Below are 72,089 nucleotides of genomic sequence, written 5' to 3' on the forward strand. Positions count from 1 at the left end.
TTTTGTATTTAATTCCGATGCAATTTCTGTGTTTCATCGTCAATACGAAGGTCCAAGGGATACAGTAAACCTGGAGTGAAGCATCGGAGTCTATAACTAGTGTCACAGGAATGGTTCAAAGCATAGACAGAAAGAAGAGTCAGTCTTCTTGTACTTAATTCGGCATTGTGCCTTTTGTATTTAATTCCGATGCAATACTGTGTTTCATCGTCAATAAGAAGGTCAGAGGGATACAGTAAACCTGAAGTGAAGCATCGGAATCTATAACTAGAGTCACAGGAATGGTTCAAAACATAAGCAGTAAGAAGAATCAGTCTTCATGAACTTAAGTCAGCATTGTGCATTTTGTATTTAATTCCGATGCAATTTCTGTGTTGCATTGTCAATAAGAAGGTTTAAGGGATACATTAAACCTGGAGTGAAGCATCGGAATCTATAATTAGTGTCACAGGATTGGTTCAAAGCATAGTCAGTAAGAAGAGACAGTCTTCTTGTACTTAAGTCATCACTGTGCATTTTCTATTTAATTCTGATCCTATTTCTCTGTTTCATCGTCAATAAGAAGGTCCAAGGGATACAGTGAACCGGGAGTGAAGCATCGGCATCTATAACTAGTGTCACAGGAATGGTTCAAAGCATTGACAGTAAGAGGAGTCAGACTTCTTTTACTTAAGTCGGCATTGTGCCTTTTGTAATTAATTCCGATGCAATTTCTGTGTTTCAACGTCAATAAGAAGGTCAGAGTGATACAGTAAACCTGAAGTGAAGCATCGGAATCTATAACTTGTGTCACAGGAATGGTTCAAAACATTCACAGTAGGAAGTGTCAGTCCACATATACTTAAGTCGGGATTGTGCCTTTTGTATTTAATTCCGATGCTATTTCTGTGTTTCATCGTCAATAAGAAGGTCAGTGGGATACAGTAAACCGGATGTGAAGCATCGGAATCTATAACTAGTGCTACAGGAATGGTCCGAAACATAGTCAGTAAGAAGAGTCAGTCCTCTTGTACTTAAGTCGGCATTGTGCTTTTTGTATTTCATTCCGATGCAATTTCTGTGTTTCATCGTCAATAAGAAGGTCCAAGGGATACAGTAGACCTGAATTGAAGCATCGGAATCTATAACTAGTGTCACAGGAATGGTTCAAAACATAGACAGTAAGAAGAGTCAGTCTTCTTGTACTTAAGTCGCCATTGTGCCTTTTGTATTTAATTCCGATGCAACTTCTGTGTTTCGTCGTCAATAATAAGGTCAGAGGGATACAGTAAACCTGAAGTGAAGCATCGGAGTCTATAACTAGTGTCACAGGAATGGTTCAAAACATAGTCACTAAGAAGAGTAAGTCTTTTGGTACTTAAGTCGGCATTATGCCTTTTGTATTTAATTCCGATGCAATTTCTGTGTTTCATCGTCAATAAGAAGGTCCAAGGGATACATTAAACCTGGAGTGATGCATCGGAATCTATAACTAGTGTCACAGGGACGATTCAAAACATAGACAGTAAGAGGAGTCAGTATTCTTGTACTTAAGTCGGCATTGTGCTTTTTGTATTTAATTCTGATGCAATTTCTGTGTTTCACCGTCACTAAGAAGGTCAGAGGGATACAGTAATCCTGAAGTTAAGCATCGGAATCTATAACTAGTGTCACAGGAATGGTTCAAAGCATAGTCAGTAAGAAGAGTAAGTCTTTTTGTACTTAAGTCGGCATTGTGCCTTTTGTATTTAATTCCGATGCAACTTCTGTGTTTCATCGTCAATAAGGTCAGAGGGATACAGTAAACCTGAAGTGAAGCATCGGAATCCGTAACTAGTGTCACAGGAATGGTTCAAAACATAGTCAGTAAGAAGAGTAAGTCTTTTTGTACTTAAGTCGGCTTTGTGCCTTTTGTATTTTATTCCGATGCAATTTCTGTGTTTCATTGTCAATAAGAAGGTCCAAGGGATACAATAAACCTGGAGTGAAGCATCGGAATCTATAATTAGTGTCACAGGATTGGTGCAAAGCATAGTCAGTAAGAAGAGACAGTCTTCTTGTACTTAAGTCATCACTGTGCATTTTCTATTTAATTCTGATCCTATTTCTGTGTTTAATCGTCAATAAGAAGGTCCAAGGGATACAGTAAACTTGGAGTGAAGCATCGGAATCTATAACTAGTGTCACAGTAATGGTTCAATACATTGACAGTAAGAAGAGTCAGAATTCTTTTACTTAAGTCGGCATTGTGCCTTTTGTAATTAATTCCGATGGAATTTCTGTGTTTCAACGTCAATAAGAAGGTCAGAGGGATACAGTAAACCTGAAGTGAAGCATCGGAATCTATAACTTGTGTCACAGGAATGGTTCAAAACATTCACAGTAGGAAGTGTCAGTCTACATGTACTTAAGTCGTCATTGTGCCTTTTGTATTTAATTCCGATGCTATTTCTGTGTTTCATCGTCAATAAGAATGTCAGAGGGATACAGTAAACCGGATGTGAAGCATCGGAATCTATAACTAGTGCCACAGGAATGGTTCAAAACATAGTCAGTAAGAATAGTCAGTCTTCTTGTAGTTAAGTCGGCATTGTGCTTTTTGTATTTAATTCCGATGCAATTTCTGTGTTTCATCGTCAATAAGAAGGTCCAAGGGATACAGTTGACCTGAATTGAAACATCGGAATCTATAACTAGTGTCACAGGAATGGTTCAAAACATAGATAGTAAGAAGAATCAGTCTTCTTGTACTTAAGTCGGCATTGTGCCTTTTGTATTTAATTCCGATTTAACTTCTGTGTATCGTCGTCAATAAGAAGGTCAGAGGGATACAGTAAACCTGAAGTGAAGCATCGGAGTCTATAACTAGTGTCACAGGATTGGTTCAAAACATAGTCAGTAAGAAGAGTAAGTCTTTGGGTACTTAAGTCGGCATTATGCCTTTTGTATTTAATTCCGATGCAATTTCTATGTTTCATCGTCAATAAGAAGGTCCAAGGAATACATTTAACCTGGAGTGAAGCATCGGAATCTATAACTAGTGTCACAGGGACGATTCAAAGCATAGACAGTTAGATGAGTCAGTATTCTTGTACTTAAGTCGGCATTGTACTTTTTGTATTTAATTCCGATGCAATTTCTGTGTTTCATCGTCACTAAGAAGGTCAGAGGGATACAGTAATCCTGAAGTTAAGCATCGGAATCTATAACTAGTGTCACAGGAATGGTTCAAAGCATAGTCAGGAAGAAGAGTCAGTCTTCTTGTAGTTAGGTCGGCATTGTGCCTTTTGTATATAATTCCGATGCAATTACTGTGTATCATCGTCAATAAGAAGGTCCAAGGGATACAGTAAACCTGAAGTGAAGCATCGGAATCTATAACTAGTGTCACAGGAGTGGTTCAAAACATTCACAGTAGGAAGTGTCAGTCTAAATGTACTTAAGTCGGCATTGTGCCTTTTGTATTTAATTCCGATGCTATTTATGTGTTTCATCGTCAATAAGGAGTTCAGAGGGATACAGTAAACCGGATGTGAAGCATCGGAATCTCTAACTAGTGCCATAGGAATGGTTCAAAACATAGTCAGTAATAAGAGTCAGTCTTCTTGTACTTAAGTCGGCATTGTGCTTTTTGTATTTAATTCCGATGCAATTTCTGTGTTTCATCGTCAATAAGAAGGTCAGAGGTATACAGTAGAAATGAATTGAAGCATCGGAATCTATAACTAGTGTCACAGGAATGGTTGAAAACATAGACAGTAAGAAGAGTCAGTCTTCTTGTACTTAAGTCGGCATTGTGCCTTTTGTATTTACTTCCGATGCAACTTCTGTGTTTCGTCGTCTATAACAAGGTCAGAGTGATACAGTAAACCTGAAGTGAAGCATCGGAGTCTATAACTAGTGTCACAGGAATGGTTCAAAACATAGTCAGTAAGAAGAGTAAGTCTTTTGGTACTTAAGTCGGCATTATGCCTTTTGTATTTAATTCCGATGCAATTTCTGTGTTTCATCGTCAATAAGAAGGTCCAAGGGATACATTAAACCTGAAGTGAAGCATCGGAATCTATAACTAGTGTCACAGGGACGATTCAAAGCATAGACAGTAAGATGAGTCAGTATTCTTGTACTTAAGTCGGCATTGTGCTTTTTGTATTTAATTCCGATGCAATTTCTGTGTTTCATAGTCAATAAGAAGGTCCAAGGGATGCAGTAAACCTGACATGAAGCATCGGAGTATATAACTAGTGTCACAGGAATGGTTCAAACTATAGACAGAAAGAAGAGTCAGTCTTCTTGTACTTAATTCGGCATTGTGTCTTTTGTATTTAATTCCGATGCAATTCTGTGTTTCATCGTCTATAAGGCCAGAGGGATACAGTAAACCCGAAGTGAAGCATCGGAATCTATAACTAGTGTCACAGGAATGGTTCAAATCTTAGTCAGTAAGAAGAGTCAGTCATCTTGTACTTATGTCGGCATTGTGCCTTTTGTATTTAATTCCAATGCAATTTCTGTGTTTCGTCGTCAATAAGACGGTCCAAGGGATACAGTAATCCTGAAGTTAAGCATCGGAATCTATGACTAGTGTCACAGGAATGGTTCAAAACATAGTCAGTAAGAAGAGTCAGTCTTCTTGTACTTAAGTCGGTATTATGCCTTTAGTAGTTAATTCCGATGCAATTTCTGTGTTTCATCGTCAATAAGAAGGTCAGAGGAATACAGTAAACCTGAAGTGAAGCATCGGAATCTATAACTAGTGTCACAGGAATGGTTCAAAACATAGTCAGTAAGAACAGTCAGTCTTCTTGTACTTAAGTCGGCATTGGGCCTTTGATATTTAATGCCGATGCAATTTCTGTGTTTTACCGTCTATAAGATGGTCCAAGGGATATATTAAACCTGGAGTGAAACATCGGAATCTATAACTAGTGTCACAGGGACGGTTCAAAGCATTGACAGTAAGATGATTCAGTATTCTTGTACTTAAGTCGGCATTGTGTTTTTTGTATTTAATTCCGATGCAATTTCTGTGTTTCATCGTCAATAAGAAGGTCCAAGGGATATAGTAAACCTGAAGTGAAGCATCGGAATCTATAACTAGTGTCACTGGAGTGGTTCAAAACATAGACAGTAGTAAGAGTCAGTCTTCTAGTACTTAAGTCGGCATTGTGCCTTTTCTATTTAATTCCGATGCAATTTCTGTGTTTCATCGTCAATAAGAATGTCAGAGGGATACAGTAAATCTGAAGTGAACCATCGGAATCTATAACTAGATTCGCAGGAATGGTTCAAAACATAGGCAGTAAGAAGAGTCAGTCTTCATGTACTTAAGTCGGCATTGTGCCTTTTGTATTTAATTCCGATGCAATTTCTGTGTAGCATTGTCAATAAGAAGGTTTAAGGGATACATTAAACCTGGAGTGAAGCATCGGAATCTATAATTAGTGTCACAGGATTGGTTCAAATCACAGTCAGTAAGAAGAGACAGTCTTCTTGTACATCACTGTGCATTTTCTATTTAATTCTGATCGTATTTCTGTGTTTCATCGTCAATAAGAAGGTCCAAGGGATACAGTAAACCTGGAGTGAAGCATCGGAATCTATAACTAGTGTCACAGGAATGGTTCAAAACATTGACATTAAGAGGAGTCAGACTTCTTTTACTTAAGTCGGCATTGATCCTTTTGTAATTAATTCCGATGCAATTTCTGTGTTTCAACGTCAATAAGAAGGTCAGAGGGATACAGTAAACCTGAAGTGAAGCATCGGAATCTATAACTTGTGTCACAGGAATGGTTCAAAACATTCACAGTAGGAAGTGTCAGTCTACATGTACTTAAGTCGGCATTGTGCCTTTTGTATTTAATTCCGATGCAATTTCTGTGTTTCATCGTCAATAAGAAGGTCAGAGGGATACAGTAGAAATGAATTGAAGCATCGGAATCTATAACTAGTGTCACAGGAATGGTTCAAAACATAGACAGTAAGAAGAGTCAGTCTTCTTGTACTTAAGTCGGCATTGTGCCTTTTGTATTTAATTCCGATGCAACTTCTGTGTTTCGTCGTCTATAACAAGGTCAGAGGGATACAGTAAACCTGAAGTGAAGCATTGGAGTCTATAACTAGTGTCACAGGAATGGTTCAAAACATAGTCAGTAAGAAGAGTAAGTCTTTTGGTATTTAAGTCGGCATTATGCCTTTTGTATTTAATTCCGATGCAATTTCTGTGTTTCATCGTCAATAAGAAGGTCAGAGGAAAACAGTAAACCTGAAGTGAAGCATCGGAATCTATAACTAGTGTCACAGGAATGGTTCAAAACATAGTCAGTAAGAACAGTCAGTCTTCTTGTACTTAAGTCGGCATTGGGCCTTTGATATTTAATACCGATGCAATTTCTGTGTTTTATCGTCTATAAGATGGTCCAAGGGATATATTAAACCTGGAGTGAAACATCGGAATCTATAACTAGTGTCACAGGGACGGTTCAAAGCATTGACAGTAAGATGATTCAGTATTCTTGTACTTAAGTCGGCATTGTGCTTTTTGTATTTAATTCGGATGCAATTTCTGTGTTTCATCGTCAATAAGAAGGTCCAAGGGAAATAGTAAACCTGAAGTGAAGCTTCGGAATCTATAACTAGTGTCACTGGAGTGGTTCAAAACATAGACATTAGTAAGAGTCAGTCTTCTAGTACTTAAGTCGGCATTGTGCATTTTCTATTCAATTCCGATGCAATTTCTGTGTTTCATCGTCAATAAGAAGGTCAGAGGGATACAGTAAAACTGAAGTGAACCATCGGAATCTATAACTAGAGTCGCAGGAATGGTTCAAAACATAGGCAGTAAGAAGAGTCAGTCTCCATGTACTTAAGTCGGCATTGTGCCTTTTGTATTTAATTCCGATGCAATTTCTGTGTTTCATCGTCAATACGAAGGTCCAAGGGATACAGTAAACCTGGAGTAAAGCATCGGAGTCTATAACTGGTGTCACAGGAATGGTTCAAAGCATAGACAGAAAGAAGAGTCAGTCTTCTTGTACTTAATTCGGCATTGTGCCTTTTGTATTTAATTCCGATGCAATTCAGTGTTTCATCGTCAATAAGAAGGTCAGAGGGATACAGTAAACCTGAAGTGAAGCATCGGAATCTATAACTAGAGTCACAGGAATGGTTCAAACATAGGCAGTAAGAAGAGTCAGTCTTCATGTACTTAAGTCGGCATTGTGCATTTTGTATTTAATTCCGATGCAGTTTCTGTGTTGCATTGTCAATAAGAAGGTTTAAGGGATACATTAAACCTGGAGTGAAGCATCGGAATCTATAATTAGTGTCACAGGATTGGTTCAAATCACAGTCAGTAGGAAGAGACAGTCTTCTTGTACTTAAGACATCACTGTGCATTTTCTATTTAATTCTGATCGTATTTCTGTGTTTCATCGTCAATAAGAAGGTCCAAGCGATACAGTAAACCTGGAGTGAAGCATCGGAATCTATAACTAGTGTCACAGGAATGGTTCAAAACATTGACAGTAAGAGGAGTCAGACTTCTTTTACTTAAGTCGGCATTGTGCCTTTTGTAATTAATTCCGATGCAATTTCTGTGTTTCAACGTCAATAAGAAGGTCAGAGGGATACAGGAAACCTGAAGTGAAGCATCGGAATCTATAACTTGTGTCACAGGAATGGTTCAAAACATTCACAGTAGGAAGTGTCAGTCTACATGTACTTAAGTCGGCATTGTGCCTTTTGTATTTAATTCCGATGCTATTTCTGTGTTTCATCGTCAATAAGAAGGTCAGTGGGATACAGTAAACCGGATGTGAAGCATCGGAATCTATAACTAGTGCCACAGGAATGGTTCAAAACATAGTCAGTAAGAAGAGTCAGCCCTCTTGTACTTAAGTCGGCACTGTACTTTTTGTATTTAATTCCGATGCAATTTCTGTGTTTCATCGTCACTAAGAAGGTCAGAGGGATACAGTAATCCTGAAGTTAAGCATCGGAATCTATAACTAGTGTCACAGGAATGGCTCAAAGCATAGTCAGTAATAAGAGTAAGTCTTCTTGTAGTTAAGTCGGCATTGTGCCTTTTGTTTTTAATTGCGATGCAATTTCTGTGTATCATCGTCAATAAGAAGGTCCAAGGCATACAGTAAACCTGAAGTGAAGCATCGGAATCTATAACTAGTGTCACAGGAGTGGTTCAAAACATAGACAGTAGGAAGAGTCAGTCTTCTAGTGCTTAAGTCTGCATTGTGACTTTTCTATTTAATTCCGATGCAATTTCTGTGTTTCATCGTCAATAAGACGGTCCAAGGGATACAGTAAACCTGAAGTGAAGCATCGGAATCTATAACTAGTGTCACAGGAATGGCTCAAAGCATAGTCAGTAATAAGAGTAAGTCTTCTTGTAGTTAAGTCGGTATTTTGCCTTTTGTATTTAATTCCGATGCAATTTCTGTGTTTCATCGTCAATAAGAAGGTCAGAGGCATACAGTAAACCTGAAGTGAAGCATCGGAGTCTATAACTAGTGTCACAGGAGTGGTTCAAAGCATAGTCAGTAACAAGAGTCAGTCTTTTTGTAGTTAAGTCGGTATTGTGCCTTTTGTATTTAATTCCGATGCAATTTCTGTGTTTCATCGTCAATACGAAGGCCCAAGAGATACAGTAAACCTGAAGTGAAGCATCAGAATTTATAACTAGTGTCACAGGAGTGGTTCAAACCGTAGAGAGTAGGATGAGTCAGTCTGCTAGTACTTAAGTCGGCAATTTGCCATTTCTATTTAATTCCGAAGCAATTTCTGTGTTTCATCGTCAATGAGACGGTCAGAGGGATACAGTAAACCTGACGTGAAGCATCGGAATCTATAACTATTGTCACAGGAATGGTTCAAAACATAGTCAGTTAGAAGAGTCAGTCTTCATGTACTTAAGTCGGCATTGTGCCTTTTGTATTTAATTCCGATGCAATTTCTGTGTTTCATCGTCAATAAGAAGGTCCAAGGGATACAGTAAACCTGAAATGAACCATCGGAATCTATAACAAGTGTCATAGGAATTTTTCAAACATAGACAGTAGGAAAAGTCAGTCTTCATGTACTTAACTCGGCAATGTGCCTTTTGTATCTAATTCCGATGCAATTTCTGTGTTTCATCGCCAATACGAAGGTCCAAGGGATACAGTAAACCTGGAGTGAAGCATCAGAGTCTATAACTAGTGTCACAGGAATCGTTCAAAGCATAGACAGAAAGAAGAGTCAGTCTTTTTGTACTTAAATCGGCATTGTGCCTTTTGTATTTCACTCCGATGCAATTCTGTGTTTCATCGTCAATACGAAGGTCAGAGGGATACAGTAAACCTGAAGTGAAGCATCGGAGTCTATAACTAGTGTCACCGGAATGGTTCAAATCTTAGGCAGTAAGAAGAGTCAGTATTCTTATACTTAATTCGGCATTGTGCCTTTTGTATTTAATTCCGAAGCAATTTCTGTGTTTCATCGTCAATAAGAAGGTCAGAGGGATACAGTAAACCTGAAGTGAAGCATCGTAATCTATAACTTGTGTCACAGGAATGGTTCAAAACATAGTCAGTAAGAAGAGTCAGTCTTCTTGTACTTAAGTCGGCACTGTGTATTTTGTATTTAATTCGGATGCATACTCTGTGTTTCATCGTCAATAAGAAGGTCGAAAGGATACATTAAACCTTGAGTGAAGCATCTGAATCTATAACTAGTGTCACAGGGACAGTTCAAAGCGGAGACTGTAAGATGAGTCAGTATTCTTGTACTTAAGTCGGCATTGTGCTTCTTGTATTTAATTCCGATGCAATTTCTGTGTTTCATCATCACTAAGAAGGCCAGAGGGTAACAGTAATCCTGAAGTTAAGCATCGGACTCTATGACTAGTGTCACATGAATGGTTCAAAGCATAGTCAGTAAGAAGAGTCAGTCTTCTTGTCGTTAAGTGGCATTGGGCCTTTTGTATTTAATTTCGATGCAATTTCTGTGTTTCATCGTCTATAAGAAGGTCCAAGGGATACAGTAAATCTGAAGTGAAGCATCGAAATCTATAACTAGTGTCACAGGAATGGTTCAAAGCATAGACAGTAGGAAGAGTCAGTCTTCTACTACTTAAGTCGGCATTGTGCCTTTTCTATTTAACTCCGATGCAATTTCTGCGTTATATCGTCAATAAGACGGTCAGAGGGATACAGTATACCTTAAGTGAAATATCGGAATCTATAACTAGTGTCACAGGAATGGTTCAAAACATAGACAGTAGGAAAAGTCAATCTACATGTACTAAAGTCGGCATTGTGCCTTTTGTATTTAATTCCGATGCAATTTCTGTGTTTCATCGTCAACAAGATGGTCAGAGGGATACAGTAAACCTGATGTGAAGCATCGGATTCTATAACTAGTGTCACAGGAATGGTTCAAAACATAGTCAGTAAGAAGAGTCAGTCTTCTTGTACTTAGGTCGGCATTGTGCCTTTTGTATTTAATTCCGATGCAAAATCTGTGTTTCATCGTCAATAAGAAGGTCCAAGGGATATAGTAGACCTGAATTGAAGCATCGGAATCTATAACTAGTGTCACAGGAATGGTTCAAAATCATAGACAGTAAGAAGAGTCAGTCATCTTGTACTTAAGTCGGCATTGTGCCCTTTGTATTGAATTCCGATGCAATTTCTGTGTTTCAACGTCAATAAGAAGGTCAGAGGGATACAGTAAACCTGAAGTGAAGCATCGGAATCTATAACTAGAGTCACAGGAATGGTTCAAAACATAGGCTGTAAGAAGAATCAGTCTTCTTGTACTTAAGTCGGCATTGTGCCTTTTGTATTTAATTCCGATGCAATTTCTGTGTTTCATCGTCAATAAGAAGGTCCAAGGGATACAGTAAACCTGTAGTGAAGCATCGGAGTCTAGAACTAGTGTCAACGGAAAGGTTCAAACATAGATAGTAAGAAGAGTCAGTCTTCTTGTACTTAATTCGGCATTGTGCCTTTTGTATTTAATTCCGATGCAATTTCTGTGTTTCATCGTCAATAAGAAGGTCAGAGGGATACAGTAAACGTAAAGTGAAGCATCGGAATCAATAACTAGTGTCACAGGAATGGTTCAAAACATAGACAGTAAGAAGAGTCAGTCTTGTTGTACTTAAGTCGGCATTGTGCCCTTTGTATTGAATTCCGATGCAATTTCTGTGTTTCAACGTCTATAAGAAGGTCAGAGGGATACAGTAACCCTGAAGTGAAGCATCGGAATCTGTAACTAGAGTCACAGGAATGGTTCAAAACATAGGCAGTAAGAAGAGTCAGTCTTCTTGTACTTAAGTCGGCATTGTGCCTTTTGTATTTAATTCCGAAGCAATTTCAGTGTTTCATCGTCAATAAGAAGGTCCAAAGGATACAGTAAACCTGGAGTGAAGCATCGGAGTCTAGAACTAGTGTCACAGGAAAGGTTCAAACATAGATAGCAAGAAGAGTCAGTCTTCTTGTACTTAATTCGGCATTGTGCCTTTTGTATTTAATCCCGATGCAATTTCTGTGTTTCATCGTCAATAAGAAGGTCAGAGGGATACAGTAAACGTAAAGTGAAGCATCGGAATCAATAATTAGTGTCACAGGAATGATTCAAATCATAGTCAGTAAGAAGAGTCAGTCTTCTTGTACTTAAGTCGTCATTGTGCCTTTTGTATTTAATTCCGATGCAATTTCTGTGTTTCATCGTCAATAAGAAGGTCCAAGGGATTCAGTAATCCTGAAGTTAAGCATCGAAATCTATGACTAGTGTCTCAGGTATGGTTCAAAATATAGTCAGTAAGAAGAGTCAGTCTTCTTGTACTTAAGTCGGTATTGTGCCTTTTGTATTTAATTCCGATGCAATTTATGTATTTCATCGTCAATAAGAAGGTCCAAGGGATACAGTAAACCTAAAGTGAAGCATCGGAATCTAATACTAGTGTCACAGGAATGGTTCCAATCCTAGACAGTAAGAAGAGTCATACTTCTTTTACTTAAGTCGGCATTGTGCCTTTTGTATTTAATTCCGATGCAATTTCTGTGTTTCATCGTCAATAAGAAAGTCCAAGGGATACAGTAAACCTCGAGTGAAGCATCGGAGTCTATAACTAGTGTCACAGGAATGGTTCAAAACTTAGGCAGTAAGAAGCGTCAGTATTCTTATACTTAATTCGGCATTGTGCCTTTTGTATGTAATTCCGATGCAATAACTGTGTTTCATCGTCAATAAGAAGGTCAGAGGGATCCAGTAAACCTGAAGTGAAGCATCGGAATCTATAACTAGTGTCACAGGAATGGTTCAAAACATAGTCAGTAAGAAGTGTCAGTCTTCTTGTACTTAAGTCGGCATTGTGCAATTTGTATTTCATTCGGATTCATACTCTCTGTTTCATCGTCAATAAGAAGGTCCAAAGGATACATTAAACCCAGAGTGAAGCATCGGAATCTATAACTAGTGTCACAGGGACGGTTCAAAGCGTAGACTGTAAGATGAGTCAGTATTCTTGTACTTAAGTGGGCATTGTGCTTTTTTGTATTTAATTCCGATGCAATTTCTGTGTTTCATCGTCACTGAGAAGGTCAGAGGTATACAGTAAACCTGAAGTAAAGCATCGGAATCTATAACTAGAGTCACAGGAATGGTTCAAAACATAGGCAGTAAGAAGAGTCAGTCTTCTTGTACTTAAGTCGGCATTGTGCCTTTTGTATTTAACTCCGATGCAATTTCTGTGTTTCATCGTCAATAAGAAGGTCAGAGGGATAGAGTAAACGTAAAGTGAAGCATCGGAATCAATAACTAGCGTCACAGGAATGATTCAAATCATAGTCAGTAAGAGGAGTCAGTCTTCTTGTACTTAAGTCGTCATTGTGCCTTTTGTATTTAATTCCGATGCAATTTCTGTGTTTCATCGTCAATAAGAAGGTCCAAGGGATTCAGTAATCCTGAAGTTAAGCATCGGAATCTATGACTAGTGTCTCAGGTATGGTTCAAAAGATAGTCAGTAAGAAGAGTCAGTCTTCTTGTACTTAAGTCGGTATTGTGCCTTTTGTATTTAATTCCGATGCAATTTATGTATTTCATCGTCAATTAGAAGGTCCAAGGGATACAGTAAACCTAAAGTGAAGCATCGGAATCTAATACTAGTGTCACAGGAATGGTTCAAAACATAGACAGTGGGAAGAGTAAGTCTTCTTGTACTTAAGTCGGCATTGTGCCTTTTGTATTTACATCCGATGCAATTTCTGTGTTTCATCGTCAATAAGAAGGTCCAAGGGATACAGTAAACCTGAAGTGAAGCATCGGAATCTATAACTAGTGTCACAGGATTAGTTCAAAACATAGTCAGTAAGAAGAGTCAGTCTTCCTGTACTTCAGTCAACATTGTGCATTTTCTATTTAATTCTGATGCAATTTCTTTGTTTCATCGTCAATAAGAAGGTCCAAGGGATACAGTAAACCTGGGGTGAAGCATCGGAATCTATAACTAGTGTCACAGGAATGGTTCCAAACCTAGACAGTAAGAAGAGTCATACTTCTTTTACTTAAGTCGGCATTGTGCCTTTTGTATTTAATTCCGATGCAATTTCTGTGTGTCATCGTCAATAAGAAAGTCCAAGGGATACAGTAAACCTCGAGTGAAGCATCGGAGTCTATAACTAGTGTCACAGGAATATTTCAAAACTTAGGCAGTAAGAAGAGTCAGTATTCTTATACTTAATTCGGCATTGTGCCTTTTGTATTTAATTCCGATGCAATTTCTGTGTTTCATCGTCAATAAGAAGGTCAGAGGGATCCAGTAAACCTGAAGTGAAGCATCGGAATCTATAACTAGTGTCACAGGAATGGTTCAAAACATAGTCAGTAAGAAGTGTCAGTCTTCTTGTACTTATGTCGGCATTGTGCAATTTGTATTTCATTCGGATGCATACTCTCTGTTTCATCGTCAATAAGAAGGTCCAAAGGATACATTAAACCCGGAGTGAAGCATCGGAATCTATAACTAGTGTCACAGGGACGGTTCAAAGCGTAGACTGTAAGATGAGTCAGAATTCTTGTACTTAAGTCGGCATTGTGCTTTTTTGTATTTAATTCCGATGCAATTTCTGTGTTTCATCGTCACTAAGAAGGTCAGAGGGTTACAGTAATCCTGAAGTTAAGCATCACACTCTATAACTAGTGCCACATGAATGGTTCAAAGCATAGTCAGTAAGAAGAGTCAGTCTTCTTGTAGTTAAGTCGGTATTGTACCTTTTGTATTTAATTCCGATGCAAAATCTGTGTTTCATCGTCAATACGAGGGTCCAAGGGATACAGTAGACCTGAATTGAAGCATCGGAATCTATAACTAGTGTCACAGGAATGGTTCAAAACATAGACAGTAAGAAGAGTCAGTCTTCTTGTACTTAAGTCGGCATTGTGCCCTTTGTATTGAATTCCGATGCAATATCTGTGTTTCAACGTCAATAAGAAGGTCAGAGGGATACAGTAAACCTGAAGTGAAGCATCGGAATCTATAACTAGAGTCACAGGAATGGTTCAAAACATAGGCAGTAAGAAGAGTCAGTCTTCTTGTACTTAAGTCGGCATTGTGCCTTTTGTATTTAATTCCGAAGCAATTTCAGTGTTTCATCGTCAATAAGAAGGTCCAAAGGATACAGTAAACCTGGAGTGAAGCATCGGAGTCTAGAACTAGTGTCACAGGAAAGGTTCAAACATAGATAGCAAGAAGAGTCAGTCTTCTTGTACTTAATTCGGCATTGTGCCTTTTGTATTTAATCCCGATGCAATTTCTGTGTTTCATCGTCAATAAGAAGGTCAGAGGGATACAGTAAACGTAAAGTGAAGCATCGGAATCAATAATTAGTGTCACAGGAATGATTCAAATCATAGTCAGTAAGAAGAGTCAGTCTTCTTGTACTTAAGTCGTCATTGTGCCTTTTGTATTTAATTCCGATGCAATTTCTGTGTTTCATCGTCAATAAGAAGGTCCAAGGGATTCAGTAATCCTGAAGTTAAGCATCGAAATCTATGACTAGTGTCTCAGGTATGGTTCAAAATATAGTCAGTAAGAAGAGTCAGTCTTCTTGTACTTAAGTCGGTATTGTGCCTTTTGTATTTAATTCCGATGCAATTTATGTATTTCATCGTCAATAAGAAGGTCCAAGGGATACAGTAAACCTAAAGTGAAGCATCGGAATCTAATACTAGTGTCACAGGAATGGTTCAAAACATAGACAGTGGGAAGAGTCAGTCTTCTTGTACTTAAGTCGGCATTGTGCCTTTTGTATTTACATCCGATGCAATTTCTGTGTTTCATCGTCAATAAGAAAGTCCAAGGGATACAGTAAACCTGAAGTGAAGCATCGGAATCTATTACTAGTGTCACAGGATTAGTTCGAAGCATAGTCAGTAAGAAGAGTCATTCTTCCTGTACTTCAGTCATCATTGTGCATTTTCTATTTAATTCTGATGCAATTTCTGTGTTTCATCGTCAATAAGAAGGTCCAAGGGATACAGTAAACCTGGAGTGAAGCATCGGAATCAATAACTAGTGTCACAGGAATGGTTCCAAACCTAGACAGTAAGAAGAGTCATACTTCTTTTACTTAAGTCGGCATTGTGCCTTTTGTATTTAATTCCGATGCAATTTCTGTGTTTCATCGTCAATAAGAATGTCCAAGGGATACAGTAAACCTCGAGTGAAGCATCGGAGTCTATAACTAGTGTCACAGGAATGGTTCAAAACTTAGGCAGTAAGAAGCGTCAGTATTCTTATACTTAATTCGGCATTGTGCCTTTTGTATGTAATTCCGATGCAATAACTGTGTTTCATCGTCAATAAGAAGGTCAGAGGGATCCAGTAAACCTGAAGTGAAGCATCGGAATCTATAACTAGTGTCACAGGAATGGTTCAAAACATAGTCAGTAAGAAGTGTCAGTCTTCTTGTACTTAAGTCGGCATTGTGCATTTTGTATTTCATTCGGATGCATACTCTCTGTTTCATCGTCAATAAGAAGGTCCAAAGGATACATTAAACCCAGAGTGAAGCATCGGAATCTATAACTAGTGTCACAGGGACGGTTCAAAGCGTAGACTGTAAGATGAGTCAGTATTCTTGTACTTAAGTGGGCATTGTGCTTTTTTGTATTTAATTCCGATGCAATTTCTGTGTTTCATCGTCACTGAGAAGGTCAGAGGGATACAGTAAACCTGAAGTGAAGCATCGGAATCTATAACTAGAGTCACAGGAATGGTTCAAAACATAGGCAGTAAGAAGAGTCAGTTTTCTTGTACTTAAGTCGGCATTGTGCCTTTTGTATTAAATTCCGATGCAATTTCTGTGTTTCATCGTCAATAAGAAGGTCCAAAGGACACAGTAAACCTGGAGTGAAGCATCGGAGTCTAGAACTAGTGTCACAGGAAAGGTTCAAACGTAGATAGTAAGAAGAGTCAGTCTTCTTGTACTTAATTCGGCATTGTGCCTTTTGTATTTAATTCCGATGCAATTTCTGTGTTTCATCGTCAATAAGAAGGTCAGAGGGATACAGTAAACGTAAAGTGAAGCATCGGAATCAATAACTAGCGTCACAGGAATGGTTCAAAACATAGTCAGTAAGAAGTGTCAGTCTTCTTGTACTTATGTCGTCATTGTGCCTTTTGTATTTAATTCCGATGCAATTTCTGTGTTTCATCGTCAATAAGAAGGTCCAAGGGATTCAGTAACCCTGAAGTTAAGCATCGGAATCTATGACTAGTGTCTCAGGTATGGTTCAAAATATAGTCAGTAAGAAGAGTCAGTCTTCTTGTACTTAAGTCGGTATTGTGCCTTTTGTATTTAATTCCGATGCAATTTATGTATTTCTTCGTCAATAAGAAGGTCCAAGGGATACAGTAAACCTAAAGTGAAGCATCGGAAACTAATACTAGTGTCACAGGAATGGTTCAAAACATAGACCGTGGGAAGAGTAAGTCTTCTTGTACTTAAGTCGGCATTGTGCCTTTTGTATTTAATTCCGATGCAATTTCTGTGTTTCATCGTCAATAAGAAGGTCAGAGGGATCCAGTAAACCTGAAGTGAAGCATCGGAATCTATAACTAGTGTCACAGGAATGGTTCAAAACATAGTCAGTAAGAAGTGTCAGTCTTCTTGTACTTATGTCGGCATTGTGCAATTTGTATTTCATTCGGATGCATACTTTCTGTTTCATCGTCAATACGAAGGTCCAAAGGATACATTAAACCCGGAGTGAAGCATCGGAATCTATAACTAGTGTCACAGGGACGGTTCAAAGCGTAGACTGTAAGATGAGTCAGAATTCTTGTACTTAAGTCGGCATTGTGCATTTTGTATTTAATTCCGATGCAATTTCTGTGTTTCATCGTCACTAAGAAGGTCAGAGGGTTACAGTATTCCTGAAGTTAAGCATCAGACTCTATAACTAGTGCCACATGAATGGTTCAAAGCATAGTCAGTAAGAAGAGTCAGTCTTCTTGTAGTTAAGTCGGCATTGTGCCTTTTGTATTTAATTCCGATGCAAAATCTGTGTTTCATCGTCAATACGAGGGTCCAAGGGATACAGTAAACCTGAAGTGAAGCATCGGAATCTATAACTAGAGTCACAAGAATGGTTCAAAACATAGACAGTGAAAAGAGTCAGTGTTCTTGTACTTAAGTCGATATTGTGCCTTTTGTATTTAATTCCGATGCAATTTCTGTGTTTCATCGTCAATAAGAAGGTCCAAGGGATACCGTAAACCTGGAGTGAAGCATCGGAGTCTATAACTAGTGTCACAGGAAAGGTTCAAACATAGACAGTAAGAAGAGTCAGTCATCTTGTACTTAATTCGGCATAGTGCCTTTTGTATTTAATTCCGATGCAATTTCTGTGTTTCATCGTCAAAAAGAAGGTCAGAGAGATACAGTTAACCTGAAGTGAAGCATCGGAATCAATAACTAGTGTCACAGGAATGGTTCAAAACATAGTCAGCAAGAAGAGTCAGTCTTCTTGTACGTAAGTCGTCATTGTGTCTTTTGTTTTTAATTCCGATGCAATTTCTGTGTTTCATCGTCAATAAGAAGGTCCAAGGGATACAGTTATCCTGAAGTTAAGCATCGGAATCTATGACTAGTGTCACAGGTATGGTTCAAAGCACTGTCAATAAGAAGAGTCAGTCTTCTTGTACTTAATTCGGCATTGTGCCTTTTGTATTTAATTCCGATGCAATTTCTGTGTTTCATCGTCAATAAGAAAGTCCAAGGGATACAGTAAACCTCGAGTGAAGCATCGGAGTCTATAACTAGTGTCACAGGAGTGGTTCAAACATAGTCAGTAAGAAGAGTCAGTCTTCCTGTACTTCAGTCATCATTGTGCATTTTCTATTTAATTCTGATGCAATTTCTGTGTTTCATCGTCAATAAGAAGGTCCAAGGGATACAGTAAACCTGGAGTGAAGCATCGGAATCAATAACTAGTGTCACAGGAATGGTTCCAAACCTAGACAGTAAGAAGGGTCATACTTCTTTTACTTAAGTCGGCATTGTGCCTTTTGTATTTAATTCCGATGCAATTTCTGTGTTTCATCGTCAATAAGAAAGTCCAAGGGATACAGTAAACCTCGAGTGAAGCATCGGAGTCTATAACTAGTGTCACAGGAATGGTTCAAAACTTAGGCAGTAAGAAGCGTCAGTATTCTTATACTTAATTCGGCATTGTGCCTTTTGTATGTAATTCCGATGCAATAACTGTGTTTCATCGTCAATAAGAAGGTCAGAGGGATCCAGTAAACCTGAAGTGAAGCATCGGAATCTATAACTAGTGTCACAGGAATGGTTCAAAACATAGTCAGTAAGAAGTGTCAGTCTTCTTGTACTTAAGTCGGCATTGTGCATTTTGTATTTCATTCGGATGCATACTCTCTGTTTCATCGTCAATAAGAAGGTCCAAAGGATACATTAAACCCAGAGTGAAGCATCGGAATCTATAACTAGTGTCACAGGGACGGTTCAAAGCGTAGACTGTAAGGTGAGTCAGTATTCTTGTACTTAAGTGGGCATTGTGCTTTTTTGTATTTAATTCCGATGCAATTTCTGTGTTTCATCGTCACTGAGAAGGTCAGAGGGATACAGTAAACCTGAAGTGAAGCATCGGAATCTATAACTAGAGTCACAGGAATGGTTCAAAACATAGGCAGTAAGAAGAGTCAGTCTTCTTGTACTTAAGTCGGCATTGTGCCTTTTGTATTTAATTCCGATGCAATTTCTGTGTTTCATCGTCAATACGAAGGTCAGAGGGATACAGTAAACCTGATGTGAAGCATCGGATTCTATAACTAATGTCACAGGAATGGTTCAAAACATAGTCAGTAAGAAGAGTCAGTCTTCTTGTAGTTAAGTCGGTATTGTGCCTTTTGTATTTAATTCCGATGCAAAATCTGTGTTTCATCGTCAATACGAGGGTCCAAGGGATACAGTAGACCTGAATTGAAGCATCGGAATCTATAACTAGTGTCACAGGAATGGTTCAAAACATAGACAGTAAGAAGAGTCAGTCTTCTTGTACTTAAGTCGGCATTGTGCCCTTTGTATTGAATTCCGATGCAATTTCTGTGTTTCAACGTCAATAAGAAGGTCAGAGGGATACAGTAACCCTGAAGTGAAGCATCGGAATCTATAACTAGAGTCACAGGAATGGTTCAAAACATAGGCAGTAAGAAGAGTCAGTCTTCTTGTACTTAAGTCGGCATTGTGCCTTTTGTATTTAATTCCGAAGCAATTTCAGTGTTTCATCGTCAATAAGAAGGTCCAAAGGATACAGTAAACCTGGAGTGAAGCATCGGAGTCTAGAACTAGTGTCACAGGAAAGGTTCAAACATAGATAGCAAGAAGAGTCAGTCTTCTTGTACTTAATTCGGCATTGTGCCTTTTGTATTTAATCCCGATGCAATTTCTGTGTTTCATCGTCAATAAGAAGGTCAGAGGGATACAGTAAACGTAAAGTGAAGCATCGGAATCAATAATTAGTGTCACAGGAATGATTCAAATCATAGTCAGTAAGAAGAGTCAGTCTTCTTGTACTTAAGTCGTCGTTGTGCCTTTTGTATTTAATTCCGATGCAATTTCTGTGTTTCATCGTCAATAAGAAGGTCCAAGGGATTCAGTAATCCTGAAGTTAAGCATCGAAATCTATGACTAGTGTCTCAGGTATGGTTCAAAATATAGTCAGTAAGAAGAGTCAGTCTTCTTGTACTTAAGTCGGTATTGTGCCTTTTGTATTTAATTCCGATGCAATTTATGTATTTCATCGTCAATAAGAAGGTCCAAGGGATACAGTAAACCTAAAGTGAAGCATCGGAATCTAATACTAGTGTCACAGGAATGGTTCAAAGCATAGACAGTGGGAAGAGTCAGTCTTCTTGTACTTAAGTCGGCATTGTGCCTTTTGTATTTACATCCGATGCAATTTCTGTGTTTCATCGTCAATAAGAAAGTCCAAGGGATACAGTAAACCTGAAGTGAAGCATCGGAATCTATTACTAGTGTCACAGGATTAGTTCGAAGCATAGTCAGTAAGAAGAGTCAGTCTTCCTGTACTTCAGTCATCATTGTGCATTTTCTATTTAATTCTGATGCAATTTCTGTGTTTCATCGTCAATAAGAAGGTCCAAGGGATACAGTAAACCTGGAGTGAAGCATCGGAATCAATAACTAGTGTCACAGGAATGGTTCCAATCCTAGACAGTAAGAAGAGTCATACTTCTTTTACTTAAGTCGGCATTGTGCCTTTTGTATTTAATTCCGATGCAATTTCTGTGTTTCATCGTCAATAAGAAAGTCCAAGGGATACAGTAAACCTCGAGTGAAGCATCGGAGTCTATAACTAGTGTCACAGGAATGGTTCAAAACTTAGGCAGTAAGAAGCGTCAGTATTCTTATACTTAATTCGGCATTGTGCCTTTTGTATGTAATTCCGATGCAATAACTGTGTTTCATCGTCAATAAGAAGGTCAGAGGGATCCAGTAAACCTGAAGTGAAGCATCGGAATCTATAACTAGTGTCACAGGAATGGTTCAAAACATAGTCAGTAAGAAGTGTCAGTCTTCTTGTACTTAAGTCGGCATTGTGCAATTTGTATTTCATTCGGATGCATACTCTCTGTTTCATCGTCAATAAGAAGGTCCAAAGGATACATTAAACCCAGAGTGAAGCATCGGAATCTATAACTAGTGTCACAGGGACGGTTCAAAGCGTAGACTGTAAGATGAGTCAGTATTCTTGTACTTAAGTGGACATTGTGCTTTTTTGTATTTAATTCCGATGCAATTTCTGTGTTTCATCGTCACTGAGAAGGTCAGAGGGATACAGTAAACCTGAAGTGAAGCATCGGAATCTATAACTAGAGTCACAGGAATGGTTCAAAACATAGGCAGTAAGAAGAGTCAGTCTTCTTGTACTTAAGTCGGCATTGTGCCTTTTGTATTTAATTCCGATGCAAATTCTGTGTTTCATCGTCAATTAGAAGGTCAGAGGGATACAGTAAACGTAAAGTGAAGCATCGGAATCAATAACTAGCGTCACAGGAATGATTCAAATCATAGTCAGTAAGAGGAATCAGTCTTCTTGTACTTAAGTCGTCATTGTGCCTTTTGTATTTAATTCCGATGCAATTTCTGTGTTTCATCGTCAATAAGAAGGTCCAAGGGATTCAGTAATCCTGAAGTTAAGCATCGGAATCTATGACTAGTGTCTCAGGTATGGTTCAAAAGATAGTCAGTAAGAAGAGTCAGTCTTCTTGTACTTAAGTCGGTATTGTGCCTTTTGTATTTAAATCCGATGCAATTTATGTATTTCATCGTCAATAAGAAGGTCCAAGGGATACAGTAAACCTAAAGTGAAGCATCGGAATCTAATACTAGTGTCACAGGAATGGTTCAAAACATAGACAGTGGGAAGAGTAAGTCTTCTTGTACTTAAGTCGGCATTGTGCCTTTTGTATTTACATCCGATGCAATTTCTGTGTTTCATCGTCAATAAGAAGGTCCAAGGGATACAGTAAACCTGAAGTGAAGCATCGGAATCTATAACTAGTGTCACAGGATTAGTTCAAAACATAGTCAGTAAGAAGAGTCAGTCTTCCTGTACTTCAGTCAACATTGTGCATTTTCTATTTAATTCTGATGCAATTTCTTTGTTTCATCGTCAATAAGAAGGTCCAAGGGATACAGTAAACCTGGAGTGAAGCATCGGAATCTATAACTAGTGTCACAGGAATGGTTCCAAACCTAGACAGTAAGAAGAGTCATACTTCTTTTACTTAAGTCGGCATTGTGCCTTTTGTATTTAATTCCGATGCAATTTCTGTGTGTCATCGTCAATAAGAAAGTCCAAGGGATACAGTAAACCTCGAGTGAAGCATCGGAGTCTATAACTAGTGTCACAGGAATGGTTCAAAACTTAGGCAGTAAGAAGAGTCAGTATTCTTATACTTAATTCGGCATTGTGCCTTTTGTATTTAATTCCGATGCAATTTCTGTGTTTCATCGTCAATAAGAAGGTCAGAGGGATCCAGTAAACCTGACGTGAAGCATCGGAATCTATAACTAGTGTCACAGGAATGGTTCAAAACATAGTCAGTAAGAAGTGTCAGTCTTCTTGTACTTATGTCGGCATTGTGCAATTTGTATTTCATTCGGATGCATACTCTCTGTTTCATCGTCAATAAGAAGGTCCAAAGGATACATTAAACCCGGAGTGAAGCATCGGAATCTATAACTAGTGTCACAGGGACGGTTCAAAGCGTAGACTGTAAGATGAGTCAGAATTCTTGTACTTAAGTCGGCATTGTGCTTCTTTGTATTTAATTCCGATGCAATTTCTGTGTTTCATCGTCACTAAGAAGGTCAGAGGGTTACAGTAATCCTGAAGTTAAGCATCACACTCTATAACTAGTGCCACATGAATGGTTCAAAGCATAGTCAGTAAGAAGAGTCAGACTTCTTGTACTTAAGTCGGCATTGTGCCTTTTGTATTTAATTCCGAAGCAATTTCAGTGTTTCATCGTCAATAAGAAGGTCCAAAGGATACAGTAAACCTGGAGTGAAGCATCGGAGTCTAGAACTAGTGTCACAGGAAAGGTTCAAACATAGATAGCAAGAAGAGTCAGTCTTCTTGTACTTAATTCGGCATTGTGCCTTTTGTATTTAATCCCGATGCAATTTCTGTGTTTCATCGTCAATAAGAAGGTCAGAGGGATACAGTAAACGTAAAGTGAAGCATCGGAATCAATAATTAGTGTCACAGGAATGGTTCAAAACATAGCCAGTAAGAAGAGTCAGTCTTCTTGTACTTAAGTCGGCATTGTGCCCTTTGTATTGAATTCCGATGCAATTTCTGTGTTTCAACGTCAATAAGAAGGTCAGAGGGATACAGTAAACCTGAAGTGAAGCATCGGAATCTATAACTAGAGTCACAGGAATGGTTCAAAACATAGGCAGTAAGAAGAGTCAGTCTTCTTGTACTTAAGTCGGCATTGTGCCTTTTGTATTTAATTCCGAAGCAATTTCAGTGTTTCATCGTCAATAAGAAGGTCCAAAGGATACAGTAAACCTGGAGTGAAGCATCGGAGTCTAGAACTAGTTTCACAGGAAAGGTTCAAACATAGATAGCAAGAAGAGTCAGTCTTCTTGTACTTAATTCGGCATTGTGCCTTTTGTATTTAATCCCGATGCAATTTCTGTGTTTCATCGTCAATAAGAAGGTCAGAGGGATACAGTAAACGTAAAGTGAAGCATCGGAATCAATAATTAGTGTCACAGGAATGATTAAAATCATAGTCAGTAAGAAGAGTCAGTCTTCTTGTACTTAAGTCGTCATTGTGCCTTTTGTATTTAATTCCGATGCAATTTCTGTGTTTCATCGTCAATAAGGAGGTCCAAGGGATTCAGTAATCCTGAAGTTAAGCATCGAAATCTATTACTAGTGTCACAGGATTAGTTCGAAGCATAGTCAGTAAGAAGAGTCATTCTTCCTGTACTTCAGTCATCATTGTGCATTTTCTATTTAATTCTGATGCAATTTCTGTGTTTCATCGTCAATAAGAAGGTCCAAGGGATACAGTAAACCTGGAGTGAAGCATCGGAATCAATAACTAGTGTCACAGGAATGGTTCCAAACTTAGACAGTAAGAAGAGTCATACTTCTTTTACTTAAGTCGGCATTGTGCCTTTTGTATTTAATTCCGATGCAATTTCTGTGTTTCATCGTCAATAAGAATGTCCAAGGGATACAGTAAACCTCGAGTGAAGCATCGGAGTCTATAACTAGTGTCACAGGAATGGTTCAAAACTTAGGCAGTAAGAAGCGTCAGTATTCTTATACTTAATTCGGCATTGTGCCTTTTGTATGTAATTCCGATGCAATAACTGTGTTTCATCGTCAATAAGAAGGTCAGAGGGATCCAGTAAACCTGAAGTGAAGCATCGGAATCTATAACTAGTGTCACAGGAATGGTTCAAAACATAGTCAGTAAAAAGTGTCAGTCTTCTTGTACTTAAGTCGGCATTATGCATTTTGTATTTCATTCAGATGCATACTCTCTGTTTCATCGTCAATAAGAAGGTCCAAAGGATACATTAAACCCAGAGTGAAGCATCGGAATCTATAACTAGTGTCACAGGGACGGTTCAAAGCGTAGACTGTAAGATGAGTCAGTATTCTTGTACTTAAGTGGGCATTGTGCTTTTTTGTATTTAATTCCGATGCAATTTCTGTGTTTCATCGTCACTGAGAAGGTCAGAGGGATACAGTAAACCTGAAGTGAAGCATCGGAATCTATAACTAGAGTCACAGGAATGGTTCAAAACATAGGCAGTAAGAAGAGTCAGTTTTCTTGTACTTAAGTCGGCATTGTGCCTTTTGTATTTAATTCCGATGCAATTTCTGTGTTTCATCGTCAATAAGAAGGTCCAAAGGACACAGTAAACCTGGAGTGAAGCATCGGAGTCTAGAACTAGTGTCACAGGAAAGGTTCAAACGTAGATAGTGAGAAGAGTCAGTCTTCTTGTACTTAATTCGGCATTGTGCCTTTTGTATTTAATTCCGATGCAATTTCTGTGTTTCATCGTCAATAATAAGGTCAGAGGGATACAGTAAACGTAAAGTGAAGCATCGGAATCAATAACTAGCGTCACAGGAATGATTCAAATCATAGTCAGTAAGAGGAGTCAGTCTTCTTGTACTTAAGTCGTCATTGTGCCTTTTGTATTTAATTCCGATGCAATTTATGTATTTCTTCGTCAATAAGAAGGTCCTAGGGATACAGTAAACCTAAAGTGAAGCATCGGAATCTAATACTAGTGTCACAGGAATGTTTCAAAACATAGACAGTGGGAAGAGTAAGTCTTCTTGTACTTAAGTCGGCATTGTGCCTTTTGTATTTAATTCCGATGCAATTTCTGTGTTTCATCGTCAATAAGAAGGTCAGAGGGATCCAGTGAACCTGAAGTGAAGCATCGGAATCTATAACTAGTGTCACAGGAATGGTTCAAAACATAGTCAGTAAGAAGTGTCAGTCTTCTTGTACTTATGTCGGCATTGTGCAATTTGTATTTCATTCGGATGCATACTTTCTGTTTCATCGTCAATACGAAGGTCCAAAGGATACATTAAACCCGGAGTGAAGCATCGGAATCTATAACTAGTGTCACAGGGACGGTTCAAAGCGTAGACTGTAAGATGAGTCAGAATTCTTGTACTTAAGTCGGCATTGTGCATTTTGTATTTAATTCCGATGCAATTTCTGTGTTTCATCGTCACTAAGAAGGTCAGAGGGTTACAGTATTCCTGAAGTTAAGCATCAGACTCTATAACTAGTGCCACATGAATGGTTCAAAGCATAGTCAGTAAGAAGAGTCAGTCTTCTTGTAGTTAAGTCGGCATTGTGCCTTTTGTATTTAATTCCGATGCAAAATCTGTGTTTCATCGTCAATACGAGGGTCCAAGGGATACAGTAAACCTGAAGTGAAGCATCGGAATCTATAACTAGAGTCACAAGAATGGTTCAAAACATAGACAGTGAAAAGAGTCAGTGTTCTTGTACTTAAGTCGATATTGTGCCTTTTGTATTTAATTCCGATGCAATTTCTGTGTTTCATCGTCAATAAGAAGGTCCAAGGGATACCGTAAACCTGGAGTGAAGCATCGGAGTCTATAACTAGTGTCACAGGAAAGGTTCAAACATAGACAGTAAGAAGAGTCAGTCATCTTGTACTTAATTCGGCATAGTGCCTTTTGTATTTAATTCCGATGCAATTTCTGTGTTTCATCGTCAAAAAGAAGGTCAGAGAGATACAGTAAACCTGAAGTGAAGCATCGGAATCAATAACTAGTGTCACAGGAATGGTTCAAAACATAGTCAGTAAGAAGAGTCAGTCTTCTTGTACGTAAGTCGTCATTGTGTCTTTTGTTTTTAATTCCGATGCAATTTCTGTGTTTCATCGTCAATAAGAAGGTCCAAGGGATACAGTAATCCTGAAGTTAAGCATCGGAATCTATGACTAGTGTCACAGGTATGGTTCAAAGCACTGTCAGTAAGAAGAGTCAGTCTTCTTGTACTTAATTCGGCATTGTGCCTTTTGTATTTAATTCAGATGCAATTTCTGTGTTTCATCGTCAATAAGAAGGTCAGTGGGATACAGTAAACCTGGAGTGAAGCATCGGAACCTATAACTAGTGTCACAGAGACGGTTCAAAACATAGACAGTAAGATGAGTCAGTATTCCTGTACTTTAGTCGGCATTGTGCGTTTTCTATTTAATTCCGAGACAATTTCTGTGTTTCATCGTCAATAAGAAGGTCCAAGGGATACAGTGAACCTGAAGCATCGGAAGCTATAACTAGTGTCACAGGAATGGTTCATATCATAGTCAGTAAAAAGAGTCAGTCTTCTTGTACTTAAGTCGGTATTGTGCCTTTTGTATTTAATTCCGATGCAATTTCTGTGTTTCATCGTCAATAGGAAGGTCCATAGGATACAGTAAACCTGAAGTGAATCATCGGAATCTATGACTAGTGTCACAGGAATGGTTCTAAACATAGACAGTAGGAACAGTCAGTCTTCTTGTACTTAAGTTCGAATTGTGCCCATTGTATTCAATTCCGATGCAATTTCTGTGCTTCATCGTCAATAAGAAGGTCATAGGGATACAGTAAACCTGGAGTGAAGCTTCTGAGTCTATAACTAGTGTCACAGGGATGGTTCCAAACCTAGACAGTAAGAAGAGTCATACTTCTTTTACTTAAGTCGGCATTGTGCCTTTTGTATTTAATTCCGATGCAATTTCTGTGTTACATCGTCAATAAGAAAGTCCAAGGGATACAGTAAACCTCGAGTGAAGCATCGGAGTCTATAACTAGTGTCACAGGAGTGGTTCAAACATAGTCAGTAAGAAGAGTCAGTCTTCCTGTACTTCAGTCATCATTGTGCATTTTCTATTTAATTCTGATGCAATTTCTGTGTTTCATCGTCAATAAGAAGGTCCAAGGGATACAGTAAACCTGGAGTGAAGCATCGGAATCAATAACTAGTGTCACAGGAATGGTTCCAAACCTAGACAGTAAGAAGGGTCATACTTCTTTTACTTAAGTCGGCATTGTGCCTTTTGTATTTAATTCCGATGCAATTTCTGTGTTTCATCGTCAATAAGAAAGTCCAAGGGATACAGTAAACCTCGAGTGAAGCATCGGAGTCTATAACTAGTGTCACAGGAATGGTTCAAAACTTAGGCAGTAAGAAGCGTCAGTATTCTTATACTTAATTCGGCATTGTGCCTTTTGTATGTAATTCCGATGCAATAACTGTGTTTCATCGTCAATAAGAAGGTCAGAGGGATCCAGTAAACCTGAAGTGAAGCATCGGAATCTATAACTAGTGTCACAGGAATGGTTCAAAACATAGTCAGTAAGAAGTGTCAGTCTTCTTGTACTTAAGTCGGCATTGTGCATTTTGTATTTCATTCGGATGCATACTCTCTGTTTCATCGTCAATAAGAAGGTCCAAAGGATACATTAAACCCAGAGTGAAGCATCGGAATCTATAACTAGTGTCACAGGGACGGTTCAAAGCGTAGACTGTAAGATGAGTCAGTATTCTTGTACTTAAGTGGGCATTGTGCTTTTTTGTATTTAATTCCGATGCAATTTCTGTGTTTCATCGTCACCTTGAAGGTCAGAGGGATACAGTAAACCTGAAGTGAAGCATCGGAATCTATAACTAGAGTCACAGGAATGGTTCAAAACATAGGCAGTAAGAAGAGTCAGTCTTCTTGTACTTAAGTCGGCATTGTGCCTTTTGTATTTAATTCCGATGCAATTTCTGTGTTTCATCGTCAATAAGAAGGTCCAAAGGACACAGTAAACCTGGAGTGAAGCATCGGAGTCTAGAACTAGTGTCACAGGAAAGGTTCAAACGTAGATAGTAAGAAGAGTCAGTCTTCTTGTACTTAATTCGGCATTGTGCCTTTTGTATTTAATTCCGATGCAATTTCTGTGTTTCATCGTCAATAAGAAGGTCAGAGGGATACAGTAAACGTAAAGTGAAGCATCGGAATCAATAACTAGCGTCACAGGAATGATTCAAATCATAGTCAGTAAGAGGAGTCAGTCTTCTTGTACTTAAGTCGTCATTGTGCCTTTTGTATTTAATTCCGATGCAATTTCTGTGTTTCATCGTCAATAAGAAGGTCCAAGGGATTCAGTAATCCTGAAGTTAAGCATCGGAATCTATGACTAGTGTCTCAGGTATGGTTCAAAATATAGTCAGTAAGAAGAGTCAGTCTTCTTGTACTTAAGTCGGTATTGTGCCTTTTGTATTTAATTCCGATGCAATTTATGTATTTCTTCGTCAATAAGAAGGTCCAAGGGATACAGTAAACCTAAAGTGAAGCATCGGAATCTAATACTAGTGTCACAGGAATGGTTCAAAACATAGACAGTGGGAAGAGTAAGTCTTCTTGTACTTAAGTCGGCATTGTGCCTTTTGTATTTAATTCCGATGCAATTTCTGTGTTTCATCGTCAATAAGAAGGTCAGAGGGATCCAGTAAACCTGAAGTGAAGCATCGGAATCTATAACTAGTGTCACAGGAATGGTTCAAAACATAGTCAGTAAGAAGTGTCAGTCTTCTTGTACTTATGTCGGCATTGTGCAATTTGTATTTCATTCGGATGCATACTCTCTGTTTCATCGTCAATACGAAGGTCCAAAGGATACATTAAACCCAGAGTGAAGCATCGGAATCTATAACTAGTGTCACAGGGACGGTTCAAAGCGTAGACTGTAAGATGAGTCAGAATTCTTGTACTTAAGTCGGCATTGTGCATTTTGAATTTAATTCCGATGCAATTTCTGTGTTTCATCGTCACTAAGAAGGTCAGAGGGTTACAGTAATCCTGAAGTTAAGCATCAGACTCTATAACTAGTGCCACATGAATGGTTCAAAGCATAGTCAGTAAGAAGAGTCAGTCTTCTTGTAGTTAAGTCGGCATTGTGCCTTTTGTATTTAATTCCGATGCAAAATCTGTGTTTCATCGTCAATACGATGGTCCAAGGGATACAGTAAACCTGAAGTGAAGCATCGGAATCTATAACTAGAGTCACAAGAATGGTTCAAAACATAGACAGTGAAAAGAGTCAGTGTTCTTGTACTTAAGTCGATATTGTGCCTTTTGTATTTAATTCCGATGCAATTTCTGTGTTTCATCGTCAATAAGAAGGTCCAAGGGATACCGTAAACCTGGAGTGAAGCATCGGAGTCTATAACTAGTGTCACAGGAAAGGTTCAAACATAGACAGTAAGAAGAGTCAGCCATCTTGTACTTAATTCGGCATAGTACCTTTTGTATTTAATTCCGATGCAATTTCTGTGTTTCATCGTAAAAAAGAAGGTCAGAGAGATACAGTAAACCTGAAGTGAAGCATCGGAATCAATAACTAGTGTCACAGGAATGGTTCAAAACATAGTCAGTAAGAAGAGTCAGTCTTCTTGTACGTAAGTCGTCATTGTGTCTTTTGTTTTTAATTCCGATGCAATTTCTGTGTTTCATCGTCAATAAGAAGGTCCAAGGGATACAGTAATCCTGAAGTTAAGCATCGGAATCTATGACTAGTGTCACAGGTATGGTTCAAAGCACTGTCAGTAAGAAGAGTCAGTCTTCTTGTACTTAATTCGGCATTGTGCCTTTTGTATTTAATTCAGATGCAATTTCTGTGTTTCATCGTCAATAAGAAGGTCAGTGGGATACAGTAAACCTGGAGTGAAGCATCGGAATGTATAACTAGTGTCACAGAGACGGTTCAAAACATAGACAGTAAGATGAGTCAGTATTCCTGTACTTAAGTCGGCATTGTGCGTTTTCTATTTAATTCCGAGACAATTTCTGTATTTCATCGTCAATAAGAAGGTCCAAGGGATACAGTGAACCTGAAGCATCGGAAGCTATAACTAGTGTCACAGGAATGGTTCATATCATAGTCAGTAAAAAGAGTCAGTCTTCTTGTACTTAAGTCGGTATTGTGCCTTTTGTATTTAATTCCGATGCAATTTCTGTGTTTCATCGTCAATAGGAAGGTCCATAGGATACAGTAAACCTGAAGTGAATCATCGGAATCTATGACTAGTGTCACAGGAATGGTTCTAAACATAGACAGTAGGAACAGTCAGTCTTCTTGTACTTAAGTTGGAATTGTGCCCATTGTATTCAATTCCGATGCAATTTCTGTGCTTCATCGTCAATAAGAAGGTCATAGGGATACAGTAAACCTGGAGTGAAGCTTCTGAATCTATAACTAGTGTCACAGGGATGGTTCCAAACCTAGACAGTAAGACGAGTCATACTTCTTTTACTTAAGTCGGCATTGTGCCTTTTGTATTTAATTCCGATGCAATTTCTGTGTTTCATCGTCAATAAGAAAGTCCAAGGGATACAGTAAACCTCGAGTGAAGCATCGGAGTCTATAACTAGTGTCACAGGAGTGGTTCAAACATAGTCAGTAAGAAGAGTCAGTCTTCCTGTACTTCAGTCATCATTGTGCATTTTCTATTTAATTCTGATGCAATTTCTGTGTTTCATCGTCAATAAGAAGGTCCAAGGGATACAGTAAACCTGGAGTGAAGCATCGGAATCTATAACTAGTGTCACAGGAATGGTTCCAAACCTAGACAGTAAGAAGAGTCATACTTCTTTTACTTAAGTCGGCATTGTGCCTTTTGTATTTAATTCCGATGCAATTTCTGTGTTTCATCGTCAATAAGAAAGTCCAAGGGACACAGTAAACCTCGAGTGAAACATCGGAGTCTATAACTAGTGTCACAGGAGTGGTTCAAAACTTAGGCAGTAAGAAGAGTCAGTATTCTTATACTTAATTCGGCATTGTGCCTTTTGTATTTTATTCCGATGCAATTTCTGTGTTTCATCGACAATAAGAAGGTCAGAGGGATCCAGTAAACCTGAAGTGAAGCATCGGAATCTATAACTAGTGTCACAAGAATGGTTCAAAACATAGTCAGTAAGAAGTGTCAGTCTTCTTGTACTTAAGTCGGCATTGTGCAATTTGTATTTCATTCGGATGCATACTCTCTGTTTCATCGTCAATAAGAAGGTCCAAAGGATACATTAAACCCGGAGTGAAGCATCGGAATCTATAACTAGTGTCACAGGGACGGTTCAAAGCGTAGACTGTAAGATGGGTCAGAATTCTTGTACTTAAGTCGGCATTGTGCTTCTTTGTATTTAATTCCGATGCAATTTCTGTGTTTCATCGTCACTAAGAAGGTCAGAGGGTTACAGTAATCCTGAAGTTAAGCATCGGACTCTATAACTAGTGTCACATGAATGGTTCAAGGCATAGTCAGTAAGAAGAGTCAGTCTTCTTGTAGTTAAGTCGGCATTGTGCCTTTTGTATTTAATTCCGATGCAATTTCTGTGTTTCATTGTCAATAAGAAGATCCAAGGGATACAGTAAACCTGAAATGAACCATCGGAATCTATTACTAGGGTCATTGGAATGGTTCAAAACATAGTCAGTAAGAAGAGTCAGTCTTCTTGTAGTTAAGTCGGCATTGTGCCTTTTGTATTTAATTCCGATGCAAAATCTGTGTTTCATCGTCAATACGAGGGTCCAAGGGATACAGTAGACCTGAATTGAAGCATCGGAATCTATAACTAGTGTCACAGGAATGGTTGAAAACATAGACAGTAAGAAGAGTCAGTCTTCTTGTACTTAAGTCGGCATTGTGCCCTTTGTAACTAATTCCGATGCAATGTCTGTGTTTCATCGTCAATAAGAAGGTCATAGGGATACAGTAAACCTGAAGTGAAGCATCGGAATCCATAACTAAAGTCACAAGAATGGTTCAAAACATAGACAGTGAGAAGAGTCAGTGTTCTTGTACTTAAGTCGATATTGTGCCTTTTGTATTTAATTCCGATGCAATTTCTGTGTATCATCGTCAATAGAAATGTCCAAGGGATACAGTAAACCTGGAGTGAAGCATCGGAGTCTATAACTAGTGTCACAGGAAAGGTTCAAACATAGACAGTAAGAAGAGTCAGTCATCTTGTACTTAATTCGGCATAGTGCCTTTTGTATTTAATTTCGATGCAATTTCTGTGTTTCATCGTCAAAAAGAAGGTCAGAGAGATACAGTAAACCTGAAGTGAAGCATCGGAATCAATAACTAGTGTCACAGGAATGGTTTTAAACATAGTCAGTAAGAAGAGTCAGTCTTCTTGTACTTAAGTCGTCATTGTGTCTTTTGTTTTTAATTCCGATGCAATTTCTGTGTTTCATCGTCAATAAGAAGGTCCAAGGGATACACTAATCCTGAAGTTAAGCATCGGAATCTATGACTAGTGTCACAGGTATGGTTCAAAGCACTGTCAGTAAGAAGAGTCAGTCTTCTTGTACTTCATTCGGCATTGTGCCTTTTGTATTTAATTCAGATGCAATTTCTGTGTTTCATCGTCAATAAGAAGGTCAGAGGGATACAGTAAACCTGGAGTGAAGCATCGGAATGTATATCTAGTGTCACAGAGACGGTTCATAACATAGACAGTAAGATGAGTCAGTATTCCTGTACTTAAGTCGGCATTGTGCGTTTTCTATTTAATTCCGAGACAATTTCTGTGTTTCATCGTCAATAAGAAGGTCCAAGGGATACAGTGAAACTGAAGCATCGGAAGCTATAACTAGTGTCACAGGAATGGTTCAAACATAGTCAGTAAGAAGAGTCAGTCTTCTTGTAGTTAAGTCGGCATTGTGCTTTTTCGATTTAATTCCGATGCAATTTCTGTGTTTCATCGTCTATAAGAAGGTCAGAGGGATACAGTAAACCTGAAGTGAAGCATCGGAATCTATAACTAGTGTCACAGGAATGGTTCAAAACATAGACAGTAGAAAGAGTCAGTCTTCTTGTACTTAAGTCGGTATTGTGCCTTTTCTATTTAATTCCGATGCAATTTCTGTTTCTCATCGTCTATAAGAAGGTCAGAGGGATACAGTAAACCTGAAGTGAAGCATCGGAATCTATAACTAGTGTCACAGGAATGGTTCAAAGCATAGAGAGTTGGAAGATTCAGGCTTCTTGTACTTAAGTCGTCATTGTGCCTTTTGTATTTAATTCCGATGCAATTTCTGTGTTTCATCGTCACTAAGAAGGTCAGTGGTTTACAGTAATCCTGAAGTTCAGCATCGGACTCTATAACTAGTGTCACATGAATGGTTCAAATCATAGTCAGTAAGAAGCGTCAGTCTTCTTGCAGTTAAGTCGGCATTGTGCCTTTTGTATTTAATTGCGATGCAATTTCTGTGTTTCATTGTCAATAAGAAGGTCCAAGGGATACAGTAAACCTGAAATGAACCATCGGATTCTATTACTAGTGTCACAGGAATGGATCAAAACATAGACAGTAGGAAAAGTCAGTCTACATGTACTAAAGTCGGAATTGTGCATTTGTATTTAATTCCGATGCAATTTCTGTGTTTCATCGTCAATAAGAAAGTCAGAGGGATACAGTAAACCTGATGTGAAGCATCAGATTCCATAACTAGTGTCACAGGAATGGTTCAAAACATAGTCAGTAAGAAGAGTCAGTCTTCTTGTACTTAAGTCGGCATTGTGCTTTTTGTATTTAATTCCGATGCAAAATCTGTGTTTCATCGTCAATACGAACGTCCAAGGGATACAGTAGACCTGAATTGAAGCATCGGAATCTATAACTAGTGTCACAGGAATGGTTCAAAACATAGACAGTAAGAAGAGTCAGTCTTCTTGTACTTAAGTCGGCATTGTGCCCTCTGTATTTAATTGCGATGCAATTTCTGTGTTTCATCGTCAATAAGAAGGTCAGAGGGATACAGTAATCCTGAAGTTGAGCATCGGAATCCATGACTAGTGTCACAGGTATAGTTCAAATCATTGTCAGTAAGAAGAGTCAGTCTTCTTGTACTTAAGTCGGTATTGTGCCTTTTGTATTTAATTCCGATGCAATTTCTGTGTTTCATCGTCAATAAGAAGGTCCAAAGGACACAGTAAACCTGGAGTGAAGCATCGGAGTCTAGAACTAGTGTCACAGGAAAGGTTCAAACGTAGATAGTAAGAAGAGTCAGTCTTCTTGTACTTAATTCGGCATTGTGCCTTTTGTATTTAATTCCGATGCAATTTCTGTGTTTCATCGTCAATAAGAAGGTCAGAGGGATACAGTAAACGTAAAGTGAAGCATCGGAATCAATAACTAGCGTCACAGGAATGATTCAAATCATAGTCAGTAAGAGGAGTCAGTCTTCTTGTACTTAAGTCATCATTGTGCCTTTTGTATTTAATTCCGATGCAATTTCTGTGTTTCATCGTCAATAAGAAGGTCCATGGGATTCAGTAATCCTGAAGTTAAGCATCGGAATCTATGACTAGTGTCTCAGGTATGGTTCAAAATATAGTCAGTAAGAAGAGTCAGTCTTCTTGTACTTAAGTCGGTATTGTGCTTTTTGTATTTAATTCCGATGCAATTTATGTATTTCTTCGTCAATAAGAAGGTCCAAGGGATACAGTAAACCTAAAGTGAAGCATCGGAATCTAATACTAGTGTCACAGGAATGGTTCAAAACATAGACAGTGGGAAGAGTAAGTCTTCTTGTACTTAAGTCGGCATTGTGCCTTTTGTATTTAATTCCGATGCAATTTCTGTGTTTCATCGTCAATAAGAAGGTCAGAGGGATCCAGTAAACCTGAAGTGAAGCATCGGAATCTATAACTAGTGTCACAGGAATGGTTCAAAACATAGTCAGTAAGAAGTGTCAGTCTTCTTGTACTTATGTCGGCATTGTGCAATTTGTATTTCATTCCGATGCATACTCTCTGTTTCATCGTCAATACGAAGGTCCAAAGGATACATTAAACCCAGAGTGAAGCATCGGAATCTATAACTAGTGTCACAGGGACGGTTCAAAGCGTAGACTGTAAGATGAGTCAGAATTCTTGTACTTAAGTCGGCATTGTGCATTTTGAATTTAATTCCGATGCAATTTCTGTGTTTCATCGTCACTAAGAAGGTCAGAGGGTTACAGTAATCCTGAAGTTAAGCATCAGACTCTATAACTAGTGCCACATGAATGGTTCAAAGCATAGTCAGTAAGAAGAGTCAGTCTTCTTGTAGTTAAGTCGGCATTGTGCCTATTGTATTTAATTCCGATGCAAAATCTGTGTTTCATCGTCAATACGAGGGTCCAAGGGATACAGTAAACCTGAAGTGAAGCATCGGAATCTATAACTAGAGTCACAAGAATGGTTCAAAACATAGACAGTGAAAAGAGTCAGTGTTCTTGTACTTAAGTCGATATTGTGCCTTTTGTATTTAATTCCGATGCAATTTCTGTGTTTCATCGTCAATAAGAAGGTCCAAGGGATACCGTAAACCTGGAGTGAAGCATCGGAGTCTATAACTAGTGTCACAGGAAAGGTTCAAACATAGACAGTAAGAAGAGTCAGTCATCTTGTACTTAATTCGGCATAGTGCCTTTTCTATTTAATTCCGATGCAATTTCTGTGTTTCATCGTCAAAAAGAAGGTCAGAGAGATACAGTAAACCTGAAGTGAAGCATCGGAATCAATAACTAGTGTCACAGGAATGGTTCAAAACATAGTCAGTAAGAAGAGTCAGTCTTCTTGTACGTAAGTCGTCATTGTGTCTTTTGTTTTTAATTCCGATGCAATTTCTGTGTTTCATCGTCAATAAGAAGGTCCAAGGGATACAGTAATCCTGAAGTTAAGCATCGGAATCTATGACTTGTGTCACAGGTATGGTTCAAAGCACTGTCAGTAAGAAGAGTCAGTCTTCTTGTACTTAATTCGGCATTGTGCCTTTTGTATTTAATTCAGATGCAATTTCTGTGTTTCATCGTCAATAAGAAGATCAGTGGGATACAGTAAACCTGGAGTGAAGCATCGGAATGTATAACTAGTGTCACAGAGACGGTTCAAAACATAGACAGTAAGATGAGTCAGTATTCCTGTACTTAAGTCGGCATTGTGCGTTTTCTATTTAATTCCGAGACAATTTCTGTATTTCATCGTCAATAAGAAGGTCCAAGGGATACAGTGAACCTGAAGCATCGGAAGCTATAACTAGTGTCACAGGAATGGTTCATATCATAGTCAGTAAAAAGAGTCAGTCTTCTTGTACTTAAGTCGGTATTGTGCCTTTTGTATTTAATTCCGATGCAATTTCTGTGTTTCATCGGCAATAGGAAGGTCCATAGGATACAGTAAACCTGAAGTGAATCATCGGAATCTATGACTAGTGTCACAGGAATGGTTCTAAACATAGACAGTAGGAACAGTCAGTCTTCTTGTACTTAAGTTGGAATTGTGCCCATTGTATTCAATTCCGATGCAATTTCTGTGCTTCATCGTCAATAAGAAGGTCATAGGGATACAGTAAACCTGGAGTGAAGCTTCTGAATCTATAACTAGTGTCACAGGGATGGTTCCAAACCTAGACAGTAAGAAGAGTCATACTTCTTTTACTTAAGTCGGCATTGTGCCTTTTGTATTTAATTCCGATGCAATTTCTGTGTTTCATCGTCAATAAGAAAGTCCAAGGGATACAGTAAACCTCGAGTGAAGCATCGGAGTCTATAACTAGTGTCACAGGAGTGGTTCAAACATAGTCAGTAAGAAGAGTCAGTCTTCCTGTACTTCAGTCATCATTGTGCATTTTCTATTTAATTCTGATGGAATTTCTGTGTTTCATCGTCAATAAGAAGGTCCAAGGGATACAGTAAACCTGGAGTGAAGCATCGGAATCTATAACTAGTGTCACAGGAATGGTTCCAAACCTAGACAGTAAGAAGAGTCATACTTCTTTTACTTAAGTCGGCATTGTGCCTTTTGTATTTAATTCCGATGCAATTTCTGTGTTTCATCGTCAATAAGAAAGTCCAAGGGATACAGTAAACCTCGAGTGAAGCATCGGAGTCTATAACTAGTGTCACAGGAGTGGTTCAAAACTTAGGCAGTAAGAAGAGTCAGTATTCTTATACTTAATTCGGCATTGTGCCTTTTGTATTTTATTCCGATGCAATTTCTGTGTTTCATCGTCAATAAGAAGGTCAGAGGGATCCAGTAAACCTGAAGTGAAGCATCGGAATTTATAACTAGTGTCACAGGAATGGTTCAAAACATAGTCAGTAAGAAGTGTCAGTCTTCTTGTACTTAAGTCGGCATTGTGCAATTTGTATTTCATTCGGATGCATACTCTCTGTTTCATCGTCAATAAGAAGGTCCAAAGGATACATTAAACCCGGAGTGAAGCATCGGAATCCATAACTAGTGTCACAGGGACGGTTCAAAGCGTAGACTGTAAGATGGGTCAGAATTCTTGTAACTAAGTCGGCATTGTGCTTTTCTGTATTTAATTCCGATGCAATTTCTGTGTTTCATCGTCACTAAGAAGGTCAGAGGGTTACAGTAATCCTGAAGTTAAGCATCGGACTCTATAACTAGTGTCACATGAATTATTCAAGGCATAGTCAGTAAGAAGAGTCAGTCTTCTTGTAGTTAAGTCGGCATTGTGCCTTTCGTATTTAATTCCGATGCAATTTCTGTGTTTCATTGTCAATAAGAAGATCCAAGGGATACAGTAAACCTGAAATGAACCATCGGAATCTATTACTAGGGTCATTGGAATGGTTCAAAACATAGTCAGTAAGAAGAGTCAGTCTTCTTGTAGTTAAGTCGGCATTGTGCCTTTTGTATTTAATTCCGATGCAAAATCTGTGTTTCATCGTCAATACGAGGGTCCAAGGGATACAGTAGACCTGAATTGAAGCATCGGAATCTATAACTAGTGTCACAGGAATGGTTGAAAACATAGACAGTAAGAAGAGTCAGTCTTCTTGTACTTAAGTCGGCATTGTGCCCTTTGTAACTAATTCCGATGCAATGTCTGTGTTTCATCGTCAATAAGAAGGTCATAGGGATACAGTAAACCTGAAGTGAAGCATCGGAATCTATAACTAAAGTCACAAGAATGGTTCAAAACATAGACAGTGAGAAGAGTCAGTGTTCTTGTACTTAAGTCGATATTGTGCCTTTTGTATTTAATTCCGATGCAATTTCTGTGTTTCATCGTCAATAAAAAGGTCCAAGGGATACAGTAAACCTGGAGTGAAGCATCGGAGTCTATAACTAGTGTCACAGGAAAGGTTCAAACATAGACAGTAAGAAGAGTCAGTCATCTTGTACTTAATTCGGCATAGTGCCTTTTGTATTTAATTTCGATGCAATTTCTGTGTTTCATCGTCAAAAAGAAGGTCAGAGAGATACAGTAAACCTGAAGTGAAGCATCGGAATCAATAACTAGTGTCACAGGAATGGTTTTAAACATAGTCAGTAAGAAGAGTCAGTCTTCTTGTACTTAAGTCGTCATTGTGTCTTTTGTTTTTAATTCCGATGCAATTTCTGTGTTTCATCGTCAATACGAAGGTCCAAGGGATACACTAATCCTGAAGTTAAGCATCGGAATCTATGACTAGTGTCACAGGTATGGTTCAAAGCACTGTCAGTATGAAGAGTCAGTCTTCTTGTACTTAATTCGGCATTGTGCCTTTTGTATTTAATTCAGATGCAATTTCTGTGTTTCATCGTCAATAAGAAGGTCAGAGGGATACAGTAAACCTGGAGTGAAGCATCGGAATGTATAACTAGTGTCACAGAGACGGTTCATAACATAGACAGTAAGATGAGTCAGTATTCCTGTACTTAAGTCGGCATTGTGCGTTTTCTATTTAATTCCGAGACAATTTCTGTGTTTCATCGTCAATAAGAAGGTCCAAGGGATACAGTGAAACTGAAGCATCGGAAGCTATAACTAGTGTCACAGGAATGGTTCATATCATAGTCAGTAAAAAGAGTCAGTCTTCTTGTACTTAAGTCGGTATTGTGCCTTTTGTATTTAATTCCGATGCAATTTCTGTGTTTCATCGTCAATAGGAAGGTCCAAGGGATACAGTAAACCTGAAGTGAAGCATCGGAATCTATGACTAGTATCACAGGAATGGTTCTAAACATAGACAGTAGGAACAGTCAGTCTTCTTGTACTTAAGTCGGAATTGTGCCCATTGTATTCAATTCCGATGCAATTTCTGTGCTTCATCGTCAATAACAAGGTCATAGGGATACAGTAAACCTGGAGTGAAGCTTCTGAATCTATAACTAGTGTCACAGGGATGGTTCAAAACATAGACAGTAAGAAGAGTCAGTCTTCTTGTACTTAATTCGGCATTGTGCCTTTTGTATTTAATTGCGATGCAATTTCTGTGTTTCATAGTCAATAAGAACGTCAGAGGGATACAGTAAACCTGATGTGAAGCATCGGAATCTATAACTAGTGTCACAGGAATGGTTCAAGACATAGTCAGTAAGAAGAGTCAGTCTTCTTGTACTTAATTCGGCATTGTGCCTTTTGTATTTAATTCCTATGCAATTTCTGTGTTTCATCGTCAATAAGAAGGTCCAAGGGTTACAGTAACCTGGAGTGAAGCATCGGAATCTATGACTAGTGTCACAGGGACGGTTCAAATCATAGACAGTAAGATGAGTCAGTATTCTTGTACTTTAGTCGGCATTCTGCTTTTTGTAGTTAATTCCGATTCAATTTCTGTGTTTCATCGTCACTAAGAAGGTCGGTGGGATGCAGTAATCCTGAAGTTAAGCATCGGAATCTATAACTAGTGTCACAGGAATGGTTCAAACATAGTCAGTAAGAAGAGTCAGTCTTCTTGTAGTTAAGTCGGCATTGTGCTTTTTCGATTTAATTCCGATGCAATTTCTGTGTTTCATCGTCTATAAGAAGGTCAGAGGGATACAGTAAACCTGAAGTGAAGCATCGGAATCTATAACTAGTGTCACAGGAATGGTTCAAAACATAGACAGTAGAAAGAGTCAGTCTTCTTGTACTTAAGTCGGTATTGTGCCTTTTCTAATTAATTCCGATGCAATTTCTGTGTCTCATCGTCTATAAGAAGGTCAGAGGGATACAGTAAACCTGAAGTGAAGCATCGGAATCTATAACTAGTGTCACAGGAATGGTTCAAAACATAGAGAGTTGGAAGATTCAGGCTTCTTGTACTTAAGTCGTCATTGTGCCTTTTGTATTTAATTCCGATGCAATTTCTGTGTTTCATCGTCACTAAGAAGGTCAGAGGTTTACAGTAATCCTGAAGTTCAGCATCGGACTCTATAACTAGTGTCACATGAATGGTTCAAATCATAGTCAGTAAGAAGCGTCAGTCTTCTTGCAGTTAAGTCGGCATTGTGCCTTTTGTATTTAATTGCGATGCAATTTCTGTGTTTCATTGTCAATAAGAAGGTCCAAGGGATACAGTAAACCTGAAATGAACCATCGGATTCTATTACTAGTGTCACAGGAATGGATCAAAACATAGACAGTAGGAAAAGTCAGTCTACATGTACTAAAGTCGGAATTGTGCATTTGTATTTAATTCCGATGCAATTTCTGTGTTTCATCGTCAATAAGAAAGTCAGAGGGATACAGTAAACCTGATGTGAAGCATCAGATTCCATAACTAGTGTCACAGGAATGTTTCAAAACATAGTCAGTAAGAAGAGTCAGTCTTCTTGTACTTAAGTCGGCATTGTGCCTTTTGTATTTAATTCCGATGCAAAATCTGTGTTTCATCGTCAATACGAACGTCCAAGGGATACAGTAGACCTGAATTGAAGCATCGGAATCTATGACTAGTGTCACAGGAATGGTTCAAAACATAGACAGTAAGAAGAGTCAGTCTTCTTGTACTTAAGTCGGCATTGTGCCCTCTGTATTTAATTGCGATGCAATTTCTGTGTTTCATCGTCAATAAGAAGGTCAGAGGGATACAGTATACCTGAAGTTGAGCATCGGAATCCATGACTAGTGTCACAGGTATAGTTCAAATCATTGTCAGTAAGAAGAGTCAGTCTTCTTGTACTTAAGTCGGTATTGTGCCTCTTGTATTTAATTCCGATGCAATTCATGTGTTTCATCGTCAATAAGAAGGTCCAAGGGATACAGTAAACCTGAAGTGAAGCATCGGAATCTACGACTAGTGTCACGGGAATGGTTCAAAGCATAGTCAGTAAGAAGAGTCAGTCTTCTTGTACTTAAGCCGGTATTGTGCCTTTTGTGTTTAATCCGATGCAATTTCTGTGTTTCATCATCAATAAGAAGGTCCAAGGGTTACAGTAACCTGGAGTGAAGCATCGGAATCAATAACTAGTGTCACAGGGACGGTTCAAATCATAGACAGTAAGATGAGTCAGTATTCTTGTACTTTAGTCGGCATTCTGCTTTTTGTATTTAATTCCGATGCAATTTCTGTGTTTCATCGTCAATTAGAAGATAGAAGGGATACAGTAAAACTGAAATGAAGCATCGGAATCTATAACTAGTGTCACAGGAATGGTTCAAACCATAGACAGTAGAAAGAGTCAGTCTTCTTGTACTTAAGTCGGTATTGTGCCTTTTCTATTTAATTCCGATGCAATTTCTGTGTCTCATCGTCTATAAGACGGTCAGAGGGATACAGTAAACCTGAAGTGAAGCATCGGAATCTATAACTAGTGTCACAGGAATGGTTCAAAACAAAGAGAGTTGGAAGATTCAGTCTACTTGTACTTAAGTCGGCATTGTGCCTTTTGTATTTCATTCCGATGCAATTTCTGTGTTTCATCGTCAATAAGACGGTCAGAGGGATACAGTAAACCTGAAGTGAAGTATCGGAATCTATGCCTAGTGTCACAGGAATGGTTCAAAACATAGTCAGTAAGAAGAGTCTGTCTTCTTGAACTTAAGTCGGTATTGTGCCTTTTGTATTTAATTCCGATGCAATTTCTGTGTTTCTTCGTCAATAAGATGGTCCAAGGGATACAGTAAACCTGAAGTGAAGCATCGGAATCAAGGACTTGTGTCACATTAATGGTTCAAAACATAGACAGTAGGAAGAGTCAGCCTTCTTGTACTTAAGTCGGCATAGTGCCTAATGTATTTAATTCCGATGCAATTTCTGTGTATCATCGTCAATAAGAAGGTCCAAGGGATACAGTAAACCCGGAGTGAAGCATCGGAATCCATAACTAGTGTCCCAGGGATGGTTTAAAACATAGACAGTAAGAAGAGTCGGTCTTCTTGTACTTAAGTCGGCATTGTGCCTTTTGTATTTAATTCCGATGAAATTTCTATGTTTCATCGTCATTAAGAAGATCAGAGGGTTACAGTAATCCTGAAGTGAAGCGTCGGAATCTATAACTAGTGTTACAGGAATGGTTCAAAACATAGACAGTAGAAAGAATCAGTCTTCTTGTACTTAAGTCGGTATTGTGCCTTTTCTATTTAATTCCGATGCAATTTCTGTGTCTCATCGTCTATAAGAAGGTCAGAGGGATACAGTAAACCTGAAGTGAAGCATCGGAATCTATAACTAGTGTCACAGGAATGGTTCAAAACATAGAGAGTTGGAAGATTCAGGCTTCTTGTACTTAAGTCGTCATTGTGCCTTTTGTATTTAATTCCGATGCAATTTCTGTGTTTCATCGTCACTAAGAAGGTCAGAGGTTTACAGTAATCCTGAAGTTCAGCATCGGACTCTATAACTAGTGTCACATGAATGGTTCAAATCATAGTCAGTAAGAAGCGTCAGTCTTCTTGCAGTTAAGTCGGCATTGTGCCTTTTGTATTTAATTGCGATTTAATTTCTGTGTTTCATTGTCAATAAGAAGGTCCAAGGGATACAGTAAACCTGAAATGAACCATCGGATTCTATTACTAGTGTCACAGGAATGGATCAAAACATAGACAGTAGGAAAAGTCAGTCTACATGTACTAAAGTCGGAATTGTGCATTTGTATTTAATTCCGATGCAATTTCTGTGTTTCATCATCAATAAGAAAGTCAGAGGGATACAGTAAACCTGATGTGAAGCATCAGATTCCATAACTAGTGTCACAGGAATGGTTCAAAACATAGTCAGTAAGAAGAGTCAGTCTTCTTGTACTTAAGTCGGCATTGTGCCTTTTGTATTTAATTCCGATGCAAAATCTGTGTTTCATCGTCAATACGAACGTCCAAGGGATACAGTAGACCTGAATTGAAGCATCGGAATCTATAACTAGTGTCACAGGAATGGTTCAAAACATAGACAGTAAGAAGAGTCAGTCTTCTTGTACTTAAGTCGGCATTGTGCCCTCTGTATTTAATTGCGATGCAATTTCTGTGTTTCATCGTCAATAAGAAGGTCAGAGGGATACAGTAATCCTGAAGTTGAGCATCGGAATCCATGACTAGTGTCACAGGTATAGTTCAAATCATTGTCAGTAAGAAGAGTCAGTCTTCTTGTACTTAAGTCGGTATTGTGCCTCTTGTATTTAATTACGATGCAATTCATGTGTTTCATCGTCAATAAGAAGGTCCAAGGGATACAGTAAACCTGAAGTGAAGCATCGGAATCTACGACTAGTGTCACAGGAATGGTTCAAAGCATAGTCAGTAAGAAGAGTCAGTCTTCTTGTACTTAAGCCGGTATTGTGCCTTTTGTGTTTAATCCGATGCAATTTCTGTGTTTCATCATCAATAAGAAGGTCCAAGGGTTACAGTAACCTGGAGTGAAGCATCGGAATCAATAACTAGTGTCACAGGGACGGTTCAAATCATAGACAGTAAGATGAGTCAGTATTCTTGTACTTTAGTCGGCATTCTGCTTTTTGTATTTAATTCCGATGCAATTTCTGTGTTTCATCGTCAATTAGAAGATAGAAGGGATACAGTAAAACTGAAGTGAAGCATCGGAATCTATAACTAGTGTCACAGGAATGGTTCAAACCATAGACAGTAGAAAGAGTCAGTCTTCTTGTACTTAAGTCGGTATTGTGCCTTTTCTATTTAATTCCGATGCAATTTCTGTGTCTCATCGTCTATAAGAAGGTCAGAGGGATACATTAAATCTGAAGTGAAGCATCGGAATCTATAACTAGTGTCACAGGAATGGTTCAAAACAAAGAGAGTTGGAAGATTCAGTCTACTTGTACTTAAGTCGGCATTGTGCCTTTTGTATTTCATTCCGATGCAATTTCTGTGTTTCATCGTCAATAAGACGGTCAGAGGGATACAGTAAACCTGAAGTGAAGTATCGGAATCTATGCCTAGTGTCACAGGAATGGTTCAAAACATAGTCAGTAAGAAGAGTCTGTCTTCTTGAACTTAAGTCGGTATTGTGCCTTTTGTATTTAATTCCGATGCAATTTCTGTGTTTCTTCGTCAATAAGATGGTCCAAGGGATACAGTAAACCTGAAGTGAAGCATCGGAATCAAGGACTTGTGTCACATTAATGGTTCAAAACATAGACAGTAGGAAGAGTCAGCCTTCTTGTACTTAAGTCGGCATAGTGCCTAATGTATTTAATTCCGATGCAATTTCTGTGTATCATCGTCAATAAGAAGGTCCAAGGGATACAGTAAACCCGGAGTGAAGCATCGGAATCCATAACTAGTGTCCCAGGGATGGTTTAAAACATAGACAGTAAGAAGAGTCGGTCTCCTTGTACTTAAGTCGGCATTGTGCCTTTTGTATTTAATTCCGATGAAATTTCTATGTTTCATCGTCATTAAGAAGATCAGAGGGTTACAGTAATCCTGAAGTGAAGCGTCGGAATCTAAGACTAGTGTCACAAGAATGGTCCAAAACATAGTCAGTAAGAAGAGTCAGTCTTCTTGTACTTAAGTCGGTATTGTGTCTTTTGTATTTAATTCCGATACAATTTCTGTGTTTCATCGTCAATAAGGAGGTACAAGGGATACAGTAAACCTGGAGTGAAGCATCGATGTCTATAACTAGTGTCACAGGAATTGTTCAAAACATAGACAGTAAGAAGAGTCAGTCTTCTTGTTCTTCATTCGGCATTGTGCCTTTCGTATTTAATTCTGATGCAATTTCTGTGTTTCATCGTCAATAAGAAGGTCAGAGGGATACAGTAAACCTGAAGTGAAGCATCGGAATCTACAACTAGTGTAACAGGAATGGTTCAAAACATAGTCAGTAAGAAGAGTCAGTCTTCTTGTACTTAAGTCGGCATTGTGCTTTTTGTATTTAATTCCGATGCAATATCTGTGTTTCATCGTCAATAAGAAGGTCAGAGAGATATAGTAAACCTGGAGTGAAGCATCAAAATCTATAACTAGTGTCACAGGGACGGTTCAAAACATAGACGGTAAGATGAGTCAGTATTCTTGTACTTAAGTCGGCATTGTGCATTTTCTATTTAATTCCGATGCAATTTCTGTGTTTCATCGTCAATAAGAAGGGCCAAGGGATACTGTAAACCTGAAGTGAAGCATCGGAATAAAAGACTAGTGTCACAGGAATGGTTCAAAGCATAGACAGTAGGAAGAATCAGTCTTTTTGTACTTAAGTCGGTATTGTGCCTTTCCAATTTAATTCCGATGCAATTTCTGTGTTTCATCGTCAATAAGAAGGTCAGAGGGATACAGTAAACCTGAAGTGAAGCATCGGAATCTATAACTAGTGTCACAGGAATAGTTCAAAACATAGAGAGTTGGATGATTCAGTCTTCTTGTACTTAAGTCGGCATTGTGTCTTTTCTATTTAATTCCGATGCAATTTCTGTGTTTCATCGTCATAAGAAGGTCCAAGGGATACAGTAAACCTGAAATGAACCATCGGAATCTATAACTAGTGTCACAGGAATGCTTCTAAACATAGTCAGTAAGAAGAGTCAGTTTTCTTGTACTTACGTCGGCATTGTGCCTTTTGTATTTAATTCCGATGCAATTTGTGTGTTTCATCGTCAATAAGAAGGTCCAAGGGATACAGTAAACCTGAAGTGGAGCATCGGAATCTATAACTAGTGTCACAGGAATGGTTCAAAGCATAGACAGTAGGAAGAGTCAGTCTTCTTGTACTTCAGTCGGTATTGTGCCTTTTCTATTTAATTCCGATGCAATTTCTGTGTTTCATCGTCTATAAGGTCAGAGGGATACAGTAAACCTGAAGTGAAGCATCGGAATCTATAACTAGTGTCACAGGAATGGTTCAAAACATAGAGAGTTGGAAGATTCTGTCTTCTTGTACTTAAGTCGTCATTGTGGCTTTTGTATTTCATTCAAATGCAATTTCTGTGTTTCATCGTCCATAAGAAGGTCCGAGGGAAACAGTAAACCTCAAGTGAGGCATCTAAATAAAAAACTAGTGTCATAGGAATGGTTGAAAACGAAGACAGTAGGAAGAGTCAGTCTTCTTGTATTTAAGTCGGTATTGTTCGTTTTCTATTTAATTCCGATGCAATTTCTGTGTTTCATCGTCAGTAAGTAGGTCATTGGGATACAGTAAACCTGAAGTGAAGCATCGTAATCTATGCCTAGTGTCACAGGAATGGTTCAAAACATAGTCAGTAAGAAGAGTCAGTCTTCTTGTACTTAAGTCGGTATTGTGCCTTTTGTATTTAATTCCGATGCAATTTCTGTGTTTCATCGTCAATAAGAAGGTCCAAGGGATACAGTAAACCTGGAGTGAAGCATCGGAATCCATAACTTGTGTCCCAGGGATGGTTCAAAACATAGACAGTAAGATAAGACAGTCTTCTTGTACTTAAGTCGGCATTGTGCCTTTTGTATTTAATTCCAATGCAATTTCTGTGTTTTATCGTCAATAAGAAGGTACAAGGGATACAGTAAACCTGAAGTGAATCATCGGAATCTATAACTAGTATCACAGGAATGGTTCAAATCATAGTCAGTATGAAGAGTCAGTCTTCTTGTACTTAAGTCATCATTGTGCCTTTTCAATTTAATTCTGATGCAATTTCTGTGTTTCATCGTCAATAAGAAGATCCAAGGTATACAGTAAACCTGGAGTGAAGCATCGGAATCTATAACTAGTGTCACAGGAATGGTTCAAACCATAGACATTAAGAAGAGTCAGACTTCTTTTACTGAAGTCGGCATTGTGCCTTTTGTATTTAGTTCCGATGCTATTTCTGTGTTTCATCGTCAATAAGAAGGTCCAAGGGATACAGTAAACCTGGAGAGAAGCATCGGAGTCTATAACTAGGGTCACAGGAATGGATCAAAACATACACAGTAAGAAGAGTCAGTCTTCTTGTACTTAATTCGGCATTGTGCCTTTTGTATTTAATTCTGATGCAATTTCTGTGTTTCAGCGTCAATAAGAAGGTCAGAGGGATACAGTGCACCTGAAGTGAAGCATCGGAATCCTTAACTAGTATAACAGGAATGGTGCAAAACATAGTCAGTAAGAAGAGTCAGTCTTCTTGTATTTAAGTCGGCATTGTGCTTTTTGTATTTAATTCCGATGCAATTTCTGTGTTTCATCGTGAATAAGAAGGTCCAAGGGATACAGTAAACCTGAAGTGAAGCATCGTAATCTATAACTAGTGTCACAGGGACGGTTCAAAGCATAGGCAGTAAGATGAGTCAGTATTCTTGTACTTAAGTCGGTATTGTGCATTTTCTATTTAATTCCGATGCAATTTCTGTGTTTCATCGTCAATAAGAAGGGCCAAGCGATACAGTAAACCTGAAGTGAAGCATCGGTATAAAAAGCTAGTGTCACAGGAATGGTTCAAACATAGACAGTATTAAGAGTCAGTCTTCTTGTACTTAAGTCGGAATTGTGCCTTTCCAATTTAATTCCGATGCAATTTCTGTGTTTCATCGTCAATAAGAAGGTCAGAGGGATACAGTAAACCTGAAGTGAAGCATCGGAATCTATAACTAGTGTCACAGGAATGGTTCAAAACATAGACAGTAGGAAGAGTCATTCTTCTTGTACTTAATTCTGCATTGTGCCTTTTGTATTTAATTCCGATGCAATTTCTGTGTTTCATCGTCAATAAGAAGGTCCAAGGGATACAGTAAACCTGAAATGAACCATCGGAATCTATAACTAGTGTCACAGGAATGGTTCAAAACATAGTCAGTAAGAAGAGTCAGTCTTCTTGTACTTACGTCGGCATTGTGCCTTTTGTATTTAATTCCGATGCAATGTGTGCTTCATCGTCAATAAGAAGGTCCAAGGGATACAGTAAACCTGAAGTGAAGCATCGGAATCTATAACTAGTGTCACACGAATGGTTCAAAACATAGACAGTAGGATGAGTCAGTCTTCTTGTAGTTAAGTCAGTATTGTGCCTTTTCTATTTAATTGCGATGCAATGTCTGTGTTTCATCGTCTATAAGATGGTCAGAGGTATACAGTAAACCTGAAGTGAAGCATCGGAATCTATAACTAGTGTCACAGGAATGGTTCAAAACATAGAGTGTTGGAAGATTCAGTCTTCTTGTACTTAAGTCGGCATTGTGCATTTTGTATCTCATTCCCATGCAATTTCTGTGTTTCATCGTCCATAAGAAGGTCCGAGGGAAGCAGTAAACCTCAAGTGAAGCATCTAAATAAAAAACTTGTGTCACAGGAATTGTTGAAATCATAGACAGTAGGAAGAGTCAGTCTTCTTGTACTTAAGTCGGTATTGTGCGTTTTCTATTCAATTCCGATGCAATTTCTGTGTTAGATCGTCAATAAGAAGGTCAGAGGGATTCAGTAAACCTGAAGTGAAGAATCGGAATCTATAACTAGTGTCACAGGAATGGTTCAAAACATAGACAGTAAGAAGAGTCAAAATTCTTTTACTGAAGTCGGCATTGTGCCTTTGGTATTTAATTCCGATGCAATTTCTGTGTTTCATCGTCAATAAGAAGGTCCAAGGGATACAGTAAACCTGAAGTGAAGCATCGGAATCTATAACTAGTGTCACAGGAATGGTTCAAAACATAGTCAGTAAGAAGAGTCAGTCCTCTAGTACTTAAGTCGGCATTGTGCCTTTTCTATTTAACTCCGATGCAATTTCTGTGTTTCATCGTCAATAAGAAGGTCAGAGGGATACAGTAGACCTGATGTAAAGCATCGGATTCTATAACTAGTGTCACAGGAATGGTTCAAAGCATAGACAGTAGGAAGAGTCAGTCTTCTAGTCTTAAGTCGGCATTGTGCCTTTTCTATTTAACTCCGATGCAATTTCTGTGTTTCATCGTCAATAAGAAGGTCAGAGGGATACAGTAATCCTGATGTGAATCATCGGATTCTATAACTAGTGTCACAGGAATGGTTCAAAACATAGTCAGTAAGAAGAGTCAGTCTTCTTGTACTGAAGTCGGAATTTTGCCTTTTGTATTTAATTCCGATGCAAAATCTGTGTTTCATCGTCAATAAGAAGGTCCAAGGGATAAAGTTGACCTGAATTGAAGCTCGGAATCTATAACTAGTGTCACAGGAATGGTTCAAAACATAGACAGTAAGAAGAGTCAGTCTTCTTGTACTTAAGTCGGCATTGTGCTTTTGTATATAATTCCGATGCAATTTCTGTGTTTCATCGTCAATAAGAAGGTCAGAGGGATACAGTAAACCTGAAGTAAAGCATCGGATTCTATAACTAGAGTCACAGGAATGGTTCAAAGCGTAGACAGTAAGAAGAGTCAGTCTTCTTGTGCTTAAGTCGGTATTGTGATTTTTGTATTTAATTCCCATGCAAATTCTGTGTTTCATCGTCAATATGAAGGTACAAGGGATACAGTAAACCTGAAAAGAACCATCGGAATCTATAACTAGTGTCACAGGAATGGTTCAAAACATAGACAGTGGGAAGAGTCAGTCTTCATGTACTTAAGTCGGCATTGTGCCTATTGTATTTAATTCCGATGCAATTTCTGTGTTTCATCGTCAATAAGAAGGTCCAAGGGACACAGTAAACCTGGAGTGAAGCATCGGAATCTATAACTAGTGTCACAGGAGTGGTTCAAAACATAGACAGTCGGAAGAGTCTGTCTTCTTGTACTTAAATCGGCATTGTGCCTTTTGTATTTAATTCCAATGCAATTTCAGTGTTTAATCGTCAATAAGAAGGTCAGAGGGATACAGTAAACCTGAAGTGCAGCATCGGAATCTATAACTAGTGTCACAGAAATGGTTCAAAACGTAGTCAGTAGGAAGAGTCAGCCTTCTTGTACTTAAGTCGGCATTGTGCCTTTTGTATTTAATTCCGATGCAATGTCTGTGTTTCATCGTCAATAAGAAGGTGCAAGGGTTACAGCAAACCTGGAGTGAAGCATCGGAATGTATAACTAGTGTCACAGAGACGGTTCAAAACATAGACAGTAAGATGAGTCAGTATTCCTGTACTTAAGTCGGCATTGTGCCTTTTCTATTTAATTCCGATACAATTTCTGTGTTTCATCGTCAATAAGAAGGTCCAAGGGATACAGTAAACCTGAAATGAAGCATCGGAAACTATAACTAGTGTCACAGGAATGGTTCAAAACATAGTCAGTAGGAAGAGTCAGATTTCTTGTACTTAAGTCGGCATCGTGCCTTTTGTATTTAATTCCGATGCAATTTCTGTGTTTCATCGTCAATGGGAAGGTCCAAGGAATACAGTAAACCTGAAGTGAAGCATCAGAATCTATCACTAGTGTCACAGGAATGGTTCAAATCATACGCAGTAGGAACAGTCAGTCTTCTTGTACTTAAGTCGGAATTGTGCCCATTGTATTCAATTCCGATCCAATTTCTGTGTTTCATCGTCAATAAGAAGGTCATAGGGATACAGTAAATCTGGGGTAAAGTTTTCTGAATCTATAAATGGTGTCACAGGGATGGTTCAAAACATAGACAGTAAGAAGAGTCAGTCCTCTTGTACTTAATTCGGCCTTGTGCCTTTTGTATGTAATTCCATTGCAATTTCTGTGTTTCATCGTCAATAAGAACGTCAGAGGGATACAGTAAACCAGATGTAAAGCATCGGAATCTATAACTTGTGACACAGGAATGGTTCAAAAAATATAGTCAGTAAGAAAAGTCAGTCTTCTTGTACTTAACCCGATATTGTGCCTTCTGTATTTAATTCCGATGCACTTTCTGTGTTTCATCGTCAATAAGAAGGCCCAAGGGATACAGTAACCTGGAGTGAAGCATCGGAATCTATAACTAGTGACACAGGGCCGGTTCAAATCATAGACAGTAAGATGAGTCAGTATTCTTGTACTTTAGTCGGCATTCTGCTTTTCTATTTAATTCCGATGCAATTTCTGTGTTTCATCGTCAATAAGAAGGTCAGAGGGATACAGTAAATCAGAAGTGAAGCATCGGAATCTATAACTAGTGTCACACGAATGGCTCAAAACATAGCCAGTTGGATGAGTCAGTCTTCTTGTACTTAAGCCGGCATTGTGCCTTTTGTATGTAATTCCGATGCAATTTCTGTGTTTCATCGTCAGTCAGAAGGTCCAAGGGATACAGTAAACCTGAAAAGAACCATCGGAATCTATAACTAGTGTCACAGGAATGGTTCAAAACATAGACAGTAAGAAGAGTCAGTCGTCTTGTACTTAATTCGGCATTGTGCCTTTTGTATTTAATTCCGATGCAATTTGTGTGTTTCATCGTCAATAAGAAGGTCCAAGGGATACAGTAAACCTGAAGTGAAGCATCGGAATCTATAACTAGTGTCACAGGAATGGTTCAAAGCATAGACAGTAGGAAGAGTCAGTCTTCTTGTACTTAAGTCGGTATTGTGCTTTTTCTATTTAATTCTGATGCAATTTCTGTGTTTCATCGTCTATAAGAAGGTCAGAGGGATACAGTAAACCTGAAGTGAAGCATCGGAATTTATAACTAGTGTCACAGGAATGGTTCAAAACATAGAGAGTTGGAAGATTCAGTCTTCTTGTACTTAAGTCGTCATTGTGCCTTTTGTATTTCATTCCGATGCAATTTCTGTGTTTCATCGTCCATCAGAAGGTCCGAGGGAAACAGTAAACCTCAAGTGAAGCATCTGAATAAAAAAGTAGTGTCACAGGAATGGTTGGAAACATGGACATTAGGAAGAGTCTGTCTTCTTGTACTTAAGTCGGTATTGTGCGTTTTCTATTTAATTCCGATGCAATTTCTGTGTTTCATCGTCAATAAGACGTTCAGAGGGATACAGTAAATCTGAAGTGAAGCATCGGAATCTATGACTAGTCTCACAGGAATGGTTCAAAACATAGACAGTAGGAAGAGTCAGTCTTCTTGTACTTAAGTCGGCATAGTGCCTATTGTATTTAATTCCGATGCAAGTTCTGTGTTTCATCGTCAATAAGAAGGTCCAAGGGATACAGTAAACCTGGAGTGAAGCATCGGAATCCATAACTAGTGTCCCAGGGATGGTTCATAACATAGACAGTAAGAAGAGTCAGTCTTCTTGTACTTAAGTCGGCATTGTGCCTTTTGTATTTCATTCCGATGCAATTTCTGTGTTTCATCGTCATTAAGAAGATCAGAGGGTTACAGTAAACCTGGAGTGAAGCATCGGAATCCATAACTAGTGTCCCAGGGATGGTTCAAAATATAGTCAGTAAGAAGAGTCAGCCTTCTTGTACTTAAGTCGGTATTGTGCCTTTTGTATTTAATTCCGATACAATTTCTGTGTTTCATCGTCAATAAGAAGGTACAAGGGATACAGTAAACCTGAAGTGAATCATCGAAATCTATAACTAGTATCACAGGAATGGTTCAAAACATAGTCAGTAAGAAGAGTCAGTCTTCTTGTACTTAAGTCATCATTGTGCCTTTTCTATTTAATTCCGATGCAATTTCTGTGTTACATCGTCAATAAGAATTGCCAAGGGATACAGTAAACCTGAAGTGAAGCATCGGAATCTATAACTAGTGTCACAGGAATGGTTCAAACCATAGACAGTAGGAAGAGTCAGTCTTCTTGTACTTAAGTCGGCATTGTGAATTTCCAATTTAATTCCGATGCAATTTCTGTGTTTCATCTTCAATAATATGGTCAGAGGGATACAGGAAACCTGAAGTGAAGCATCGGAATCTATGACTAGTGTCACAGGAATGGTTCAAAGCATAGAGAGTTGGAAGATTCAGTCTTCTTGTACTTAAGTCGGCATTGTGCCTTGTCTATTTAATTCCGATGCAATTTCTGTGTTTCATCGTCAATAAGAAGGTCAGAGGGATACAGTAAACCTGAAGTGAAGCATCGGAATCCATAACTAGTGTCACACCAATGGCTCAAATCATAGACAGTTGGAGGAGTCAGTCTTCTTGTACTGAAGTCGGAATTGTGATTTTTGTATTTAATTCCGATGCAATTTCTGTGTTTCATCGTCAATAAGACGGTCCACGGGATACAGTAAACCTGAAATGAACCATCGGACTCTATAACTAGTGTCACAGGAATGGTTCAAAGCGTAGTAAGTAAGAAGAGTCAGTCTTCTTGTACTTACGTCGGCATTGTGCATTTTGTATTTAATTCCGATGCAATTTGTGTGTTTCATCGTCAATATGAAGGTCCCAGGGATACAGTAAACCGGAAGTGAAGCATCGGAATCTATAACTAGTGTCACAGGAATGGTTCAAACATAGACAGTAGGAAGACTCAGTCTTCTTGTACTTAAGTCGGTATTGTGCCTTTTCTATTTAATTCCGATACAATTTCTGTGTTTCATCGTCTATAAGAAGGTCAGAGGGATACAGTAAACCTGAAGTGAAGCATCGGAATCTATAACTAGTGTCACAGGAATGGTTCAAAGCATAGAGAGTTGGAAGATTCAGTCTTCTTGTACTTAAGTCGTCATTGTGCCTTTTGTTTTTCATTCCGATGCAATTTCTGTGATTCATCGCCCATAAGAAGGTCCGAGGGAAACAGTAAACCTCAAGTGAAGCATCTGAATAAAAAACTAGTGTCACAGGAATGGTTGAAAACATAGACGGTACGAAGAGTCAGTCTTCTTGTACTTAAGTCGGTATTGTGCGTTTTCTATTTATTTCCGATGCAATTTCTGTGTTTTATCGTCAATAAGAAGGTCATTGGGATACAGTAAACCTGAAGTGAAGCATCGGAATCTATAACTAGTGTCACAGGAATGGTTCAAAACATAGAGAGTTGGAAGATTCAGTCTTCTAGTACTTATGTCGGCATTGTGCCTTTTCTATTTAATTCCGATGCAATTTCTGTGTTTCATCGTCAATAAGACGGTCAGAGGGATACAGTAAACCTGAAGTGAAGCATCGGAATCTATGCCTAGTGTCACAGGAATGGTTCAAAACATAGTCAGTAAGAAGAGTCAGTCTTCTTGTACTTATGTCGGTATTGTGCCTTTTGTATTTAATTCCGATGCAATTTCTGTGTTTCATCGTCAATAAGAAAGTCCAAGGGATACAGTATACCTGAAGTGAAGCATCGGAATCTATGATTAGTGTCACAGGAATGGTTCAAAACATAGACAGCAGGAAGAGTCAGTCTTCTTGTACTTAAAACGGCATATTGGCTATTGAATTTAATTCCGATGCAATTTCTGTGTTTCATCGTCAATAAGAAGGTCCAAGGGATACAGTAAACCTGGAGTGAAGCATCGTAATCCATAACTAGTGTCCCAGGGATGGTCAAATCATAGACAGTAAGAAGAGTCAGTCTTCTTGTACTTAAGTCGGCATTGTGCCTTTTGTATATAATTCCGATGCAATTTCTGTGAATCATCGTCGTTAAGAACATCAGAGGGTTACAGTAATCCTGAAGTGAAGCATCGGAATCTAAGACTAGTGTCACAGGAATGGTTCAAAACATAGTCAGTTAGAAGAGTCAGTCATCTTGTACTTAAGTCGGTATTGTGCCTTTTGTATTTAATTCCGATACAATTTCTGTATTTCATCGTCAATAAGAAGGTACAAGGGATACAGGAAACCTGATGTGAATCATCGGAATCTATAACTAGTATAACAGGAAAGGTTCAAACATAGTCAGTAAGAAGAGTCGATCTTCTTGTACTTAAGTCATCATTGTGCCTTTTCTATTTAATTCTGATGCGATTTCTGTGTTTCATCGTCAATGAGAAGGTCCAAGGTATACAGCAAACCTGGAGTGAAGCATCGGAATCTATAACTAGTGTCACAGGAATGGTTCAAACCATAGACAGTAAGAAGAGTCAGTCTTCTTGAACTTAATTCGGCATTGTGCCTTTTGTATTTATTTCTGATGCAATTTCTGTGTTTCATCGTCTATAAGAAGGTCAGAGGGATACAGTAAACATGAAGTGAAGCATCGGAATCTGTAACTAGTGTAACAGGAATGGTTCAAAACATAGTCAGTAAGAAGAGTCAGTCTTCTTGTACTTAAGTCGGCATTGTGCATTTTCTATTTAATTCCGATGCAATTTCTGTGTTTCATCGTCAATAAGAAGGGCCAAGGGACACAGTAAACCTGAAGTGAAGCATCGGAATAAATAACTAGTGTCACAGGAATGGTTCAAACATAGACAATAGGAAGAATCAGTCTTCTTGTACTTAAGTCGGTATTGTGCCTTTCCAATTTAATTCCGATGCAATTTCTGTGTTTCATCGTCAATAAGAAGGTCCAAGGGATACAGTAAACCTGAAATGAACCATCGGAATCTATGCCTAGTGTCACAGGAATGGTTCAAAATATTGTCAGTAGGAAGAGTCAGTCTTCTTGTACTTAAGTCGGTATTGTGCCTTTTGTACTTAATTCCGATGCAATTTCTGTGTTTCATCGTCAATAAGAAGGTCCAAGGGATACAGTAAACCTGAAGTGATGCATCGGAATATATGACTAGTATCACAGTAATGGTTCAAAGCATAGACTGTATGATGAGTCAGTCTTCTTGTACTTAAGTCGGCATAGTGCCTATTGTATATAATTCCGATGCAATTTCTGTGTTTCATCGTCAATAAGAAGGTCCAAGGGATACAGTAAACCTGGAGTGAAGCATCGGAATCTATAACTAGTGTCCCAGGGATGGTTCAAAGCATAGACAGTAAGAAGAGTCAGTCTTCTTGTACTTAAGTCGGCATTGTGCCTTTTGTATTTAATTCCGATGCAATTTCTGTGTTTCATCGTCAATAAGAAGGTCCAAGGCATACAGTAGACCTGAATTGAAGCATCGGAGTCTGTAACTAGTGTCACAGGAATGGTTCAAAACATAGACAGTAAGAAGAGTCAGTCTTCTTGTACTTAAGTCATCATTGTGCCTTTTCTATTTAATTCCGATGCAATTTCTGTGTTACATCGTCAATAAGAATTGCCAAGGGATACAGTAAACCTGAAGTGAAGCATCGGAATAAAAAACTAGTGTCACAGGAATGGTTCACACCATAGACAGTAGGAAGAGTCAGCCTTCTTGTACTTAAGTCGGCATTGTGCATTTTGTATTTAATTCCGATGCAATTTGTGTGTTTCATCGTCAATATGAAGGTCCCAGGGATACAGTAAACCAGAAGTGAAGCATCGGAATCTATAACTAGTGTCACAGGAATGGTTCAAACATAGACAGTAGGAAGACTCAGTCTTCTTGTACTTAAGTCGGTATTGTGCCTTTTCTATTTAATTCCAATACAATTTCTGTGTTTCACCGTCTATAAGAAGGTCAGAGGGATACAGTAAATCTGAAGTGAAGCATCGGAATCCATAACTAGTGTCACAGGAATGGTTCAAAGCATAGAGAGTTGGAAGATTCAGTCTTCTTGTACTTAAGTCGTCATTGTGCCTTTTGTTTTTCATTCCGATGCAATTTCTGTGATTCATCGTCCATAAGAAGGTCCGAGGGAAACAGTAAACCTCAAGTGAAGCATCTGAATAAAAAACTAGTGTCACAGGAATGGTTGAAAACATAGACAGTACGAAGAGTCAGTCTTCTTGTACTTAAGTCGGTGTTGTGCGTTTTCTATTTAATTCCGATGCAATTTCTGTGTTTTATCGTCAATAAGAAGGTCATTGGGATACAGTAAACCTGAAGTGAAGCATCGGAATCTATAACTAGTGTCACAGGAATGGTTCAAAACATAGAGAGTTGGAAGATTCAGTCTTCTAGTACTTATGTCGGCATTGTGACTTTTCTATTTAATTCCGATGCAATTTCTGTGTTTCATCGTCAATAAGACGGTCAGAGGGATACAGTAAACCTGAAGTGAAGCATCGGAATCTATGCCTAGTGTCACAGGAATGGTTCTAAACATAGTCAGTAAGAAGAGTCAGTCTTCTTGTACTTAAGTCGGTATTGTGCCTTTTGTATTTAATTCCGATGCAATTTCTGTGTTTCATCGTCAATAAGAAGGTCCAAGGGATACAGTATACCTGAAGTGAAGCATCGGCATCTATGATTAGAGTCACAGGAATGGTTCAAAACATAGACAGCAGGAAGAGTCAGTCTTCTTGTACTTAAAACGGCATAGTGGCTATTGAATTTAATTCCGATGCTATTTCTGTGTTTCATCGTCAATAAGAAGGTCCAAGGGATACAGTAAACCTGGAGTGAAGCATCGTAATCCATAACTAGTGTCCCAGGGATGGTCAAATCATAGACAGTAAGAAGAGTCAGTCTTCTTGTACTTAAGTCGGCATTGTGCCTTTTGTATTTAATTCCGATGCAATTTCTGTGAATCATCGTCGTTAAGAACATCAGAGGGTTACAGTAATCCTGAAGTGAAGCATCGGAATCTAAGACTAGTGTCACAGGAATGGTTCAAAACATAGTCAGTAAGAAGAGTCAGTCATCTTGTACTTAAGTCGGTATTGTGCCTTTTGTATTTAATTCCGATACAATTTCTGTGTTTCATCGTCAATAAGAAGGTACAAGGGATACAGGAAACCTGATGTGAATCATCGGAATCTATAACTAGTATAACAGGAATGGTTCAAACATAGTCAGTAAGAAGAGTCGATCTTCTTGTACTTAAGTCATCATTGTGCCTTTTCTATTTAATTCTGATGCGATTTCTGTGTTTCATCGTCAATGAGAAGGTCCAAGGTATACAGCAAACCTGGAGTGAAGCATCGGAATCTATAACTAGTGTCATAGGAATGGTTCAAACCATAGACAGTAAGAAGAGTCAGTCTTCTTGTACTTAATTCGGCATTGTGCCTTTTGTATTTATTTCTGATGCAATTTCTGTGTTTCATCGTCAATAAGAAGGTCAGAGGGATACAGTAAACATGAAGTGAAGCATCGGAATCTGTAACTAGTGTAACAGGAATGGTTCAAAACATAGTCAGTAAGAAGAGTCAGTCTTCTTGTACCTAAGTCGGCATTGTGCATTTTCTATTTAATTACGATGCAATTTCTGTGTTTCATCGTCAATAAGAAGGGCCAAGGGACACAGTAAACCTCAAGTGAAGTATCGGAATAAAAAACTAGTGTCACAGGAATGGTTCAAACATAGACAGTAGGAAGAATCAGTCTTCTTGTACTTAAGTCGGTATTGTGCCTTTCCAATTTAATTCCGATGCAATTTCTGTGTTTCATCGTCAATAAGAAGGTCCAAGGGATACAGTAAACCTGGATTGAAGCATCGGAATCTATAACTAGTGTCCCAGGGATGGTTCAAAGCATAGACAGTAAGATGAGTCAGTCTTCTTGTACTTAAGTCGGCATTGTGCCTTTTGTATTTAATTCCGATGCAATTTCTGTGTTTCATCGTCAATAAGAAGGTCCAAGGGATACAGTAGACCTGAATTGAAGCATCGGAGTCTGTAACTAGTGTCACAGGAATGGTTCAAAACATAGACAGTAAGAAGAGTCAGTCTTCTTGTACTTAATTCGGCATTGTGCCTTTTGTATTTAATTCTGATGCAATTTCTGTGTTTCATCGTCATTAAGAAGATCAAAGGGATACAGTAATCCTGAAGTGAAGCATCGGAATCTATGACTAGTGTCACAGGAATGTTTCAATACATAGTCAGTAAGAAGAGTCAGTCTTCTTGTACCTAAGTCGGTATTGTGTCTTTTGTATTTAATTCCGATGCTTTTTCTATGTTTCATCGTATATAAAAAGGTAAAAGGTATACAGTAAACCTGGAGTGAAGCATCGGAATCTATAACTAGTGTCACAGGAATGATTCAAACCATAGACAGCAAGAAGAGCCAGACTTCTTTTACTTAAGTCGGCATTGTGCCTTTTTTATTTAAATCCGATTCTATTTCTGTGTTTCAACGTCAATAAGAAGATCAGAGGGATACAGTAATCCTGAAGTGAAGCATCGGAATCTATGACTAGTGTCACAGGAATGTTTCAATACATAGTCAGTAAGAAGAGTCAGTCTTCTTCTACTTAAGACGGTATTGTGCCTTTTGTATTTAATTCCGATGCAATTTCTGTGTTTCATCGGAAATAAGAAGGTATAAGGTATACAGTAAACCTGGAGTGAAGCATCGGAATCTATAACTAGTGTCACAGGAATGGTTCAAACCATAGACAGTAAGAAGAGTCAGACTTCCTTTACTTAAGTCGGCATTGTGCCTTTTGTATTTAATTCCGATGCAATGTCTGTGTTTCATCGTCAATAAGAAGGTCCAAGGGATACAGCAAACCTGGAGTGAAGCATCGGAATGTATAACTAGTGTCACAGAGACGGTTCAAAACATAGACAGTAAAGATGAGTCAGTATTCCTGTACTTAAGTCGGCATTGTGCCTTTTATATTTAATTCCGATACAATTTCTGTGTTTCATCGTCAATAATAAGGTCCAAGGTATACAGTAAACCTGAAGTGAAGCTTCGGAATCTATAACTAGTGTCACAGGAATGGTTCAAACCATAGACAGTATGAAGAGTCAGACTTCTTTTACTTAAGTTGGCATTGTGCCTTTTGTATCTAATTCCGATGCTATTTCTGTGTTTCATCGTCCATAAGGAGGTCCAAGGGATACAGTAAACCTGGAGTGAAGCATCGGAGTCTGTAACTAGTGTCACAGGAATGGTTCAAAACATAGACAGTAAGAAGAGTCAGTCTTCTTGTACTTAATTCGGCATTGTGCCTTTTGTATTTAATTCTGATGCAATTTCTGTGTTTCATCGTCAATAAGAAGGTCAGAGGGATACAGTAAACCTGAAGTGAAGCATCGGAATAAAAAACTAGTGTCACAGGAATGGTTCAAAACATAGACAGCAGGAAGAGTCAGTCTTCTTGTACTTAAGTCGTTATTGTGCCTTTCCAATTTAATTCCGATGCAATTTCTGTGTTTCATCGTCAATAAGAAGGTCAGAGGGATACAGTAAACCTGAAGTGTGAGCATCGGAATCTATAACTAGTGTCACAGGAATGGTTGAAAGCATAGAGAGTTGGAAGATTCAGTCTTCTTGTACTTATGTCGGCATTGTGCGTTTTCTATTTAATTCCGATGCAATTTCTGTGTTTCATCGTCAATAAGACGGTCAGATGGGTACAGAAAACCAGAAGTGAAGCATCGGAATCTATGCCTAGTGTCACAGGTATGGTTCAAAACATAGTCAGTAGGAAGAGACAGTCTTCTTGTACTTAAGTCGGTATTGTGCCTTTTGTATTTAATTCCGATGCAATTTCTGTGTTTCATCGTCAATAAGAAGGTCCAAGGGATACAGTAAACCTGAAGTGATGCATCGGAATCTATGACTAGTGTCACAGGAATGGTTCAAAACATAGGGAGTAACAAGAGGCAGTCTTCTTGTACTTAAGTCAGCATTGTGCCTTTTGTATTTCATTCCGATGCAATTTCTGTGTTTCATCGTCATTAAGAAGATCAGAGGGATACAGTAATCCTGAAGTGAAGCATCGGAATCTATGACTAGTGTCACAGGAATGGTTCAAACATAGTCAGTAAGAAGAGTCAGTCTTCTTGTACTTAAGTCGGTATTGTGCCTTTTGTATTTAATTCCGATGCAATTTCTGTGTTTCATCGTCAATAAGAAGGTATAAGGGATACAGTAAACCTGAAGTGAATCATCGGAATCTATAACTAGTATCACAGGAATGGTTCAAATCATAGTCAGTAAGAACAGTCAGTCTTCTTGTACTTAAGTCATCATTGTGCATTTTCTATTTGATTCTGATGCAATTTCTGTGTTTCATCGTCAATAAGAAGGTCCAAGGTATACAGTAATCCTGGAGTGAAGCATCGGAATGTATAACTAGTGTCACAGGAATGGTTCAAACCATAGACAGTAAGAAGAGTCATACTTCTTTTACTTAAGTCGGCATTGTGCATTTTGTATTTAATTCCGATGCTATTTCCGTGTTTCATCGTCAATAAGGAGGTCCAAGGCATACAGTAAACCTGTAGTGAAGCATCGGAGTCTGTAACTAGTGTCACTGGAATGGTCCAAAACATAACAGTAAGAAGAGTCAGTCTTCTTGTACTTAATCCGGCATTGTGCCTTTTGTATTTAATTCTGATGCAATTTCTGTGTTTCATCGTCAATAAGAAGGTGAGAGGGATACAGTAAACCTGAAGTGAAGCATCGGAATCTATAACTAGTGTATCAGGAATGGTTCAAAACATAGTCAGTAAGAAGAGTCAGTCTTCTTGTACTTAAGTCGGCATTGTGCCTTTTGTATTTAATTCCGATGCAATTTCTGTGTTTCATCGTCAATAAGATGGTCCAAGGGATACAGTAAACCTGAAATGAACCATCGGAATCTATAACTAGTGTCACAGGATTGGTTCAAAACATAGTCAGTAAGAAGAGTCACTCTTCTTATACTTACGTCTTCATTGTGCCTTTTGTTTTTAATTCCGATGCAATTTGTGTGTTTAAGCGTCAATAAGAAGGTCCAAGGGATACAGTAAACTTCAAGTGAAGCATCTGAATAAAAAACTTGTGTCACAGGAATGGTTGAAAACATAGACAGTAGGAAGAGTCAGTCTTCTTGAACTTAAGTCGGTATTGTGCGTTTTCAATTTAATTCCGATGCAATTTCTGTGTTTCATCGTCAATAAGAATGTCAGAGGGATACAGTAAACATGGAGTGAAGCATCGGAAACTATAACTAGTGTCCCACGGATGGTTCAAAACATAGAGAGTAAGAAGAGTCAATCTCCTTGTACTTATGTCGGCATTGTGCCTTCTGTATTTCATTCCGATGCAATTTCTGAGTATCATCGTCATTAAGAAGATCAGAGGGATACAGTAATCCTGAAGTGAAGCATCGGAATCTATGGCTAGTGTCACAGGAATGGTTCAAAACATAGTCAGAAAGAAGAATCAGTCTTCTTGTACTTTAGTCGGTATTGTGCCTTTTGTATTTAATTCTGATGCAATTTCTGTGTTTCATCGTCAATAAGAAGGTCCAAGGTATACAGTAATCCTGGAGTGAAGCATCGGAATGTATAACTAGTGTCACAGGAATTTTTCAAAACATAGACAGTAAGAAGAGTCAGTCTTCTTGTACTTAATTCGGCATTGTGCCTTTTGTATTTAATTCTGATGCAATTTCTGTGTTTCATCGTCAATAAGAAGGTCAGAGGGATACAGTAAACCTGAAGTGAAGCATCGGAATGAAAAAATAGTGTCACAGGAATGGTTCAAAGTATAGAGAGTTGGAAGATTCAGTCTTATTGTACTTATGTCGGCATTGTGCGTTTTCTATTTAATTCCGATGCAATTTCTGTGTTTCATCGACAATAAGACGGTCAGATGGATACAGAAAACCAGAAGTGAAGCATCGGAATCTATGCCTAGTGTCACAGGTATGGTTCAAATCATAGTCAGTAGGAAGAGACAGTCTTCTTGTACTTAAGTCGGTATTGTGCCTTTTGTATTTAATTCCGATGAAATTTCTGTGTTTCATCGTCAATAAGAAGGTCCAAAGGATACAGTAAACCTGAAGTGATGCATCGGAATCTATGACTAGTGTCACCGGAATGGTTCAAAACATAGGGAGTAAGAAGAGGCAGTCTTCTTGTACTTAAGTCGGCATTGTGCCTTTTGTATTTCATTCCGATGCAATTTCTGTGTTTCATTGTCATTAAGAAGATCAGAGGGATACAGTAATCTTGAAGTGAAGCATCGGAATCTATGACTAGTGTCACAGGAATGGTTCAAAACATAGTCTGTAAGAAGAGTCAGTCTTCTTGTACTTAAGTCGGTATTGTGCCTATTGTATTTAATTGCGATGCAATTTCTGTGTTTCATCGTCAATAAGAAGGTATAAGGGATACAGTAAACCTGAAGTGAACCATCGGAATCTATAACTAGTATCACAGGAATGGTTCAAATCATAGTCAGTAAGAACAGTCAGTCTTCTTGTACTTAAGTCATCATTGTGCATTTTCTATTAGATTCTGATGCAATTTCTGTGTTTCATCGCCAATAAGAAGGTCCAAGGTATTCAGTAAACCTGGAGTGAAGCATCGGAATGTCTAACTAGTGTCACAGGAATCGTTCAAACCATAGACGGTAAGAAGAGTCAGACTTCTTTTACTTAAGTCGGCATTGTGCCTTTTGTATTTAATTCCGATGCTATTTCTGTGTTTCATCGTCAATAAGGAGGTCCAAGGCATACAGTAAACCTGTAGTGAAGCATCGGAGTCTGTAACTAGTGTCAGTGGAATGGTTCAAAACATAACAGTAAGAAGAGTCAGTCTTCTTGTACTTAATCCGGCATTGTGCCTTTTGTATTTAATTCTGATGCAATATCTGTGTTTCATCGTCAATAAGAAGGTGAGAGGGATACAGTAAACCTGAAGTGAAGCATCGGAATCTATAACTAGTGTAACAGGAATGGTTCAAAACATAGTCAGTAAGAAGAGTCAGTCTTCTTGTACTTAAGTCGGCATTGTGCCTTTTGTATTTAATTCCGATGCAATTTCTGTGTTTCATCGTCAATAAGATGGTCCAAGGGATACAGTAAACCTGAAATGAACCATCGGAATCTATAACTAGTGTCACAGGATTGGTTCAAAACATAGTCAGTAAGAAGAGTCAGTCTTCTTGTACTTAGGTCGGCATTGTGCCTTTAGTATTTAATTCCGATGCAATTTGTGTGTTTAAGCGTCAATAAGAAGGTCCAAGGGATACAGTAAACCTGAAGTGAAGCATCGGAATCTACAACTAGTGTCACAGGAATGGTTCAAAACATAGACAGTAGGAAGAGTCAGTCTTCTTGTACTTAAGTCGGTATTGTGCCTTTTCTATTTAATTCCGATGCTATTTCTGTGTCTCGTCGTCTATAACAAGGTCAATGGGATACAGAAAACCTGAAGTGAACCATCGGAATCTATAACTAGTGTCACAGGAATTGTTCAGAACATAGAGAGTTGGAAGATTCAGTCTTCTTGTACTTAAGTCGGCATTGTGCCTTTTGTATATCATTCCGACGCAATTTCTGTGTTTCATCGTCCGTAAGAAGGTCCGAGGGATACAGTAAACCTCAAGTGAAGCATCTGAATAAAAAACTAATGTCACAGGAATGGTTGCAAACATAGACAGTAGGAAGAGTCAGTCTTCTTGTACTTAAGTCGTTATTGTGCGTTTTCTATTTAATTCCGATGCAATTTCTGTGTTTCATCGTCAATAAGAAGGTCAGAGGGATACAGTAAACCTGAAGTGAAGCATCGCAATCTATAACTAGTGTCACAGGAATGGTTCAAAACATAGAGAATTGGAAGATTGAGTCTTCTAGTACTTATGTCGGCATTGTGCCTTTTCTATTTAATTCCGATGCAATTTCTGTGTTTCATCGTCAATAAGACGGTCAGAGGGTAACAGTGAACCTGAAGTGAAGCATCGGAATCTATGCCAAGTGTCACAGGAATGGTTCAAAACATAGTCAGTAAGAAGAGTCAGTATCTTGTACTTAACTCGGTATTGTGCCTTTTGTATTTAATTCCGATGCAATTTCTGTGCTTCATCGTCAATAAGAAGGTCCAAGGGATACAGTAAACCTGGAGTAAAGCATCGGAATCTGTAACTAGTGTCCCAGGGATGGTTCAAAACATAGACAGTAAGAAGAGTCAGTCTTCTTGTACTTAATTCGGCATTGTGCTTTTGGATTTAATTCCGATGCAATTTCTGTGTTTCATCGTCATTAAGAAGATCAGAGGGATACAGTAATCCTGAAGTGAAGCATCGGAATCTATGACTAGTGTCCTAGGAATGGTTCAAAACATAGTCAGTTAGAAGAGTCAGTCTTCTTGTACTTAGTTCATCATTGTGCCTTTTCTATTTAATTCTGATGCAATTTCTGTGTTTCATCGTATATAAGAAGGTCCAAGGTATACAGTAAACCTGGAGTGAAGCATCGGAATCTATAACTAGTGTCACAGGAATGGTTCAAACCATAGACAGTAAGAAGAGTCAGACTTCTTTTACTTAAGTCAGCATTGTGTCTTTTGTAATTAATTCCGATGCTGTTTCTGTGTTTCATCGTCAATAAGAAGGTCCAAGGGATACAGTAAACATGGAGTGAAGCATCGGAGTCTATAACTAGTGTCACAGGAATGGTTCAAAGCATAGACAGTAAGAAGAGTCAGTCTTCTTGTACTTAAGAGTGCTTTGTGCCTTTTGTATTTAATTCCGATGCAATTTTTGTGTTTCATCGTCAATAAGAAGGTCAGAGGGATACAGTAAACCTGAAGTGAAGCATCGGAATCTATAACTAGTGTCACAGGAATGGTTCAAAACATAGAGAGTAGGAAGATTCAGTCTTCTAGTACTTATGTCGGCATTGTGCATTTTCTATTTAATTCCGATGCAATTTCTGTGTTTCATCGTCAATAAGACGGTCAGAGGGTAACAGTGAACCTGAAGTGAAGCATCGGAATCTATGCCTAGTGTCACAGGAATGGTTCAAAACATAGTCAGTATAAAGAGTCAGTCTTCTTGTACTTAAGGTGGTATTGTGCCTTTTGTATTTAATTCCGATGCAATTTCTGTGTTTCTTCGTCAATAAGAAGGTCCCAGGAATACAGTAAACCTGAAGTGAAGCATCGGAATCTATGACTAGTGTCACAGGAATGGTTAAAAACATAGACAGTAGGAAGAGTCAGTCTTCTTGTACTTAAGTCGGCGTTGTGCATTTGGATTTAATTCCGATGCAATATCTGTGTTTCATCGTCATTAAGAAGATAAGAGGGATACAGTAATCCTGAAGTGAAGCATCGGAATCTATGACTAGTGTCCCAGGAATGGTTCAAAACATAGTCAGTAAGAAGAGTCAGACTTCTTTTACTTGAGTCAGCATTGTGCCTTTTGTATTTAATTCCGATGCTATTTCTGTGTTTCACCGTCAATAAGAAGGTCCAAGGGATACAGTAAACCTGGAGTGAAGCATCGGAGTCTATAACTAGTGTCACAGGAATGGTTCAAAACATAGAGAGTTGGAAGATTCAGTATTCCTGTACTTATGTCGGCATTGTGCATTTCCTATTTAATTCCGATGCAATTTCTGTGTTTCATCGTCAATAAGACGGTCAGAGGGATACAGTGAACCTGAAGTGAAGCATCGGAATCTATGCCTAGTGTCACAGGAATGGTACAAAACATAGTCTGTAAGAAGAGTCAGTCTTCTTGTACTTAAGTAGGCATAGTGACTGTTGTATTTAAGTCCGATGCAATTTCTGTGTTTCATCGTCAATAATAAGGTCCAAGGGATACCATAAACCTGGACTGAAGCATCGGAATCTATAACTAGTGTAACAGGGATGGTTCAAATCATAGACAGTAAGAAGAGTCAGTCTTCTTGTACTTAAGTCGGCATTGTGCTTTTGGATTTAATTCCGATGCAATTTCTGTGTTTCATCGTCATTATGAAAATCAGAGGGATACAGTAATCCTGAAGTGAAGCATCGGAATCTATGACTAGTGTCCCAGGAATGGTTCAAAACATAGTCAGTAAGAAGAGTCAGTCTTCTTGTAGTTATGTCGGTATTGTGCCTTTTGTATTTAATTCCGATGCAATTTCTGTGTTTCATCGTCAATAAGAAGGTCCAAGGGAAACAGTAAACCTGGAGTGAAGCATCGGATTCTATAACTAGTGTCACAGAAACGGTTCAAAACATAGACAGTAAGATGAGTCAGTAATCTTTTACTTAAGTCGTCATTGTACTTTTTCTATTTAATTCCGATGCAATTTCTGTGTTTCATCGTCAATAAGAAAGGCCAAGGGATACAGTAAACCTAAAGTGAAGCATCGGAATAAAAAACTAGTGTCACAGGAATTGTTCAAAACATAGACCGTAGGAAGAGTCAGTCTTCTTGTACTTAAGTCGGTATTGTGACTTAACAATTTAATTCCGATGCAATTTCTGTGTTTCATCGTCAATAGGACGGTCGGAGGGGTACAGTAAACCTGAAGCGAAGCATCGGAATCTATAACTAGTGTCATAGGAATGGTTCAAAAGATAGAGAGTTGGAAGATTCAGTCTTCTTGTACTTATGTCGGCATAGTGCCTTTTCTATTTAATTCCGATGCAATTTCTGTGTTTCATCGGCAATAAGAAGATCCATGGGATACAGTAAACCTGGAGTGAAGCATCGGAATCTATAACTAGTGTCAAAGGAATGGTTCAAAACATAGACAGTAAGAAGAGTCAGACTTCTTTTACTTAAGTCGGCATTGTGCCTTTTGTATTTAATTCCGTGGCAATTCCTGTGTTTCATCGGCAATAAGAAGGTCCAAGGGATACAGAAAACCTGGATTGAAGCATCGACGTCTATAACTAGTGTCACAGGAATGGTTCAAAACATAGAAAATAAGAAGAGTCCGTCTTCTTGTACTTAATTCGGCATTGTGCCTTTTGTATTTAATTCTGATGCAATTTCTGTGTTTCATCGTCAATAAGAAGGTCAGAAGGATACAGTAAAACTGAAGTGAAGCATCGGAATCTATAACTAGTGTCACAGGAATGGTTCAAAGCATAGAGAGTGGGATGATTCAGTCTTCTTGTACTTAAGTCGGCATTGTGCCTTTTGTATTTCATTCCGACGCAATTTCTGTGTCTCATCGTCCGTAAGAAGGTCCGAGGGATACAGTAAACCTCAAGTGATGCATCTGAATAAAAAACTAATGTCACAGGAATGGTTGAAAACATAGACAGTAGGAAGAGTCAGTCTTCTTGTACTTAAGTCGGTATTGTGCGTTTTCTATTTAATTCCGATGCAATTTCTGTGTTTCATCGTCAATAAGACGGTCAGAGGGTAACAGTGAACCTGAAGTGAAGCATCGGAATCTATGCCTAGTGTCACAGGAATGGTTCAAAACATAGTCAGTAAGAAGAGACAGTATCTTGTACTTAACTCGGTATTGTGCATTTTGTATTTAATTCCGATGCAATTTCTGTGTTTCATCGTCACTAAGAAGGTCCAAGGGATACAGTAAACCTGAAGTGAAGCATCGGAATCTATGACTAGTGTCACAGGGATGGTTCAAAACATAGACAGTAAGAAGAGTCAGTCTTCTTGTACTTAATTCGGCATTGTGCTTTCGGATTTAATTCCGATGCAATTTCTGTGTTTCATCGTCATTAAGAAGATCAGAGGGATACAGTAATCCTGAAGTGAAGCATCGGAATCTATGACTAGTGTCCTAGGAATGGTTCAAAACATAGTCAGTTAGAAGAGTCAGTCTTCTTGTACTTAAGTCATCATTGTGCCTTTTCTATTTAATTCTGATGCAATTTCTGTGTTTCATCGTATATAAGAAGGTCCAAGGTATACAGTAAACCTGGAGTGAAGCATCGGAATCTATAACTAGTGTCACAGGAATGGTTCAAACCATAGACAGTAAGAAGAGTCAGACTTCTTTTACTTAAGTCAGCATTGTGTCTTTTGTATTTAATTCCGATGCTGTTTCTGTGTTTCATCGTCAATAAGAAGGTCCAAGGGATACAGTAAACATGGAGTGAAGCATCGGAGTCTATAACTAGTGTCACAGGAATGGTTCAAAGCATAGACAGTAAGAAGAGTCAGTCTTCTTGTACTTAAGTCGGCATTGTGCCTTTTGTACTTAATTCCGATGCAATTTTTGTGTTTCATCGTCAATAAGAAGGTCAGAGGGATACAGTAAACCTGAAGTGAAGCATCGGAGTCTATAACTAGTGTCACAGGAATGGTTCAAAACATAGAGAGTAGGAAGATTCAGTCTTCTAGTACTTATGTCGGCATTGTGCCTTTTCTATTTAATTCCGATGCAATTTCTGTGTTTCATCGTCAATAAGACGGTCAGAGGGTAACAGTGAACCTGAAGTGAAGCATCGGAATCTTTGCCTAGTGTCACAGGAATGGTTCAAAACATAGTCAGTATAAAGAGTCAGTCTTCTTGTACTCAAGTCGGTAGTGTGCCTTTTGTATTTAATTCCGATGCAATTTCTGTGTTTCATCGTCAATAAGAAGGTCCCAGGGATACAGTAAACATGAAGTGAAGCATCGGAATCTATGTCTAGTGTCTCAGGAATGGTTAAAAGCATAGATAGTAGGAAGAGTCAGTCTTCTTGTACTTAAGTCGGCATTGTTCCTATTGTATTTAACTCCGATGCAATTTCTGTGTTTCATCGTCAATAAGAAGGTCCAAGGGATACAGTAAACCTGGAGTGAAGCATCGGAATCTAAAACTACTGTCCCAGGGATGGTTCAAAACTTAGACAGTTAGAAGAGTCAGTCATCTTGTACTTAAGTCGGCATTTTGCTTTTTGTAATTAATTCCGATGCAATTTCTGTGTTTCATCGTCAATGAGAAGGTCATAGGGATACAGTTAACCTGAGGTGAATCATAGGGATCTACAACTAGTGTCACAGGAATGGTTCAAATCATAGTCAGTAAGAAGAGTCAGTCTTCTTGTACTTAAGTCACCATTGTGCCTTTTCTATTTAATTCTGATTCAATTTCTATGCCTCATCGTCAATAAGATGGTCCAAGGGATACAGTAAACCCAGAGTGATGCATCGGAATCCATAACTAGTGTCACAGGAATGATTCAAATCATAGACAATAAAAAGAGTCAAACTTCTTGTACTTAAGTCGGCATTGTGCTTTTGGATTTAATTCCGATGCAATTTCTGTGTTTCATCGTCATTATGAAAATCAGAGGGATACAGTAATCCTGAAGTGAAGCATCGGAATCTATGACTAGTGTCCCAGGAATGGTTCAAAACTTAGTCAGTAAGAAGAGTCAGTCTTCTTGTAGTTAAGTCGGTATTGTGCCTTTTGTATTTAATTCCGATGCAATTTCTGTGTTTCATCGTCAATAAGAAGGTCCAAGGGATACTGTAAACCTGGAGTGAAGCATTGGAATCTATAACTAGTGTCACAGAAACGGTTCAAAACATAGACAGTAAGATGAGTCAGTATTCTTGTACTTAAGTCGGCATTGTGCTTTATCTATTTAATTCCGATGCAATTTCTGTGATTCATCGTCAATAAGAAGGGCCATGGGATTCAGTAAACCTGAGTTGAAGCATCGGAATAAAAAACTAGTGTAACAGGAATGGTTCAAACATAGACAGTAGGAAGAGTCAGTCTTCTTGTACTTAAGTCGATATTGTTCCATTCCAATTTCATTCCGATGCAATTTCTGTGTTTCATCGTCAATAAGAAGTTCAGAGGGATACAGTAAACCTGAAGTGAAGCATCGAAATCTATAACTAGTGTCACAGGAATGGTTCAAAACATAGAGAGTTGGAAGATTCAGTCTTCTTGTACTTAAGTCGGCATTATGCATTTTCTATTTAATTCCGATGCAATTTCTGTGTTTCATCGTCATTAATACGGTCGGAGGGATGCAGTAAACCTGACGTGAAGCAGCGGAATCTATGACTAGTGTCACAGGAATGTTTCAAAACATAGTCAGTAAGATGAGTCAGTCTTCTTGTACTTAAGTCGGTATTGTGCCTTTTGTATTTAATTCCGATGCAATTTCTGTGTTTCATCGTCAATAAGAAGGTCCAAGGCATACAGTAAACCTGAAGTGAAGCATCGGAATTTATGACTAGTGTCACAGGAATGGTTCAAAACATAGACAGTAGGAAGAGTCAGTCTTCTTGTACTTAAGTGGCAGTTTGCCTATTGTATTTAATTCCGCTGCAATTTCTGTGTTTCATCGTCAACAAGAAGGTCCAAGGGATACAGTAACCCTCGAGTGAAGCATCGGAATCTATAACAAGTGTCTCAGGGATGGTTCAAAACATAGACAGTAAGAAGAGACAGTCTTCTTGTACTTAAGTCGGCATTGTGCCTTTTGTATTTAATTCCGATGCAATTTCTGTGTTTCATTGTCATTATGAAGCTCAGAGGGATACAGTAATCCTGAAGTGAAGCATCGGAATCTATGACTAGTGTCACAGGAATGGTTCAAAACGTAGTCAGTAAGAAGAGTCAGTCTTCTTGTAATTAAGTTATCATTGTGCCTTTTCTATTTAATTCTGATGCAATTTCTGTGTTTCATCGTCCATAAGAAGGTCCAAGGGATATAGTAAACCTGGAGTGAAGGATCAGAATCTATAACTAGTGTCACAGGAATGGCTAAAAACATAGACAGTAAGAAGAGTCAGACTTCCTTTACTTAAGTCGGCAGTGTGCCTTTTGTACTCAACTCCGATGCAATTTCTGTGTTTCATCGGCAATAAGAAGGTCCAAGGGATACAGTAAACCTGGAGTGAAGCATCGAAGTCTATAACTAGTGTCACAGGAAT

This window comes from Schistocerca piceifrons, chromosome X, assembly GCF_021461385.2.
Source record: "Schistocerca piceifrons isolate TAMUIC-IGC-003096 chromosome X, iqSchPice1.1, whole genome shotgun sequence".
Lineage (NCBI taxonomy): Eukaryota > Metazoa > Arthropoda > Insecta > Orthoptera > Acrididae > Schistocerca > Schistocerca piceifrons.